The 71397-nt window shown below is 43.4% G+C and overlaps 4 protein-coding genes and 1 long non-coding RNA gene across 5 annotated transcripts; 3 read left to right on the top strand and 2 right to left on the bottom strand.

The window, feature by feature from the left end:
• Positions 687 to 1599, top strand: LOC110435838. Its single transcript, XR_002453696.1, has 3 exons — positions 687 to 988; positions 1086 to 1188; positions 1535 to 1599. It is a non-coding gene; the product is annotated as an uncharacterized LOC110435838 (long non-coding RNA).
• LOC8079158 lies at positions 12680 to 21186 on the top strand. The gene is made up of 4 exons (XM_002451136.2): positions 12680 to 12818; positions 12917 to 13240; positions 15863 to 16630; positions 16988 to 21186. Exons 1-4 carry the CDS (start codon positions 12680 to 12682, stop codon positions 21184 to 21186), a joined length of 5430 nt encoding a protein of 1809 aa, XP_002451181.2.
• LOC8068340 (putative disease resistance protein RGA1) lies at positions 25437 to 33563 on the bottom strand. Its single transcript, XM_021462162.1, has 3 exons — positions 33206 to 33563; positions 30326 to 31447; positions 25437 to 28259 (listed from the first exon to the last, which is right to left on the bottom strand). The coding sequence occupies exons 1-3, from the start codon at positions 33497 to 33499 to the stop codon at positions 25437 to 25439; spliced, it is 4239 nt and encodes a 1412-aa protein (XP_021317837.1). The 5' UTR covers positions 33500 to 33563.
• On the bottom strand, positions 51467 to 59530 carry LOC8079157 (GTPase Der). The gene is made up of 13 exons (XM_021461556.1): positions 59067 to 59530; positions 58698 to 58756; positions 58523 to 58606; positions 58131 to 58424; positions 57801 to 57940; positions 57243 to 57330; positions 56466 to 56648; positions 56137 to 56298; positions 55845 to 56038; positions 53434 to 53584; positions 52498 to 52660; positions 52067 to 52149; positions 51467 to 51933 (listed from the first exon to the last, which is right to left on the bottom strand). The coding sequence occupies exons 1-12, from the start codon at positions 59461 to 59463 to the stop codon at positions 52085 to 52087; spliced, it is 1980 nt and encodes a 659-aa protein (XP_021317231.1). The 5' UTR covers positions 59464 to 59530; the 3' UTR covers positions 51467 to 51933; positions 52067 to 52084.
• Positions 65088 to 71029, top strand: LOC8068336 (1-acyl-sn-glycerol-3-phosphate acyltransferase PLS1). Its single transcript, XM_002451134.2, has 11 exons — positions 65088 to 65442; positions 65912 to 66034; positions 67003 to 67042; positions 67144 to 67217; positions 67341 to 67400; positions 68177 to 68254; positions 68330 to 68488; positions 69154 to 69279; positions 69478 to 69570; positions 69730 to 69813; positions 70519 to 71029. Exons 1-11 carry the CDS (start codon positions 65362 to 65364, stop codon positions 70723 to 70725), a joined length of 1125 nt encoding a protein of 374 aa, XP_002451179.1. The 5' UTR covers positions 65088 to 65361; the 3' UTR covers positions 70726 to 71029.

Here is a 71397-nt window from a genome sequence, read left to right as displayed (position 1 = left end):
AAGATCTACAAAATTTGTCTTGGTGATTACTTTATCCAACAAAGTTTTAGTAATATTATTCATAAATTGACACATGTCTCATATAGTTACATAAACTATGTGAGGGATTTATGGATTTTTGAATAATGTATACTACTACTTTGTCAAATGAAAAAATAGCTAAAATAAAAGTTGTAGATCTTAGTGAGTTGTATAACTTTGTTGGTGATAACTTTTTCAGGTAGAATCATTTGCTATTTCAAATTCTCATTTCAAGTTGTTAATTTTTGAAATTCAAAAATTGAATTGTTGAAACAAAGTCCGATGGAAAAATGACCAAAATAAAAGTTATAGATCTTGATGAGTTTTACAAATTTGTTGTTTGTGACTTTTTCATTTGAAGTCATTTGGTATCTAAAAATTATATCATAGTTCTCATATTTTAACATTTACATTTTTCAATGGTTCAAATTAACTCATATAAAAAAAGAACGGCCCAGCGGCGAAAAATGGCCCGAGGCCCAGTCGCCCCCCCACCCCCCCGCGCCCAGGCCGCAACCTGGACCTGGGCTGGGAAACATCCCGCCCGCCTGGGCTTAAAGGAGCCCAACGATGTCCTAGTCGATCTCGGCCGTCCATCTCAATCCGACGGCTATGAACAAATTTTGGGTGGAATAAAATCCTCAGGCAGCCGGCACCCAAACCCTAACTTCATTTCTCTTCTTCCCCTTTCTCCACTCAGCAGCGGCACAGCAGCAGTGTTGCTCATGGCGACGGCGGTGGGCGAGCCGCAGGCCAGGCTCTCGCCCCTCTCCTTTCTCTATCGCTTCCCTGCTGTGCTAGTGGCCCGAGGCCGGAGAATGGATGACGGTGCGGCCATGAGGCCTCTCGCTGGTGCGCGTGCTCGCCCCCGGCTCAGCACGCCACCGTCGAGCGGCCGTGGGGCCGTGCCCTAAGCCCCAGCCAGTCCGTCGATGGTGGCTCCGAATAAAAGGTCGTTGGGTTGCAGGTGGGTCTCTTTTCCCCTTTAGGGTTAGGGTTGCGATACTATCCGGATCGAAATATGTTATTCTTCTTTTCTTTTGACTTTCTTTTCCAAGCCCCAGATCTACATTCTTTAGCATGATGCATGGTTATATCAAGTGTGCTAGCTGGAGGTGGTGGGAGCCCTTCTGCTTTGGTGCCTGTTCGTCGACGAACACCAACGAGGTATGCGCCCCTTTCTCTCCCTTTGCCGTTGTGTGTAGGAGGAGCTCCTTGTATGCAGGATAATCCATGTGTTTCCTTGCTCTATAGTTTTCCTCCAAAATATAAATATATGAAACTGATAAGAGAACTATAGTACTCCAGTGCATCAACTGTCTGTACAAATGCCTAGCTGGGAGAAAAAGGATGTCTTTTAATATTAGTAGTTGATACCCTGTAATTGTATATTTGTTAATAGATCATATATTGCATTGAATTTGTCATGTACTGAGTGGAATCTGATTACCAAATAGCCTTACTATTTCCATTGAATTTGTCACCATAATTTCATTTGATTATTCTTACACAGGTAGAGATGGAGTGCAAGGTGAATCAGTTTTACTATTGGTTGAACAAGAGAAAAAATTTCGAGTGTATTGGTTGAACAAGAAAAAATAGTTTGGTTTCTTTTTCCATATTCATATTTGTGAATTCATTGTAGTATTCATGTTGAGCATATAGATGACTAGATATCATATCTGTATATATGATATATGTGCTGATAGATCATACCGTGATTCAATTTTTGACGTAAGTGTTAACTCTATTCATGATGGACTACTGATTATTATGTATTATTTGGATGAAGCCTTGTTGGTCATGCACATAAATTACTATATGGACAATATATATTTCAATATGTTTTTGCTACTGTTTCAAAATTTTTTTTGGTGTGTTTAACTCTTTTTTCTGTGAGTATGGCTACACAGAAATATTGTCTGAGCGAACAAATTTTTTCTGTGCGTGCAAGACCGACAGAAAAATTATTTCTGACGGTGAACCCACAGAAAAATTAAATTTTTCTGTCATTATATTTCTGTGTGTATTTTTCTGACGGTTATACACCGTCAGAAAAATATTTTTCTGACGGTATTTGTATTTTTCTGTGGGTTTTTGCACACACAGAAGTATTTAGGTTTCTAGTAGTGTCAGAAGTATATGTAATTCAACCCAGAATGCCAGAACTGTATACACATGTTTCCAGCATGACTTTGACTCTTAACCAAGTATGCATCAAGAATTTGGTGGCCATGGTTAGCTCTAGGACGAGCTCTGGCAGACTAACTGTTGCGAGCTTCGGCAACAGTCGATCCATAGTCATTCTCAGCCACCAGCAGGTGAACAGCTAGCATAGTTGCATAGATGCATGGCCAACAATGGCATTGTGCTATCACACCACATAGGCGGTCAATCTGACCCCACGTGAGTAGAGTTGGAGAATCTTGTTTCCACTCAAGGGTGAAATGGCTCTGCCACGAGTGGCTGGTAACGACTGCTGCCTACATGGCTGCATTTTCTTTTTCATCACATCGTCGTTGACCACCTAGTAGATTCAATCCAGCTCAACGGAAATGGGATGTTGATCCATCTCAGGTTTCCTCCATTGGAGGCGCATCTTCAGCAGTGGCTGGATTTTTCCTGTTGCCTCTCATCTCTAATTCTCCATAGGACATTGTTCACATAACCACACCAATGCTGGGGCAAGTCTAATTTCCTTCATATAGAGAGGAATACTTACTAGAAGACTCCTTATATATATTCAGTGGAAGATAATAACCGCACATAGATGTGATGCATCACATGTAGGAACAGCAGTGCTGCGACGATGTGTGTGTATATGTGCAAGTTCTTGGTCCTTGATTTCCTTATTCCACCCATCCAACAGACTGCGCACCTTAGTAAGACAGCACATGAGCTCTATTAATTTATGCTACTTTTGTTTCACATGTAAATAAATGAATTACTCGACCATCATAAGTGCACGACATTGGAGCCTGCTATTTAAAATGTGAGTGTTAGTATATCAGATGTCAGAAAATCTTTCGGTATTATTGAACAATGATTTAGTTACATTACATGCAGCAGAGCCTTGATTCTTTTTCTGTCAGCTATGAATGTTCTAGATTCCAAATGGATACACTTGAATCAAAAGTGATTTCAATGAAATCAAGAGTAACAATTCCTTTGGAATGCTCCAGCAAATGATAAAAAAACACCTGAGCCCCACTCGCTTCCTCTCCCTGCTCATCAAGTGCCATCCTGACAGTAGAACATGTGATAGTGGGAAAGTATGCCATGTGCCATATTTTCCCACAATCGCACTGTGATTGAACCAAATAGCCAATGAATTGGTGAGTGTTGACCATGAATGCTACTCCCTCCATCCCAAATTATAAGTCATTCCAAGAATCTTGGATATTGAAACCATCTCAAGTTTGACCAAATTTATATGGTAAGATAATAATATCTATAATGTCAACTTAGTATCATTACATTGTTCATTAAGCGAGGTTTGATAGGAGAGGGATGTGGTGGGTGTGGAGAACATTTATCGGTGTTGCAGGCTTGTAGCTGGTGCCCAGTACTATGGCTCTTGGCTTGGCGCCAACAAGGTCTAGCACTTGGGGCCTGGAGGCTTAGAAGGAATGAAGTGATTGCATGCCGAGGACAAAAGAGAGGATGCTGAGTTGCCAACTTGGGCATAGTAGACCTGAATCATGGGCGGCCCGATCTGACTAACAGTAGCTGATCTGACCAGACCAAGTGCATCACGTGGGCTCAAGCCATAACATTTTACCCATAAAAACAATCGTGTTGGTTGTGGGTCACAATATTTCTATACTTTTTCTATCTATTCCACCTAATAATAAAAAGGCAAAAAAAAAAAAGATGGCTCCTGAGGGACAGGGGGATCTCTCCGCGGGGCGACTGTGGTCAACCTGAGCGAACGTGACATTCCTGATGACCATGCCAATGAGCAAGCTAGCGTGCTCCCGCTAGGGGGAGGCGGAAGCTCTTCTAGTTCCATTGTGCCGACATCAACGACCCTGCTTAGTGCCCTGTCCTCGGTACCCTATCCTCGGCTTCGGCTTGCGGATGGGTGAAGGCGGCGATAGGTTTCGCTCCGGGGAACTCCGTCTCAGCGGAGGAGTTCAGGGCTCGTGGGGGAAGTCGATTATCGTTCATGATGGGGGGTCGAGTACGTCTGAAATTCCTAGGGATAACTTGTCATCTGGTGGTTGGCCTACGATCAGAGAAGGGATCCAATCGGGCATGGATGCTCAGAGACGTTTGACGTTGATTCCTCGAAAATTCAGTGATTGGTGCAAGGATGCCTCTGGATATCATCCAATGACGCGTTTGGCTCAGAAATTGTTGTTGCGGTTGCAGATTGAAGATGACATCAAACGCCATATGTTCTCTGATATTTGGCAGCTGCTTCTGATCGCTTGGAGGAATCAGTGAGGAGGATGCTGGCAATTGGATCCACCATATTGTTGAGCACGTTGATCAGTTGGTAAAGCAGAGTCCAAGCGATGGAGACGACAACCCAATTTGGAACGGACTGGACTCCCAGTTTGACCACTCGTGGACCCCGAGTGGACCTGGGCCAGGCAGGTATTGGATACTCAAATGGAGACTCTCTGTTTGGATATTTCCTACCCAGCTTGTGCAAAGGATGTGCCAAGATTTGGACGTACAACATGAAAGATTAGAGCCAGACCTCCTCCACACTACTGAAGTAAGTTCAACAAATATTTTTTTGATCACAAAATACCATAGGACACAGCATAGTACAGGTATAAAACACACACCAAAAAAAATTGCGTAAGTGTCAAAACATGTGAAAATAACAGGAGACAAAATTTCTGAAAAATCTCAAACTAAGGTACCTGATGCAGAGGAGGTATGCTTTATAACTTTGGGGTAATTTATGGATAGATAAATGTTATTAGCTGCATCTGTAAGATTCTTTTTTGTTTTTTTAAGTTCAATGCCTATGGATAGGCCAAGGCACGAACTCAACCGCTTTCACGTTTGCCAAAGACTAAGATTCATTTGTAAGACTCATACCTTAAAAGAGAAATCAAGCTTTATTTTTTCTTGAAATTTTGCAAGGCCATAGAGCAAAACACCTCCTCTAGCATTCGGTTTGAGAAATTTCATTCAAAAACTTTGTCGCCTGGTTTTTGGCTGTTTTGAACACTTGTTACAGGCTCAGTTTAGTGTTTTGACCGCTTCCCCTTCTGCCGCTCTTGGTGTCCACCGCCACCTTCCTCCTCCTCCTCCTCCTGGTGTCCATCGCCACCTTGAAACTTTTGATGTGCCACAGCCTCTTCCTCCTCCTCCTCCTCCTCCTCCTCCTCGTCATCCGTGGCTTCATACATAACATAACCTTTGGTCTCAAGCTCGTGCCGAACCTTCTCCTGGCATGATCTCATGAAGTCATGATGATGCCTGGCAAATGTATCAGAAACCGTGAACAAGGTTCTCAGATCCTTGTACTTGTCCTTGTCCTTCTTCTCTAGAACCTCAAGGGCTTTGTGCTCATTTAAAGGTCTGACTTGTAGTTGAGGATCATCTGCACTTTATGTGGTGGCATTGGGCAGAGCTTCTTCTTCTTCTTCGCCTCCCTCTCCTCCATTCTCTTGAGAGACTCTTCTGCTTGGGTGCGGTAAAACTTGCATTCACCGGGATCCGGGCGTAAAGGTCGTCTAGGTCAACCATAGCTTTCTCCATCTCCTCAGCCGTAACCTTGCTCGAAGAGGCCGCCATTGAAATTGCTCTCTCTTGCCTACAGCCAAACTTTTGATCCCTGGAACTCTCTCGACGACACCCTGCAAATCAATCAATCAAATCGATTCAAGGTTCAGCGAAAAGTCAGGACCCATCGGGGGATATATATAGCTCGCAGCCTGCACCGAGCTGGAAGATTGATTTTGACGCGAACTACGCATCCGAGTCAAATTCTTGACGCGATAGGGGAGAAAACGACCTTAATCCACGACTGTGCAAAAAGATATTGGAAATTACTTACGTACTTACTGGTGGTACAAAACAAGGAGTCCCGAGAAGCATGTTAGGCCGCCGGCTGCGGTGCCCATCAGATGGACGGGATCCTTTGCCTAGCTCAGGCCCGTCATAAGAAAAGGCCCACTTGGTGGCCTGGCTCAGTTTTCAAGCGCTGTTAAAATTTGAAACATATCCGACGGTAGAGACCTATGTTATAGATAGATTTGTAGGTGACACGTATTTTGTAATCGGTTCGGTTCGCTCCTTTATAGTATAGATATAAACAGATGGATCGATATTTTTTCAATCAGCTTCGAGTATCTTTTTTTCGTTGCTATTTTCTGTAGTACGTCCCAATTTTTGTTGTGACCGTTTTCTACTTCTCTCAGCTGTTTTATGGTTGTCTCTACCTGTTTTTTTAGGTTCTATAATCTATACCTTATACTAAACAGGCAAAAATTCAACCAAAATTTTCATCTGACCTCTCTGGAACTGTTGCGAGAGGGAGGGGTGCCGCCACATGGGGATGGAGATCGCAACCTGCAGCAGCGGCACCACGACCATGCCAGTGAAGGGGAGATGGGGTGTCGCTGCTGCTGGTTGGGGCGCGGCCACCATTGGTGAAGGGGAGGGCATCGCCTCCAGAGCTGCCGTCGGGAGCGACGAGTGAATCGGATATGTTGCCGGCAGTGTGGTTGGGGAAGCCACTGCGGGCCTGCGACAGTGTGGCTCCACATCGGGAAAACACCGTTTCTGGACGGCACTTCTGAAATCGTGCGGGGGCGGTGCGGATAATGACTGTATAAAGAATTTGAATTAATGGCTCTGTATATATCCAAATGGGTAACCATATGCTATTGAACCCGTAGGTCGTACATAAGGGTACATGTACAGTGGAATTTCTAAAAACATCATTACACAATTAATACTACGCTAGAAAGACTAAATTATTAGATTCAATGAAATTCAGGCTCCATGAATATGCATTGCTTATATATTAATGCATATATCAATAAAGACGACAATGAGATCAATAGTGTCCCAGAGCTTAATTAAAATAAAATTATGTGTCTATATATATGAGCAAAAGTACCCTAACCAATATAATAAAGATTTGATAATAATAGAAAAGAAAATACCTAACTTGACCAAGTCGTACTTTATTATAACAAAATATGCAGCAATAATTTTTGAGTCTTGGCCAAGGCTCCAATGCTTTAGCTTAATAAAACATTTCAGTATGAAAATTTTGATTTAGAGTTTGTTTTTTCTAAACTGATGTATTATTTGAATAGGCATATTATAATCATGCTTCAATTTAAGTTAGTGCTCAATGGCGGAACTATAAACATATGCAGGGAGAGGAATATCTTTCTTATTTGTATATTTAGCCTCTCATTGTAAGCTTTAATGACTATAGATTTGTAGCTAGGATGAGAGCCTCTATACGTTCAGTGGTGCGGACACTGGTTTCAAGTCTTGGTTGACGCAAATGCTAGATCTGCCATAGATAGTTATTGTCTCTTACTAAAAGTCTATCTTACGGACCCATGACAAGTTCATTTAAGATTATAGCCTTTAATTGTTAATAAAAACTTTTTTGATAATTTATGATTTTATTATTGTTGATAGAATTATTTTTTCTTTTTCTCCTGTTGCAACGTACGGTCGCTTTTGCTAGTAAATATAATTCGTTTAGGTTCTAACAAATATAATATAGTAAGTGTAATAAAAACAAAGAATAAATAGGGGACCATAACCGTTTTAATCTTTAACTTGGTAAGAAAAAAATATTACTAAGTTAATTTGATTACACGTTCCATATGTAATTCTGACTCATGACCCGTGCTAATATGAGTTGAACAACTCTCACACGTCCAACAATGATACAATGTCTTATTCTAATACAATGTCTTATGTCAATACGTATTGGATCCCGTTGCAATGTATAGGTATGTACGGAGCAGATCAACGATGTGGCCGCAAGCAGAACAGTGGCCACGAAGGTGCCAGGGCCGAGGGCGGAGGACTAGATACTACTATAAAATTTATTAACCGTGACCTTTTAGAATGGCCCTCAGAGGCGGGCAGGATTCCCAACCGCCTCAGTTAATGATAGGCATTAACCAAGGTGGTTATTTTTATTAACTGGGATTGTTACAAATAACAGCCTTGGTTAATCGATTTACGGAGGTGGGCATCCTAAAATGACTGTCTAGGTTAATGTAGAGTAGCCGAGGCGGTCATCATAAGGCAACCATCTTGGTAAATCCTGAATAGAGGTGGGTAATATATCTCCAACTGCCTCCGTAAATATGTAGCCCAAATAACCACATCTCGGACCATATCACGCTCATCATATACATACAAGGTTAGGGTTTTGGTTCACTTATCCCTCTCACTCTTCTTAGAAGCTCACGTCGGTCTCTCCCTCTTCCCTTTCTCCCCACGCGCTATAGCAGCCCCCTCCCTCCCACTCTCTCCATCTCCCTCTCTCGGTGATAGCGACGGTGCCGCTCTCCTCTCCTCGCAAGGCGGGGCACCCCACTCCTCTCTCTCTGGTGGCCAAGCGTGGGGGGCAACCGGATCTGCGGCGGCATGGTCCCCTCCTCCCTTTCCAGCGGCCAAGCACGCAGGACAGCCAGATCCATGGCGGCGCACCCCCTTCTTCCTCTCTGGTGTCCAAGTGCATAGGGGCGGCCAGATCCATGACGGCACACCACCCCTCCTCCCTCTCCGGTGCCCAGGTGCGTGGGGGGTGGATCTGCGGTCCCCACTCCTTCTCCCTCTCTGGTGGCCAGGCGCGCAGGGGGTGGCCAGATCTGCGGCGGCGTGCCCCCCTCGTCCCTCTCCGGCGGCCAGACTCGCGGGGGTGGCTGGATCTGTGGTGGCGCCGCCCCCTCCTCCCTCTCCGGTGGCTAGCCACACTGGGGGCAGCCGGATCCACGGCGGAGCAGCCCCGTCCTCCCTCTTTGGCGGCCAGGCACGCAAGGTTGGCCAGATCTGACGGCGGTCAGGTCCGCTCCCTCTCCTCCGGTCTGGCCGAATCTGTGGCGACGACGCACGGTCACTGGGTCCAGTATTGGGATCACCGGTGGGCTTGGAAATGGGCTCGCCAGTGGGCTTTCGATTTTTTTGTTTTTTGTAACAACTAAGCGAGGCGGGCAACCTAACGTGTCCGCCTCGGTTAATTGATTTACCATGGCAGGCACAGGCGACCCTGTATAGTTAAGAGGGTTATGTAGACTTTTTTCGCGGACACGAAATGCTGAACTGGGTGAGGCCGTGGACAACCAATGTGCAGATGTGCTGACTGGCATGTAGGAGTCATAATCGCCACGTGCAACGTAGGCATATGCCAAATACGCGCGGATGGCCTGACCGTGTGCTTCAATTTATTCACGGTCGAAGCTCTACTATACTAATAATTATATATTATTCCCTTATTAAAAAATAGAATATTCCAAATGACCTCCATTGCAATCATAAACACCCGCTCGGATTCACTTGCTGGTATTCCAAATGAGCTCCCTTGCAATCATAAACACCCCCTTCGGATTCACTTGCTGGTCCGGGGCCAAATTTCCATGGGAGACACCAGCTAAAAATGTGCTGTGACGATATGTCCATTGCAACGTCACAGATTCACCCGTCCGTCGATTCGTCACATAGTACTATATACATATTTTCAGCTACCACATTCACCGAGCTATAAGGAAGGCGCGAAGCATGCTCTTTGCGACACCAAACCATCCAAGCAATAAATAAAGCATATAGCTCGAACTAAATTCTTCTACAAAAAATCTGTCTGTTTGCACAGTTGAAGCGGAAGCACTCGCAATGGCGAACCACCGAGCTGCCGCTGCCCTACTCCTGGTCGCGTCCATCTTCGTGATGGTCGCCATCTCAAGGGCCGATGCGAGGCTCACCATGGGTCCCAATAAGATGGCGGCACTCAGCCATGACTCACATGGACGAGGTATGCAGCTACAAACTCCGACCCATCGTCCAAACAATCATACGACATGAAATGCATTTATGCCCATGTGTCGTTGTCTGCGATGAGCATGTCTGCTGAATGAATCAAATGTCGCAGGTTTCATGGCGGATGTTGTGGCGTCACGTCAGCCGAAGCCGACCTGCGACAACTGTGAGCAACCGGAGCCAGAGCCAGAGCCGAAGCCCAAGCCGGAACCGGAGCCGAAGCCCAAACCAGAGCCAGAGCCGGAGCCAAAGCCAGAGCTGACCTGCAACAAGGTGCACGGTGTGCAGGCAGAGGCGAGACATGCTATTCCGTTGGGGAGAGCGCCGGGCTAACCCAGGACCAATTCCTCGACTTCAACCCCAACCTCTGCTGCGAGAAGCTGTTCGTCGGCCAGTGGGTCTGCCTTGAAGCCACATCCGGGTGTCATGACTGACTTCAATTTGCGCTGCCCCCTGACCCTGGGTCTGTGATGATGCCGAGTCGTGTTTGCCTTTGAATTAATAAGGAAGCACGTCCTCCAATGGTTTCCTTCTCTGTTATATATGTTCCCCTCCATGTATGAGGGAGCGAAGTATTTTTTTTTCTCAAATAATATATGAGTGAAGTTTCTAAGCTGCTAGGGTCGGTAGGTTGTCTTTCGCACTGTTTTATTCTGTAGTCATGTGTGTCACTCCGGTCGCCGCAACACATTTCCCAGGAAAAAATTGATTTCGTCGGTTTGGTCTCATGTAGTCATGCATGTGTATATGTGTTCAATCGATATGTTTCGGCGTTTTTCATTTCATCCCTCGTGTTGCTGATCTGAGGAGTTGGTATGCTTTGGACTCTACTAATTCAACCGCCAAATGTCTCCTCGCTCACGGTCACTACACATTTTGATGGTTGTACAAATTTGGATCCCTAATTAATAACCACCAGAAAATATGCCTTATGATGCTACAGATAAATGATACTCTCTCCATTCGAAATTATCATAATTAATGAAGAATCTATTGATAGTTATTTATTATAATATTATTATTTTAATATATAAATTTTGTTAAACTTAAGATGTTTTGACTCTCTAAGAATCTTCTTTATATATATATATATATATATATATATATACTCCCCCTCCCCCGATCAGACCCTCATCACAGTGAAACGAAACAGAGTCTGCATCAAAGACAAGCTCGATAGTGAAATGGAAAAGTCCGCGTTGGCCTACATGTCACCTGCTCCTGGATTGGAACCAAAGCAAGCGTCAAAGCCAATCAGGCCATAAGTGTCGTGTGGCCAGTCATGGACCCGCTGCTCCTGGTGAATGAGGACCACCCTGACGGAGGTGTGGGTGGTGGCCATCATTGCCAAGACGTGCCTGAGCGCCAAACCGAGACATCGCCTCTTGGCGCGCCCTGGAGAGCTTGTTTCGCGTGGTGCACTAGGGCTCCTTCCGGTCCAACTCGATGCGGTGGCAACTATGGAGCGTGTCATCGTGGAGCTCTTGGCAATCACCTGGCGGAGCCTGGACGTACGCCGTGGCAATGGACCGGCGACACTTTCAGAGGTGTAAGTAAGTGCAACGGAGGCGACGCATTGTTCATGTTCTCATTCAAGAGAGCTGTGGTGATGGACGAAGTGCCGCAGCTGGCTGTGACACTTGACGAGGACGACATTCTTTTATATATGAGAAGAAGGGTGGTGTTCTTGATTCTTGCTCCCCGTGTAATATGATGTCGTCCCATGTGTGTAAAATTTGTTGCGTCCATCCGTACGTGTTTCAACGTGACAAAAAAAATTATCACTAAGTTAATTTGATTACACATTCCATATGTAACGTGGACTCATATGATCCATGTTAATATGAGTTGAACAACTCACATATGTCCAACAATGATATAATATCTTATTCCAATAGAGTTCCGTTACAACGTATGCATGGGCACATACAGAGCAGATTAATGATGCGGCAGCGAGCGGAGCCATGGAAGCAACAGAGGGGCCAGACTGAGGACGGAGGACTGGAGGTGGCATGGAAAAAGCTGGTGGGAGAGGGATCTGGTTTTCACGGTTTTGTGAGCACTTGCTAGCGCGGCAGGGTCGTCGTTTGCGACTGGGAACTGGGGCTGCTTCTGCTGAACTGGCTGAGGCCGTAGATATAACCAATGTGTTGACCGGCACGGAGCAGTCATATATAATCGCCACGTCCAACGTAGGCATAGGCCAGTTACAGGCGGATGGCCTGGCCGTGCTTCAATTTATTCACGGTCGAAGCTGTACTATACTAATCTCATTCCCTTATTAAAAAATAGAGTATTCCAAATGAGCTCCATTGCAATCATAAACACCCCGTTCAGATTCACTTTGCTGGTATTCCAAATGAGCTGCATTGCAACCATAAACACCAACTTCGGATTCACTTGCTGGTCCAGGGCCAAATTGTCATGGGAGACGCCGGCTAAAAATGCGCTGCGACGACATGTCCATAGCAGCGTCACCAATTCACCCGTCCGTCGATTCGTCACGTAGTACTATATACATCTTATCAGCTACTGCATTCACCGAGCTATAAGAAGGCGGAAAGCATGCTCTTTGTGACACCAAATTAAACCAACCAAGCAATTAAGCACATAGCTTGAGCTCAGTTCTTCTACACAAAATCTATCTGCTTGCACAGTTGAAGCGGAAGAACTCGCAATGGCGAACCACCGCGCCACCGCCGCCCTCCTCCTGCTTGCGTCCCTCTTCGTGGCGGTCGCCATCTCAAGGGCCGACGCGAGGCTCACCATGCGTCCCAACAAGATGGCGACGCTTGGTCACAACGCACATGGACGAGGTTTGCGGCTACATACCCGTCGTCGACATGAAATGCATCTGTGCGTCGTTGTCTGACCATATGATGAGCGTGTGTGCTCAATGAATGAAATGTTGCAGGTTACATAGCGGATGCTGTGGCGTCACGTCAGCCGGAGCCGACCTGCGATGATTGTGAGCAGCCAAAGCCAGAGCCAGAGCCAAAGCCGGAGCCAAAGCCAGACCCAGAGCCAGAACCGGAGCCAAAGCCGAAGCCGGAGCCGGAGCCAGAGCCAAAGTCGGAGCTGACCTGTAACAAGGTGCATGGGGTGCAGGCGGGCGAGACGTGCTGTTCCATCGGCGAAGGCGCGGGGCTGACCCAGGACCAGTTCCTCGGCTTCAACCCCAACCTCTGCTGCGATAAGGTGTTCGTCGGCCAGTGGGTTTGTCTTGAAGCCACATCCGGTTGTCATGACTAACTTTAATTTGTGCTGCCCCATGGACCCTGGGTCTGTGACAATGCCAAGTAGTGCTTTGTCTTTGAATAAGGAAGCACGTCTTATGATGGTTTCGTTCTCCATTATATTCCCCTCCATGTATGAGGGAGCGAAGTATTTTTTTCTCTAATAATGTATGAGAGAAGTTGCTAAGCAGCTAGGGTCGGTTGACTATTGCACTTATTCTTTAGTCATGCTTGTCATTCTGTCCCCGCAACACATTTTCCATGAAAAAATTGTTTTCGTCAGTTTGGTCTCATGTAGTGTATATGTGTTCGATCGATATGTACCGTGCGTTCTTCGTTTTGTCCATTATGTTGCTGATGCGAGGTGTTGGTATGCTTTGGACTCTGCTAATTCAACCGCCACCAGCCTAAAACATCTTCTCGTAGTCACCACACATTTTGATGGTTCTACCAATTTGGATCCCTAATTAATATCCATGAGAAAATATATCATATTTTCCATCATGACGTCTCTCTGGAGGTCGTTCTTCGTACTCTCGGATGTTGCCAAAGTACTTTAAGTACAGTTTACTGCGGTACTTGTGACCTTCCTTTAAGAAACAACGATTCCCGATGTAAACACTCTTCTTGGATCCATCTAGGAACACCCACCTAGTATTATCCAGACAGACTAAGCATCCCATCTTGCCTTTGAACTGTCCAGACAAGGCAAACAACGCAGGGTGATCGTTGATAGTCACAATTATTATTGCCCTTAATGTGAAGGTCTCGTGTCGTAACGCATCATACATCAGCTCCCCAGTCCTCCACAGTTTCTCGAATTCTTGCATCACAAATCCCATAGTAAGGGCGGCTGGGTCAACAACAGCCCTTACAAATGCAACCATTTGTAAGGGCGGCTCGTGTTACCAGCCGCCCTTACTGTGGTATTTGTAAGGGCGGCTCGTGATCAAGAAGCCAGGTGCTAATGGAAAATCCACTGTAAGGGCGGTTACATCACCAGCCGCCCTTACAGTGGAAGTACCCTGGCTCTTACAAACCAATTCTGTAGTAGTGTAAAGATGTTGGATTCACTCACCTGCGCTGGCCACGCCAAATCTTTCGGTTAATGGAGAGAGCCAGGCAAATAAAAAGGTGCCCGACCACAGTGTATCGATAGCAGGGAGCCTCGATAAACGCCGGCCCACATCTACTCCTCATGCCACCAAGAGTGTTAGGGTTATGTGCTCACGGTATATATATTATAAACTCGTTATCAGACCTAGATGGGCTGTCTGGGCCTTATATTTACGGAGGCGGGCCATATATGTGACCGTCTCGGTTAATAGGCATTAGCCATGGCGGTTATCTTATAGTGTCTGAGGCGGTTGCTTGGCCTGCAGTCTGGCCATGATTAACCGAGGCAGGCCGCCAGCCCAATCGCCTCAGAGGGCTTTTTCAAAACGTCTCAGTTAAGGTTTTTTTTGTAGTAGTGTCCGCTCGCTGAAATGCTATGGCTTCAGGGCATGCAGGTGGAGGAGAGGTGAGCAGAGGTGCAAGGTGAGGAGGAGGGGGAGAGTTTTCTGGCAACACTATTGCCACACTTTGAAAGGCATGGCAAGAAGAAGAGGAGACGTGCAGAGTCCAAGCAACGGGGACAGGGGCCAAAAAAGAGAGAAGGGAATTAGTGGTGGGTCATGGCTGAGCCGAATGAATGGGCTCCCAAGCCAAGAAATTGTAATGAGTGGCACAGATTTCGCAGTGGCCCAAGCCTGATCGGAGGAAAGAGATTTGGAAAGCCCACCAAAGGAATTAAACTCTGGGATTTGGCACGACATCCTCAACGACTAGCTATTTGGCTAGCTATTCTGACATGAATATAAAAAAAGTAGAAGAAATAGTAGTCACTGGCAATGAGCAAATAGCTTATCTATTTCACATATTCCTATAATCTGAGAGAGTGATATGATCCAATTGTACATATAAAAATAAAATTATATAAAATATTCTTTATTTTTGTCTCTCACTTTGACATAAGCTAGCTACGTAGCTAGCACTATTACATAGCTAGAACTATTTTAGTTCTTTATTCCCTCAATGAAGATGCTGTCTTTGGTGACTCAGGCACAAACAGAAAGAACAGATAACAACGAGTCGATTTGCAGCTAATAAGAACAAAAGAAAGCCGGTCGAAGAATCCTAAGATAGTTCTTCAGAGAAAACAAAGGTAACAGCCATTCGTTACAAATTTGACCACGTTACCCTGAGCTTCCCACTAAACTCTAGAAATAGACAAAAGGCTAAACAATTAATAACATAAAGAAATTACAGTCGCACATCAAAGCAGTCACTATATATCGTCATCTTCATTGTCAGGAATCTGTAGCTTGGGATCTGGGTTCAGAGCACGAAGTGGTTGACTGTCAGCACCCCTCATCCAGGAGACCCTGCAGCAGCCCCCAAGCCCAGGAAGTCGACAAGGCCCAAGTCCAAGAGCGTCCGCCTCGCTGGCCCCGAATGGGCTTGTAACGCATGCTGTGCGCGGCCCAGCAAGTGAGATACAAATAGCGTAGCTTCCCCTGAAGTGGGCATGTTTTTGTAACCCTAAGTATTTCCCTTTACATTCGTTACTTTTACTCTGTAAGGAACCGGCGCCGCCGGCAGCTACTCTTGGTTAAGCTTCCGATTCAATACCATCGGCGCCGCCGACAGTGGTATCAAAGCCTACGATCTCCGGCCGCTTCCAGCGCTGGAGCCCCATCCCGCGTCCCACCCCCACTACACTCGCCTCCAGCGAAACAGGGGTGCCATGGATCCGGTGGTTCGACAGATGTTCGACGAGTTGCTCGAGCGCTTCGATGCTGTGCGCACCGAGCTCGACGGCTTCGGGTCTCGCCTCGATCAGCGCTTCGCCGATTCGGAGGCAGTCCGCACTCAGCGTGCTGCTGTTGTCGACGGCCGCCTCGAATCCCTGGAGCGCTTCGCCTCCGACCAGTACACCGCCGCCATCGTCGCCGACAACTGGGGCGGCCACTTCTCCGAGCGCGTCGCCGACCTGGAGGAGCGCGTTCGCAACCTCGAGCTGGTCCGCTACGTCGAGATCCAGGATGAGCGCGACGAGCGCGTTGCGGTGCTCGAGACGGCGAACGAAGCGATTGAAGCCTGGCGTCCACGGATCGAGAGCTCCCTCTTCACCGTCCGCTCCGAGGTGGATCGCCTCGCCAGGCTCTGGGACGGATCTGCCGCTGCGCCAACCAACGGCCATCCTCGGCCGGCGGCGCAGCATGAGTTGGTCGCCGGGCGCGCCTCTGCCGGATCTCCGACCGACTGGCCCAGGGGGCACGGCGCGAGTTCGACTACACGGGAGTCGGGGCATGGACCGATCGTGGCCATGGCCCCGTTCCCGGCCAATGGTACGTCACCTGTTACCTATCCTCCAGATCCCCATCTGATGCATACCCATCACCATCCCCCTCCCCCGTACCCTCCACCACCGCCGCCAGCAAATCCTCCTCCACCCTATTTCCAGCCACCACCGCAACCCCAGCCACTCTACCTACCTCCCCCAAGCTCTGCTCCTTCGTTTTATCCACCAATCCTACAATCCCAACCCCTCTTCAATTTCCATCCACCCCCACAGCCATATCCTCCCAACCATTCCCTCGGTCAACTTCCCAAGATGTTGTTCCCTCAATTCGATGGGGATAACCCGAAGCTTTGGCTCTCACGTGCTCGTTCACATTTTGAGATGTACTCTGTTCACCCCTCAGTCTGGGTTCGGGTTGCCACACACCACTTTACCCACGCTGCTGCTCGTTGGCTCCAATCTGTGGAGGCTGAGGTTCGGAACATCTCTTGGGAGTCCTTTTCGTCGCTCATCCTCGAGCGATTCAGCCGCGATCAGCACGAGTTGCTGTTACGCCAGCTCTTTCATATCAAACACTCCACCTCGGTTTCAGACTACATTGAGAAATTCACAGACCTTTACGAGCAGCTCAAAGCCTATAACCCCAACCCTGACAAGCTTTACTTCACCACTCGATTTATTGATGGGTTGCGTCCGGACATTCGTTCTGTTGTTTTGGTTGCTCGTCCACAAGACCTCGATTCTGCCTGCTCCATTGCGTTGTTGCAGGAAGAAGCCCTGGACCCTGGTCCACGACGGGAGTACAAGCGTTCTGAGGGCTCCGTGTTTGCTCGTCACGCAACGATCAAGGGGGCGCTTCCTCTACCACCCCCTCCTCGACAAAATCCTGACCCGCCACCCGCTGGTCGCCCGGGCGAGAACAAGGTGCTGCATCCCCGAGCTTCGCCGGTCGAAGACAGGCTCTCGTCCCTTCGCGCGTACCGCAAGGCGTGCGGCTTATGTGTCCGTTGCGGTGAGAAGTGGACACCGGGACACCGATGTGCTGCCGTTCCCCAGCTTCACGCTCTCCAGGAGGTTTGGGACCTCTGTCAGAGTGAATTCGTCGAAGAAGGTGAGACCTCTGAACCAGTTGAGCATGAATCAGGGCAGTTGAACTTGTTGTTGTCCTCTGCGGCAGTTTCAGCTGGGGACTCCTTGCGCACTATGCAGTTCTTGGGGTATATTGGTGGTCGCCCAGTTTCATTGCTAGTTGACTCTGGCAGCAGCCACTCCTTTCTTCATTCTGAGATCGCCAGCAGTCTATCTGGGTCTAGGAAGCTGAGTTCTCCTTTGTCAGTTCGTGTTGCTGATGGGTCTGTCATTCAGTGTTCTTCAGAGCTGCCGGATGTTGAGTGGTCAGTGCAGGGCTATCGTTTTCACTCTACCCTGAGGGTCTTACCCCTTGGCTGTTACGACATGATCATAGGGATGGACTGGCTTGAAGCATTTTCTCCAATGAAAGTTCATTGGCTTGAGAAATGGATGTCAATTCCATATGGCAATACTAATGTTTTGCTACACGGCCAGCAGTCTGTGGGTGGTCCACCTGTGTTGTGTCAGCTCTTTCAGTTGGCAGAACTTGCTGTTGGTCAGTCAGCTCCAGTTCTGCCAGCCCCGGTCCAGGATCTGTCCGAGCCGTCCGAGTTGCCTCCGCGTCGCGCTTGCGACCATACTATTCCACTGGTCCCGGGCGCCTCTCCTGTGGCTATCAGACAGTACCGCTATGCCCCTAAGCTCAAAGATGAAATTGAACAGCAAGTCTCGGACATGTTGCAGTCCGGCATGATTCGGCCCAGTACAAGTCCCTTTTCCTCCCCAGTGCTCCTCGTACGCAAAAAGGACGGCTCCTGGAGGTTCTGTGTTGACTACAGGATGCTGAACGCCCTCACTATCAAGGCCAAGTTCCCAATCCCAGTGGTGGATGAGTTATTGGATGAGCTCGCTAATGCTCGCTGGTTTTCTTGTTTGGACCTACGGGCCGGATTCAACCAGATACGGCTTGCTGAAGGTGAAGAGTACAAAACAGCCTTCCAAACACATTGGGGGCAGTTTGAATTCAATGTCATGTCCTTCGGATTGACTGGAGCTCCAAATTCTTTTCAAGGCGCCATGAACAGTACTCTTAAACCGGTGCTCCGGAGGTGTGCCCTGGTATTCTTTGATGACATATTAGTATATAGCCCTACTCTGGTGGCTCATATTGACCATCTCCGTCAAGTCCTGCAACTTCTGTCCAATGACCAGTGGCGCCTCAAGCGCAGTAAATGCCGCTTCGCTCAGACTTCCATCAGCTACCTCGGACATGTCATCAGTTCCGCAGGGGTCGCGACTGATCCCAGCAAGATTTCAGATGTTCAAAATTGGCCAGTTCCCCAGGATCTCAAACAGCTCCGCAGTTTCTTAGGGCTTGCTGGTTACTATAGGAAGTTTGTGCAGAATTTTGCAGTCATCGCGAGGCCGTTGACTGATCTTCTCAAGAAAGGCACCCTGTTCGTTTGGTCTTCTTCTCACTCTAGTGCCTTTGACGCACTGAAAGCTGCACTGGTTTCTGCTCCGGTCCTCGCCCTTCCGGACTTCTCCAAACCATTCCAGATTCAGACCGACGCTTGTGACACAGGAGTTGGCGCGGTTCTAATGCAAGATAATCACCCGTTGGCGTTTGTCAGCAAGGCTTTGGGTCCTCGGTCTCGTGGGCTATCCACTTATGAAAAGGAATACCTGGCAATATTGGTGGCTGTTGATCAGTGGCGCTCCTACCTTCAGCACGCCGAGTTCACCATTTTCACGGACCAACGAAGCCTGATGCATATATCCGACCAGCGACTTCATACACCGTGGCAGATGAAGATGTACACTAAGCTGATTGGCCTTCAGTACCGCGTTGTTTATAAACCTGGCACGTCAAATGCTGCAGCCGATGCTCTCTCTCGCCACCCATCACCGTCTGGTCACTTGCTTGCAATCTCCTCTGCAGTTCCGGACTGGCTCGCCGAGGTCGCGGCGGGATACTCTTCTGACCCGGCAGCAACAAGGCTAATTCAGGAGCTCTCACTGAACCCCAGTGCTCATCCACCATTCTCGTTACATTCTGGTGTTCTCCGTCACAAGGGTCGCATCTGGTTGGGTCAGAACGCTCCAGTTCAGCTGAAAGTCATTGAAGCGCTGCATAACAGCGCCGTGGGTGGCCATTCAGGTTTTCCAGTCACGTTCGGTCGCATCAAACAGCTGTTCTACTGGCCGGGAATGAAGTCTGCCGTCCGGTCCTTTGTCGCTTCTTGTTCGGTGTGTCAGCAGGCAAAGTCCGACCACTCCAAGTATCCCGGCTTATTGCTGCCTCTTCCAGTACCAACAGAATCTTGGCAGGTAATCTCCATGGATTTCATTGAAGGTTTACCTACCTCTGGCCATGCTAACTGCATTTTAGTGGTGGTTGATAAGTTCAGCAAATTCGCCCATTTTGTTCCTCTTCATCATCTGTTCACTGCTGCTAAGGTTGCTCAGTCCTTTCTGGATTCTGTTTACCGCCTCCACGGCATGCCATCTCACATTATTTCAGACCGCGATCCGATTTTCACAAGCTTGTTTTGGAAGGAGCTATTTAAGTTGGCACAAGTTGAGCTTTGCATGTCTTCGGCCTATCATCCTCAATCGGATGGCCAGACGGAAAGGGTGAATCAGTGCCTCGAGACTTATCTGCGATGTTTTGTGCACTCTTGCCCGCGCTCATGGCTGAAGTGGCTGACTCTTGCTGAATATTGGTACAATACTTGTCATCATTCGGCGCTGGGCAAGTCCCCCTTCGAGGTATTGTACGGTCGCCTTCCCCGTCACTTTGGAATTACTGACATTTCTGTGTCCCCTGTGCCGGATGTGGCTTCTAAATTGGCTGAGCGCAACACCATGCTCGCTGCTGTGCGTCAACACCTCCTTCGTGCTCAGCAACGAATGAAGGCTCATGCTGACAAGCGACGGTCCGAACGTTCCTTCAGTGTGGGCGACTTCGTCTACCTCCGCCTGCAGCCCTATGTTCAGTCGTCGTTGGCACCACGCGCCCACCACAAGCTGTGCTTCAAGTTCTTCGGGCCTTACGAGATCATTGAGAAGATCAATCCCGTTGCTTACAAGCTAAAGCTGCCGGAAGAGTCTTCTATCCACCCGGTATTCCATGTCTCCATGCTCAAGCCAGCTTCAGCGCGGCCTTCGTCGGTGTCTGCCACTCTACCGGATACCGATGACTCCATCCAAGTGCCCGAGAAGATTTTGCAACGCCGCCTGCATCACCAAGGTGCTCGTGTCGTTCCACAGTTACTGGTCAAGTGGTCCGGCATGGAAGATAGTCTGGCCACCTGGGAAGACGAAGTCGCTCTGCTCCAACGCTTTCCAGGTGCGCCGGCATGGGGACATGCCGCCTCCCAAGGAGGGGGGGATGTCAGCACCCCTCATCCAGGAGACCCTGCAGCAGCCCCCAAGCCCAGGAAGTCGACAAGGCCCAAGTCCAAGAGCGTCCGCCTCGCTGGCCCCGAATGGGCTTGTAACGCATGCTGTGCGCGGCCCAGCAAGTGAGATACAAATAGCGTAGCTTCCCCTGAAGTGGGCATGTTTTTGTAACCCTAAGTATTTCCCTTTACATTCGTTACTTTTACTCTGTAAGGAACCGGCGCCGCCGGCAGCTACTCTTGGTTAAGCTTCCGATTCAATACCATCGGCGCCGCCGACATTGACAAAGTCCGCAACTCGTCAACATGTTGCGAGGTCAATATCCTTGCTTTAGTTTGCAAATTGTGAAGTTTCTAAACAATCTTTTCCACAGTGGGCTTCTTGGCTCCTTGTGTGAGCACCTTTCAGGAACTTTACTCGAAGAATCCATGCATGAAGCTCTGCGTGAAGTTAAAGGTCCATACATTGCCTACACCCAAAAGTGGTTTGGAGCCAAATCCTGGAAATAGCGAAGGGAGAAAGCACAGTAAAGGCCATGATATAAGTTATATTTTTAGAAACTTTATATTTTTAGACATTTGTCAGACATTTGTGTTTTTTATTATGGATTTTTAAAATTTTTATATAGGTTATATTTTTAGATTAACCATGAGAAATACTTCCATATATAATATATAGTTTCTATGTTGTCAAACTTTAGCAATTTTTTAAAGTCGATAGTCGAAGATTGTAACATTTGACTTAGAACAAAGCTAACATAACATGTAAAATCAAACGAGGGCACCCAACCATTCATGCCATTACTGATTGCTAATGTTACAGGTACAACACTTTTACCCAATGTGGGTAGAAAGTTTGAAGCGGGGCAATTGCCAATTCTGTGTGTACTCTTTTTCTGTTTTCTGAGAGGAAATTCTGTGTGAACCTAGTCAGATATTGTGGGAGCTTAAATCATTTGGGCACAGAGATTGGACCTTCGTGTCCCAATTAGAAAATTCGTTGACTTACAAGCTGGGCCCTTCATGGGCTGTGGCCGCCGCGCTGGCAGGCTGAGCCGACTTCGCATGGGAAGCACATTTGCGGGCTGAGGTAGCTCCATGTGCGGATAGCAGGTCCTTCGTGAGCCGCCACTAAGGATGAAAACGGTACGGATATTTTTCGATCGTATTTGAGACCGAATTCGTTTTGAGGGATTTAGACATGTCCGTATTCGAGTCCGAATATTCAACATCCGATACTGTATCCGTATCCGAATACTTAATTCACATATTTATAATGTCGACATCTAATCCAATCTTATCCGACATGGTTAACATTATCCGTATTCGTATTCGAATATGAATCCGATGAGAAATATGAAAACAAATATGATATCGGTGATATCCGTCCGTATCCAATCCGTTTTCATCCCTAGCCGCCACTATCAATCTCCGTGCAAAGGAACCTTATGTCCCAAGTGTGCACTACTGTACTAATTACGAATAAAGAATTTGGATTAGTACACAGAACTTTTTAATACTCATGTAACATATAAGATTTTGAATCATGAAAGAGTACACGGCTAGTTAAAACTTTTTTTTAATCATGACACGTACGACTAGTTAAGATCCAAACACTAGACAGGATCCTGAGATGGCCTTATCATCAGGCAGCACTAATGTTTCCTGATCGAACCTGGAGTTATCTGAGGTCCGCAGCAATATTCTTTAGCGCGATAGGGTGCAGAGTTCAATATACGTCAGACGGCGTGCTGGTGGTACGGTGATATATGCATGTGTTATTCGGAGGCAAACAATGTCCAAGAAAAAGAAAGTATAACCATGATATATATACTCAGGATCCAACCAATTAGCTTCCTTTGGCAGAACATAATTCTTAATTACAGCTCAGTCGTCGTCCTCGTCCTCATCCGCGTGCTCGTAAATCTGCAGAGCGGAAATCCAGTATTCCGTTTGAAGGGAGGTAGTAATTGGACAAAAAATTGGTAAAATGTATACATAGAACCGAATAAATGTTTCCATGCATGTTTGATGTTTCTGCACCTTTCATACACGTATGCTATAATATGTTTTTCATTACTTCAACAACATAACGGCTCGGTGACCCAGGCAGCCACCAACCCAACGAAACCCTAGCGGGGCGCCTTTGGCGGCCACCCGCCACCCACTTTTGCTGCTGCCGGCCTCCCTCCCAGCACCAACAACCCCCTCCACCACCCTCCCTCCCGTCCCCACTCCCCTCACCACCCTGCAAGCTCCGCCATCACCAGGGTGTCGCCACCACCGCTATAATTGTGGCCACGTAGAGTTGTGGCTGCCAGCAATGGTGCCCGCCTCCGGAAATGATGAAGACAGGAGGACCTAGTGTGCTGGCAGCCCCTGTGTAGGTGGACCCACGCTCGCCTTTGATGTCATGCCACCAAGGACGCCGGCACCGCCCATGGAGGCAAGGATGAAAACAGTCGGAAACGGTCGAAAACGGAATTACAATGTAGAAAACGAATGCGGTCGGTACGGAATATTTCTATATTTTAGCAATTAAAGAGTATAAAAAATAAACAAAAATGGTTGTGAAACCAACTGAAACTGACAAAGTTTTATGTTTAACAAAATTTGAAAACGGTTTTATAATATAGAAAACGATATCATAATGTAGAAAACGAAAGCGGTCGGTACGGAATATTTCCGTTCCGTTTTCATCCTTACATGGAGGCGACTATAGACCCCACACTGATAGGCCCCAAATGGGAGGATCCACGGTTGCTGATGCCTCGGCCACGGCTACGGCTACCTAGAGCTTCATATGCCGTGCCCCAAATGTTGTAGTCAAATCCACTTCTGGCATCGGGGTCATATGCCGCGGCCACGGCTACCTAGAGCTTCAGTCTGGTTCACCTCACGACAGATGTTGGCCTTCCCACTACAACGCCAGGGAATACCCAAACCGTGGACCACAATGCCTCCTTCAAGCAGTACTGGCTCGATAACTTCACCAAGAAAGTGGTGCGTAAGAGGGCACCCCTGCTAATTCGTGAGCCACCAAAGCCGTCGCCTGCAAAGGCTATGCTGTCGCTGCGGAGCTAGCGTCTAGCAGCTCAAAGCCTCTCCCGGGTGCTTGCTTCTAAGCGAGGTGAGATTCTAATCATGCAGTGTTTGGGTTTGGTTACGGTTCTGTCATCGCCGAGTGAATCATCGATGACGACCTACAAGGCTGAGTCAAGCACTTACATTGTGAAAGCGCTACAAGTGCTCTTCCAGTACAGTAGGAAGGAGTCGCGTCGACCGCAACAAAAGCACAAGACTCTTCCTAGGCTGTGCTGCTGGTCTTATCTTGGTTGTCTACCATTTCTATAATATTGAAATTTTTTTCTATTTACTAGTTTGGTCCAGCCCACTGCTGTAATCCTGTAGAGACCTCATAGAGTGCTCACTATAGAAGCGTGTTGCTTGTTTCAAACTTTTCTATCTTAATACAAAGGTGAGCAAATTTGTTGCCTATTCGAGAAAATATTACACTTCAACTTAATTTAGTATTCTCGTTTTCCTTGCACAAATTAAATAAATAAATAATTAACACATATGTCTTCTTTGGAATATTTAATTTGTCTTGTACTACTAGTCTGTTTTAACAGAAAGAAACTGATTGCAAGATGCTATTTAAGCTTGTAGCTAAATAATGTGGCGAGAGAGGCGAACAGAAATTTCATAACTTGTTTCCCTCCTGCTGCAAATTTGTTCTAGTATTTCTATATAACAAGTAAATGGAATATTGTTGCATAAATGTATACTATAATACCCAAAGATAATTAACGTGCCACACACAAACAGCAAGTGGATATGTAGCTACACAACGAAGGACTTGAACGCTGAAATCTTATGTTACTATTGTTAACTAGACCCTAACTTTATCAAAAATAAGCCCCCTAACTTTACAACTAAATTATACACCTCTTCTATTATCAAAGATAGTTTTAAATACCCTCTACTATTGTAAAAGATAACGCAAAAGTCATAAAGCTGACGAGGTAACCCGAGGCGGATGTGGTTCTAGCTAGGTGTCTGAAAGGCAATAGATCCGACCCCAGGTTGCTCCCTTGCGCCGAATGGACCAGGAAGGACTGCCAGTCGATGGGGCGACAAGATCTCTAAAATGATAGGGACAAATCGAGGCAGCCGGGGGAGCAGGATGGGCACCCGCCACAGGATGGCGGCCCGTTGACGCATACTCCACTAGTACAGAGAGATACTATACAGGCGGTGGGTGCAGGCAGGCGGCGGTGTGGACAACGTCAGATACTCAGATTCATTGGGCGACAAGGTCACTGATTATGCTGTGTAAAATGACTGCTTGTACCATTGAAGACTTGACAATAAACACTAATATGAATATTTACTTCTTAGATTCAGGGCGTGCAAGACACGGATTGATGGACTAGTTAGATAAAAGTGCAGTTCAGCATTGAAATCACTTACGTTTATGTGGGCGAGCTTTGTCTTGTTCTCTTCTGATTCACACCACTCCTTCAGTTGCTGGTTGTTCCTAATATGTAGCTTTTGAAGCTTGGTGAGGTGCTGTATACATGGAGGCAACGATTTGATGCTCTTACATCCTGAGATGACAAGGCTTTTTAGAGAGGAGAGCTCATCCAGCCATTCAGGCAGAGCTGATATGCCGTCGCACCATTCCAGCTCCAGCATCTCAAGGGAAGCAAGGCGCCGCATGCTTTCCGGCACGCTCGTCAGTTCATATCCAGAGATTCGCAGCTCTCGGAGTAGAGGGAAGTGGTGAAATAACCTTATGCTCTCGGAGCCTATTTCCAAATCCAATTTGACAGCTCGACTAGGGGCACAGTGATGACATACCCTTATGCTCTTGCAGGAGTGGCCCGATTCAATCAAATCCAATTTGATAGCACGACTAGACGAAGAGCAGTGATGACTGGTTTTGTCTACCTCCTCGATTGAAGATATAACTTGGTCGCTGCTATATATAATGCACTCATGAAATGTTGGTGGGCATGGCTTCAACCTCAACCTTGGACAATATTGTATCGTTAGACTGTCTAGGACTGGGAACATGAACTCTTCGACACCATCCTCAACAGAGTATGTTGTGTTCCACTCCTCCAAGCCTTCCATTTTTTCAATGAAGAAGTTTGACAGTCGACGGAATGCTCCTTTGCCACCACAGAATTCCCTGTCTATTTTTTTAATGCTTGATAATTTAGAGAGACTCAGAATTTCTAGGTTTGGCAACTGTCCAAGTGGTGGCAGGTTGGAACACATAGGCAGCTTCTCCAGGAACATACAGGTAAGATTTGTGAGATGATGAGAAATGCCCATGAACCAGACTGGTAAGCTTGTACTGCTGTAACCTTCGAGATGCATGTCATTAAGTCCTCTTGGTGGCATTAGTTGTTCCAACAAATCCTTGTCCTCTAGAAGCCGAACTGCATCCACTGTCCAAGTTAATGTTAACTTCGAGAGAATTTGTTTGTCCAACAACTTAACTTTATTTGCTTCTTCTAGATACCTTACGTTCTCAAGAGAACGTATTCTTAAATCACTGGCATCGACACGCTCGAGCAGATGAAGATTACTGCAACCACTGACATCATCAGCACGAACCCTGAAGAATGGAAGTGTTTGTGAAAAGTGCACTAGGGAACTGGCATGATCGATTAGTTCAGGCGAGCACATGTTCAGCCATAAATACTTCAGCCCAAGAGCACCTATACTCTCTGGTAGGGACTTAAGCCCAAAACAATAAGAAAGATCCAGTGTATGCAATCGTTTGAGGTTGCCAATACTTTGTGGTAAACATGGTAAACAATTACCCGAGAGGTCCAGGTGCTCCAGATTCGTAAGGTTACCAATACTTTCTGGTAAAGAGTCGATTAAGCTTAATCTCAAGTACTTGAGTTTGGTGAGGTTTTCCAAAACATCTGATAAATCTTCAAGATCAATACTTCGTAACTGTGACATATCCAGGTGTTGTAGTGTGGTGAGGCCACACAGAGCTCCCAGTGACCCTTTCCGAAAGCCTCTACAGCGTGACAAATCTAGATGCAACAGATTTTGGAGCTTCATCAGTGACTCTGGCAGTTCTCGGATTTTGTCACAGGATGACATGTTTAAATACTTTAAAGCGATGAGGTTACCAATAGCTTCTGGTATCCGATCAAGGAAAAAACAAGATGATAAGTTCAAATATTGGAGTTTTGTGAGGGTACACAACGATTCAGGTATTGCTTTCAGATTGGAGCATCCAGATAACTGAAGATACTGCAAATTCATGAGATTACCAAGAGAGTCTGGCAGTTCCATTATCCCAGCACAATTTGGCATGTCAAGATGAACCATACATTTTAAGTCACCAAATGATTCAGGCAGTTTTGACATACCAGAACAACTGGACAAGCTTAGATATTTCAGACATCCAAGCATGCCAATAGTTTTGGGTAGCTGATCAAGATTACGACAAAATGATAAATTCAAATATTGAAGTTGAGTGAGGCCATACAACGATTCAGGTATTGCTTTCAGATTGGAGCATCCAGATAACTGAAGAAGCTGCAAATTCGTGAGATTACCAAGAGAGTCTGGCAGTTCCGTTATCCCAGTACAACCTGACATGTCAAGGATCACCATACATTTTAAGTCACCAAATGATTCAGGCAGTTTTGATATATTAGAACAACCGGACATGTGTAGATATTTCAGACATCCAAGCTTGCCAATTGATTCTGGCAGTGCAGAAATTTTAGAAGATCCATTTATATTTAGGTACTGCAGTTTTGAGAGCTCGGTGATACACTCAGGGAGACTCTCATTTTGCATTCTTGGAGCAATAAGACACCTCAGCTGCTTCAGTTTGCCAATAGAGGCAGGCAACAATATACCAGAGCATTCACTAAAATTCAAAGTACGCAGGTACTTTGCAAATGAAAATGCACCATTTGGGATATCAAGTGGTTCGCCACTATGTGAGAAACGAAGTGCCCTTATCTTTGAAGGCATATTTGCTAACTTCATTGTCCGGTCACATTTTCTGAGCCATGAATAGCGACAATTTTTGTGGGCACTTGTGTTTCTTGGAGGGGCAACATCAAAAAATATTAGCTCATCAGACATTGTCAATCTTGCCAGATCATGCACCAGGTCATGCATGGTGTAGCACACCACATACTCCTTAGAATTCTGAAATGGCAACATTCATTAGAGATGTCAACTATTCCCTCCGTCCATAAAAAAAATGCAAATATACGTTGTGTATAGGTCAAACTAGTTTAACTTTTATCTAGTTTATAGTGAATAGTAGAATCATCTATGTCCCTAACCAGATTTACTACAAAAATATATTTCATAATCAATTTAATGATACTTATTTTGAATAATAAATTAGTGTATTTTTATATAATTTTTGTCCAACTTTAAATTATTTAACTTCTCAAAAAACAAGAATTGCATTCTTGTGGACAGAGGGAGTAATAACCACTTTTTTGTATAAAAAATTATTGTTCAAATGCATATAAACCATCATGAAAATTTATTAACATTTAAAGTTTCATCACGTAGACATTGATATCCCTCCCCCCGCTGCATAGTCTTTACATTGATCCTCACATAACACTCTATGGAAAAAATATAAATCGAGTTTGTCACAAAAAAATTGTATATGTCTAGCCTTTAACTCGGTAGACTCCAGTTATCATCAACAATAATAAATTGTGATTGGATCTATTTTAATCTTTAAAAACAAATTACCCGCGTATGGTATTATGAAAAATACATAAAGTAACATTATGGAAGTCAATTTAAAATAGCCCCTATGTTTACCTGTGCCATTAGGTGGAAGATAATGCAAAGTGACTTCAAAATTTTGTTTTCTGTTCTCACATATGTTTTCTATAAACAATAAACTAAAACATCCCTTAAATCTACATCTAAGTACTAATAAGCTATTATTATACTCCTTCACATCCAGTTTACAAGGCGTCACTACCAAAATGGTGGACTTCTCCTAGTGTTAGTAGTAAAACACTACTATTAGTCATAGTATATGGGAATCTCCTAGACATTTACTAGGAAAAATTTATACTAAATTTTGAATGCTAAAACACTATGAGAAGCCCACTCTACTAGGAGAAGTGAAAAATTATGGTTGTGCGTGCACTATTGATCAATTCATTGACCAATAATTTTGCCAACAACTTTTAACTATTAATACAAACTTAACATGGTTAGATTTTGGTTTAAATATAGGGATAAAAACCAAATATTTTTTATATTTAGTTGATTTGCAATTTTCATCCATTTGCCAACTCTTTTTCGATCATTAATGGCAAAATAATCATCGAACAGGTCAAAGAAATAAATTTGTCACACAAAAGCTGTTACTAAAATTTATAAATCATGCACATATAATTCAATCGTACAGTCAAAATTAACTTTGAAGTTTTTGTGTGAGTTCAAATTTGAAAATTTCTTTAGTTACTTCATGAAAATGCACTAAAATGAATGCAGAACAATGGTTCCATATATTTCATACTTTGTATGCTGACACAATTAATTGTACAACATTTTATAATCAACTATGGCCAATGCTGATGCCAAAATTGAAGGATATAAAACCTTTGTCAATAGGAATGACAAACAGAACTGAGAAAAGAACTAATGAATTTTTCTCTTTCTTCCAATCATATATGGTTATTCCATTTGAACTTATTACTCGAAATTGCACAGAAAACAGAATTGAAATACTGAAAAAGAAACTAAAATGAGCTAGTTTCTGTCCAAACTGTAGATAATTTCTTAATACGTTCCCTATGAGCTTTTCTGCAAATCAGAGCACCAGCGCTCCTACAATGTGCCCATACGCTCCTAGGTCATGGGTACGCGTTAGTGACACGCAAATTTGTTTCCAGATTAAAGAGGATTAATACAATTTAAAAAATATAAATATGTACTATCAAAGATGCCATACCTTCTTAGGGTGTATGTATGCTACTTTATTTTCTAATACTTATAGTTATCTTCAATCCATCATGCTTTCTTGAACTATTATTTAACGTACTTCTGGGCAAGTATACCACTATATGTATCATTTTTGTTACTACAACTAGAAAGGCGTTAGGGAAAATCTATATAGTGTATATGTTTTGCATGCAACTTGCCTACATCAATACCTGACTATGATGTGCAATAGAAAAAAAAAGAACAAGTACTGTTAAAATTAGTGTTAAGGAAGTTGTATTGTAGCTTACCAAGTGCAACTTTGAAACCTGAAGGAAGGACATTCCTATAAGTTTTTCAATATATTCCTTTCCCTTTGATCGCTCAGTAATAAAATCTAGAGCAATCCACTGTTCGACCAAATCAACCTTAATAATATTATGACCTTTTGGGAATATGGCACAATAGGAAAAGCATATCCTTAGCTGTGGCGACATCCTTTCATAACTTAATGTCAAGGACGGAAGCACATCGTTGTCTTCATAAGATCCATTCCAGATATCACTGTTGTTTATTTTTGTCCATCCAGACAGATCATCTATGGATCGTAGCATGAATCCAATTGCTTGAGTTGCTAATGCCACACCTCCACATTTCTTTGCAATATCCAACCCTATTTTCTCTAGTTGTTCTTGGTTAGATTTAAGTCCAAACCTACTGGATCTCTTAATTATTTCCCAGCATATATCATCTTCCAAAGGCCGTAGCTTGTATGGTTCACTGGTGGAAACTTTCCTTGCAATCTCTTCCTTGCGTGTGGTTATTATGATATCTACCTTACTGCCTTTGATGTGAAGCATCCTTCTCAGTTTATCCAACTCAGTCTTCTTTTCCTCCCATAAGTCATCCAAAACGACCAGAACCTTCTTGCCATGAAGTAGGCGTTCAAGGCATTGGTTTATTACCTGCTGTATACACATATTTTGCTGACCTCCTTCTGGTTGCAGTTGAGAAATTATAGAGCTTCCTATTTTGTTCAGATTAAAATCTTGGGACACATAAACCCATATACGATGGTCATACTTCATGAATTGGGCATCATTGTAAACTAGTTGTGCCAATGTACTCTTTCCCATACCTCCAAGGCCATAGATAGGAACAATGGCTATCTCATCGTTGTTGGTATTAGCAGACAACAGCTTTATGATTTCCTGCTTTTCTCTGTCCCTTCCTATTACTGGTTCTTGAGGCAAATATGACGTAGTTTCTCGTTCGTCATAAGGCTCGTCCTTAGTAGTGCTCTTTCCCCTTATAAAGTTAAAGCTATCAATTTCATTTCTAATTTCCCTCAGTCTTTCCCTCAAAGTCTTCATCGTATTAGCCATGGCAATCTTGTTGTATGCCGCCGGGAGATATGAGAGAATTACTGGCATCTGCAACAATTTTATTTATTTCTCAGTTGGAATGTGGACTAAGCGAAGAGGCATAGAGAAATTAAGTGGACTATAACCTGTTCAAATTACCACAACCTAAAAGAGGAACATGATAGATATGCTTAAAATCCTGCAGTAAAGAAGAATCAAACTATACAGTCCCTAATTCCTTCATATAAAAAATAATATACTAACATACAAAACAAGAAATAGTGCTTTTGGTTGCCTTTTGCTTTAAAATATGCAAGACACATTTGGTTAGCATCACACTACTACAATAAAACTTAACCGAGGTGTTTGGCAAAGAGGCTCGGAGGCGGACGGGCATTTGAACCGCCTCGATTAATGTCTAGGATTAACAGAGGCGATCTTTTTTATTAACCAAAGTGATCATAATCAACCGCCTCACAAAATTGATTTACAAAAGCAGTCAAAATATAAACCGCCTCTTAAAATCTATTAACCGAAGGGGGCATCTGAAGACACCTCCAAAAATGGTCTATTTTTGGAGGTGGTCATTTTAAATTGTCCGCCTCCGCAAATTGATTTACGGAGACGGTTATTTTCCTCACCGTCTTGAAAAATTAGTCCAAGGCCCAAATAAGCCCTGAATGTCCATTACCTTAGTCATATATAAAACAAGCACTTAGCGTTTCGTCCGTCACTTCTGTCCACCTCGCGTAGTCCCTCACTTCTCCCTCGCACTGTTGCGTCTCCTAAGGTGCGCAACTGCGACTTCCTCGCTCCCCTCTCTCCTCTCCCTTGCCTCTGTCACCCTCTTCTCTCCCTCACGGGCACAACTTTGCAGGCTAGGCGCAGCGTGGCGGTGCGGTGCGGGTGCTGGACGCGGTGGGCACTTGCGCGGATAGCCTCAACCAGCTCGCCGCCGACTTTGACAATCAACGCGCTCGGGCCACTCCTTCGCTGAACCAGGGGCATCGGTGTACAATGACATCGCCGGCGCTTGTTGTAGGAGCAGCCAGTGCTCGCAGTCACTCTTCCTCGCTGGTGCTCAGATCCATGGCTGCAGCAGGTAGATCCGGTGGCCGTGGCCCGGATCTAGCCTCCTCCTCCTAGATCTGGCATTCTCCACGTGCAGCGGCGGCTTCGCGCAGATCTGGTGCAGCCCCTATAGCAGAAACGCCTCTTGGCGGGACCACAATCCGGCGATGACGACGACGCAGCCACAATCTGGCGAGTGCTTCTTAGCTGATGACAATGACGACGCTGCCACAATCCGGCGAGCAACAGTGCAGCGGCCCATGGTTGGGCTTGGCGGGACAATGGATGGGCTCACTGGACTTTGTCCATGGGTTTTCTTTTTTTTTTGTTTTTTATTTGATTTACCAAGGCGAACATTTCAACCACATCAGTAATGATTGATTTACTGTGACTTTTGGCCCAAGACAGTTGAGATGCCCACCTTGGTAAATAAAAACTGCCCACGTCAGTTAAGTTTTGTGTCGTAGTGTGAACAGCATAGAACATCACCAGATTGCAATCTTCCTACTCTAAACACTCCCAGAGAATTAATCTTTGCTCGAAATATATACATCTACATGCATGATTTGAAAGGGGTAACGCTTTAACAATTTATATAAAATACATTTCAAATAATCATGCTTAACTATTATTGTAAATAAAGGGGTTTTCGAGAACTAGATATACTACTTCATGTATTTATTTCTTTTAAAATAAAAACCAAGAAAAATAGACCTTGACGATGCACATGTTAATAGAGTGTGTATAACAACGCACCTTGGCAGCAGTTGGTTGGTCCCTAATGTCTTGGTAGTCTTCGAGCATGTCAGAGATGTCCAGGGCGACGTCCTTGAGCCTCTTCAGCCATAGCCGCACCAGTTTCTCCTTGACTGACCGGCTCTCGGCATCCTCCAGCACAGCTGAGATGGTCTCAAGAACATCGTTCATGTCCTCCATGTCGTTGCCAGAGTTCCACAGCAAACTTGCCGGTCCCGCGAGGATGGAGCGCAGCTTATCTTTGGCGACGTCGACGAAAGCAGACGCGAGCGATCCAGCAACTGCTTCCGCCATGGTTAGCTGCAGTGCTCTGTCTGAATGGCTCTCAGGCTCACGGTTTTGTGCAGAGTGGTGTGTGCAGGTGACCTGCCAAGTGAGAACAAGAGTTGAAGTGCCCCAGCACAGCTTTATTCGATCGACGAAGTGGTTTTGTGCCGTCTCCACATGTTGCGCATATTATGGCTTTTCTCCGAGACTTGCTGTTACCAGTCCACTCCCTTTCTCCTCTCCCTCATTTCGTGCCCATTTCATCTCGTTAAGCCAATCGGTACATAAAATTAAAATATTTTTATATCCTAAACCTTTGCTAAACACGAGACGGCTAATACAACAAGATATAAAGTGACTATATGCAATAAATGTAAACAAATAAATAAACACATTTTTATTTATCAGATGCTGCTTCCCTATACTACGTAAAATTACCAAACACACAAAGGTACTGCATATGCTTATACTGTCTTAGAGCAACTCCAACAGCTTTGCTATTCTTATTATGGAGGCCTTTTAGAACTTTTATAGTAGAAAAATAGGCTCCAACAGATGTGCTATTTGGTTTTGTAAAATAGAAAGTTTGCTATCCTTTTTGTTGGCCATATATAGCCAACCACTGGCACTAGCTATCTGATAGCAAGACTGTTGTAAACCTTTTCTTTTTTAAAAAGTTATCTATTTTACAAAATGGCTAAACATTAGAATTTAGCTACTAATTTTAGCCAAGCTCTTGGAGATGCTCTTAGAGGGGTGAAGCCAGAAAAAAATTAGGAGAGACTGAATAAAAGTGCTACATCGACTTAGCTCTACTATAACCTCTCAAAAAAAATATAATAGCTTGAAGTAGTTTTATATTAAAAACAACAATCAAGGATGAAATTCACAAAATATATTATAAAAAGTAAAGGCCTCAGCTCACCCTATCTTATACATGTGTGTTAAAATTTAGAAGAAAAACCTAGAAACTCCACTGGCCCAGCAGCTGTAGGAGCCCCCTAGCCCCACCACTCACTCCGTGCATTAGATTCTACTTTATAAGATTTGTTAATACAGGCAACCAACCAAACCCATTAGTACTGCCATCCGTTTTCCTGTACCCGTAGTGGAAATCAAAGTTGAAAATGAAACCTCTCCGATCCCATCCCATTCAAGATTTCTTAACTTCTCCACTAGCTAAAGCCTATGGCTTGTGCCTGTACGCATTGGCTCGACACGGTTCTACACCTACCACGCATGGAAATGGAGAGAACCTGGGATCGAATGCGCGTGCGCGGCTATTCAGGCCGACCTCACTAATTAACGGACGACCGCTGTGGTCAATCGCCCAACTCCCGTGTTATCAACAAAAAAAATGCCCACCTAGCTCCCGTGACTTTCTTTTGTTTGGAAAAAAAGTATAATTTCTATAACTTTAAATTTTTTGTAAGCAACTTTGCTTTTTTTGAGAGTTGCACAACTATTCTATGGCACTGCTTTCGAACATCTAAGTTCATAGGGGAGTAAAAGCATCTAGACAGCAAACACGTCCGTTCAGACAATGAATGGTGTACCTCGTTGAAGGCTTAAACGACTACTATATCAGGACGGAGGGAATATATAGATTGTGATGTTTATGTGTTATACATGTAATATTATATAATATAGTATATGATGTTAGCATAGTACACATGTGATGTTATATGATATAGTTTGTGATGTTCATGTAAAAAGTAATCGATCAACCTCACCTTTGACAACACCTTTCCTCATAATCACTCCACAAGATGATAGTCCAACATTACTATAGGAATTTTTATGGAGGCAGGCAAAACCAATTTTCCGAGGAGGGCAACCCGTCCATCTCGCATCTAAGGTCATGGTAAATCATCTATTTACCAAGGCAAATCAGTTACCCACCTTCGTAAATAAAATAAAAAAACAACAAGCCCAATCGCAAGCCATCTAGGACTTGGCGTCGAGCCCATCTGCTATTTGCCCTCATTGTGCTCGCACCACCACCTAGATCCGCTGCTAGCAAGGCCTCCCCATCGTGGATCCACAACCGTGGGCCTAGATCCGTTGTTGGGGAGGCCACCACGTTGGATTCATGAGGAGGCTCGTTGTCGGGAGGCGATACCACCGGATCTGGCGCAAGGAGAAGGTGGCGCCACCTGCACCATTGCTAGCCACTGGATCCGTGGTGGAGGCAATGTTGGGCGAGTGCGCAGATCCCTCTGCTCGGCTCGGTCGACCCGATGCTGGACGAGCTTGACACCCTGCTCGCCGCGACCCAAATAGAAGCCGCACGTGCTCCTAACCTCCTATCTCTGAAGGGTCAAGCATTGTTGTGGGATCCTACATCAACGACCTCTCTGGGCATAGCAGAGTCACCCCCGTCGTCACCTGTACAAGGCACACCTATGACGATGGGCACTGTGGCACTGACAGTGGATGACTCGCCTTCTCCTAGGGAGGCCGTGGCACAGTGGCCACGTTCACCGCGGAGGTCATGGTAGTGAGGCAGCCACTCCTCATTAGCTCCCCTTCCCAAGCAAAAGCTACCGCCCAAGCGAACCTTGCCCCTTAAGAGCAGGTGGATTGTTGCTCAGCAAATGGACCACATCCCGGCGTCCAAGCACGGTGAAGTGCTACTCATGAAGAAGATGGGGTTCCTAGAACCTTCAGTGTCGCCTTCCTCTGTGGCCAAGCGTTCGTACGACTCCTACTTCAAGGGCGACCTATCAGCTACAGACATTGAGGCCCTCGACGAGCTGTTACTAGCTTGCAGGGGGGATGTCCGATGACCGAGCTTGCCGGCCTTTGGCCATGGGGCCATAGGCCGCGCGCGTAGGTTAGGTTAATCCCAGGGTTGTCATATTCAAAATGTACCCCCTTCGTGGTTTTGGTCGGGCCGGTAATGGCCACTCTTGTATTTTATTAAAACTTCTACCTTCTTAATACAATGATACACGCAACGCTCTTGCATATTTGAGAAAAAGGGTCAACAAAGGTACACTGAGATATAGGTACAAACATGAGAGTATCACGGAATGTATACTGATGATATGGCCTTAGCAGGCACTGGATCCATGAATTCGTTTAATTTCCTTGACGTGAAGTAAGCTGACGGTGGCCGCAATGTTTCATGTGAATGAGCCATGCCGAGGCGCCGCCGAGGTAGTAAAGATGCACAAAACAAAATGACTTGTGCAGATTCCATTAGCCTTTTCCACACCTGCTGATTTTCAAACTTACATGCTTCTCTTATGCATGATGCCCTTCTTCCTTGTCATGCTACGAATAGGTCACTCTGCAAACACCATTAAACTGCACAGGGCAAATATAGTATGTTGATTAGCTATGGACGGTAATTCAACAAAAAAAACTTATTATGTTTCGCCTAGAAATTTCATTACTTGGGAGTTGGGACATATTATCATCGATATTCTGTTTTCTGTTGACGCACGACTGTCTTCTCTGAAATACTGGTCTTACTCTTCAGCAGCGAAATAAACTTGTATTGTGATTGTTAAATTTAGGCTAACTAACAAATCCATGCAAAGAGACTTGAGCTTATGAACTACGTACACTCTGTGTTTTGTTTCCTCCAGCTGTAATTAATTTTGTCCTACCTTTTCTAGCGTACACAAAAGCTAACAGTACGTGTATATATAGTTGTATAACAAAAAAACATGAAGACTGAAATTAGATATGCTGCAGTTTGTGAGTGAACTTACTTTAACGTTTATTATGTGAGCGAGCTTGGCCTTGTTCTCTTCTGATTCACACCACTCCTTGAGTTCCATGTTGCAACTAAGCTCTAGCTTCTGAAGCTTGCGGAGGTGCTGTATACAAGAAGGCAACGACACGATCCTATAGCATTCTTGGATGTCGAGGCTTTTTAGAGAGGAGAGATCGCCCAGCCATTCAGGTAGCGCTGATATGCGTGAGCACGAAATCAATGTGAGCGACTCAAGTGAAGTGAGTTGCTGCATGCTTTCCGGCAAGCTCGTCATTTTCAGTTCACGTCCTTTGATACGCAGATCTCGGAGGGCAGGGAAGTGGTGAAGTAGCCTCATGCTCGGACAGGGGTCGTGATCTATTTCCAAATCCAATTTGATAGCTCGATCTCGACTAGGAAAGCAGGGACGACTGCTCGGGTCAATGGACTCCATTGAAGATAAAACTTGGTCACTGTAACCTATTTGACACTCACGAAATGTTGGCGGGCATGGCTTGAACCTCAACCTCCGACAGTTAAATATCTTGAGAGTGTCCAGCACAGGGAACATGAACTCCTCCACACCACCCTCAACAGAGTATTCTTAACTTTATTTGCTTCTTCTAGAGAACTTACATTTTCTAGACAACTTAACTTTATTTGCTTCTTCTAGAGAACTTACATTTTCTAGACAACGTATTCTTAACTCACTGACATTGATTCCTTCGAGCAGATGAAAATTGCTGCAACCGTTCACATCATCTGCACGAACTTTGAAGTCCGGCAGTGATTTTGAAAAGTGCACCAGAGAACTGGCCTGATCCACCAGTTCATTGGAGCAGCTGTCCAGCACTAAAGACTTCAGCCCAAGTGCACGTATACTCTCTGGTAGGGACTTAAGGCCCCTACACGCTGTAAGATCCAGTGTCTGCAACCTTTGGAGGTTACCAATACTTGCCGGTAAACATTCTAAACCAACATTCCAAGATAGGTCCAGGTGCTCCAGATTTGTCATGCCACCGATCCAGTGAGAGACAATTCTTCCTATCTTGCGACTGATGATTACCCTACTTAAGCCCAAGTACTTGAGATTGGTGAGGTTTGCCAAAATACCTGACAAATCTTGAAGACCAATTTTCCATGACCGTGACAAATCCAAGTGCTGTAGTGCGGTGAGGTCACGCACACCTCCCAGGTGTTGCAAGCTACTGCAGCGTGACAGATCTAGATGCAATAAATTTTCGAGCTTCATCAGTGTCTCTGGCAGTTCTCTGATTTGTTCACAGCGTGACATGTTAAAACATTGGAGTTGTCTGAGGCCACACAGTGGTTCAGGTATTGCCTTTACACTAGAGCATCCAGATAACTCAAGATGCTGCAAATTCGTGAGCTTTCCAAGTGTGTCTGGCAGTTCTGGTAGACTGGAACATCCAGATAACTGAAGATGCCGCAAATGTGTGAGATTGCCAATAGAGTCTGGCAGTTCTGTTAGCCCAGAACAACCTGACATGTCAAGATGAACCATAGAATTTAAGTCACCAAATGATTCTGGCAGTTCTCTTATCCCAGAACAACCAGACATGTCAAGATGAACCATAGATTTTAAGTCACCAAATGATTCTGGCAGTTCTCTTATCCCAGAACAACCTGACATGTCAAGATGAACCATAGATTTTAAGTCACCAAATGATTCTGGCAGTTCTCTTATCCCAGAACAACCTGACATGTCAAGACGAACCATAGATTTTAAGTCACCAAATGATTTTGGCAGTTCAGATATACCAGAACAGCCTGAGAAACATATATATCTCAGACGCTCAAGCTTGCCAATTGATTCTGGTAGTGCAGAAATTTGAGTAGATCCATTTAAGCTTAGGTACTGCAGTTTAGATAGCTCAGTGATACACTCTGGCAGACTATCATTCTGCATTCTTGGAGCAATAAGACACCTCAGCTGCTTCATTCTGCCAATTGAAGCTGGCAACATTATACCAGAGCATTCACTGAAATCCAGTGTACGCAAGCACTTCGCAAATGAAAACGCACCACTTGGGATATCCAGTAGTCCTCCACTATCTGAGAAACGAAGTGCCCTCAGCTTTGAAGGCATATTTGCCAACTTCATTGTCTGGTCAAATTTTCTGAGCAATGAATAATGACAATATTTGTAGGCATGTTTATTTCTTTGTGGTGCAACATCAAAAACTATCAACTTGTCTGCCATAGTCAATCTTGCCAAGTCATGTACCAGATCATGCATGGTGTATCGCAGCACATGCGCTTGAGAAGTCTGAAACGATAAGACCAAGGCAACATTCATTAGAGACAACAACGAATGTCCACATTTTGTAAACTGAAGAAAAGTTAAATCCTTCAGTGACATGCAAATAAAGTGTCAGTAAACCTTGTTTACTCATGAAAAAGATTAACTACATTTTAATTCTTCATGACATCGACATATTGATACATAAATTATATGAGAATGGAAAGAACGAATTAAGAAAATTGATTATACAAATATAAAGAACAAAAATAGCTCCACTAATACCCTGAACCGCTGCCACTACATCCCAAAATTTTATATGGTTGTTGGATTTACTAATAAATATGCTCATATGTTCTATTGGAAGAAACAGTTTTCTCACCATCCTAGCCTGATAAACATGCGCCCATTAAGACTCGGTGGGCATTGCCGTATGGCTAAAAATACCAAAGAAAGAGGTTTATGTTCACCTGTTAGGGTCTACAAAATAAGAGGCGGGTTGGTACCCAAACCGCACATACCCAATATTAGAGGGCTGCACTGCCATTGTTGGTAACTACTACCGGTAAAGTTGTTTGTGCCCTTGCACGTAAGTCTCATATTAGTGACGTGTTTTAGTTCTGAGTCACTAATTAAGGTGTCTCATTTGTATTCATTTTGCATAGTGATGGCTTCATTCCCATATTCCTTACGCCCTACTAGCCACTATCGCTGCCATATCACTCTACTCTCTATCTTCCATGCTATCACCGCCACCAAAAACGTCAAAATACTTTGCATGCATTCACACACGCTATACACGTCATTGGTATGTTGTTGTCCATAGCAAATAATAAACAAAATGGGTCACTGATCAAATATTAGAGGCTCTTCCCAACTGGAAGCGTCACTGAAAACATGGGCTTGCTGCAAGTGACGTGTTTCAATAACTCCCGTCAACCGAACCCAAAAAAATTAAGAAGTTTGGTCAAATGAGGACTCAAGTCCGTAATCCTCTCTTGTCTCCCCCTGTCTCATCCCCTATCTCTCTTGACCCTCGTCCCCCATACTACGCCGTCCATCACCACCTCCCCACTTCCTCCACCACCGCCACCTCTACGCCGGCGTTGCGACCTCCCATCTTCCTCCTCCACCGCCATTGCCTAATGTGAAAATTGGACATAGTCCATATTATATTATGGTATTGTTGATTATGATGAAATCCAAATCACTAGTTTCCATAGAATGGAGAATTCATATAAATTTATGGCCAAGGGGTTCACGGCGCAATGGCAAAGGCCATTGGTTGGGGGACTCCCACCCAGGGTTCAAATCCTGGGTGCGGCACTTTATTCTGGATTTATTCCAGGATTTTTCGGCGCTATGCATTAAGTGGTAGGCGACGTGCCCGTCGACAACGAGGCGCCTGTGGTGACTTCATGAACTTCAAGATTTGTCGGCTCAGTCCTTCGAAGGTGCTCATATGGGTAGGGTTTGCGTATGTGTGTTCATAGGGGTGTGTGTGTGTTGAGTGTCTACGTTGTACTGTGTAATCTCAAAAAAATATATATAAATTTATGAAAGGTAAATATATATCTAATATGTCACTATTCCCTCTTAGGGAAGCCAGAATTTTATTCTCGCTATTTCCTTATAGTTGTCTTTCATTATAACATGCCATTTGGAACGAGATTAAACATGTACTTCTAGGAAAGTATATTGCCTAGTGTTCTATTTTTTACTACATATAGGAATGTGTAACGGGAAAATCTTTCAAGTTTTTACCATCTATATAGTGTATATGTTATGCATGAAGCATGACAGTATGAATGCATGACATACAATAGGAATCAACATAGAGATAATCATCAAGAAAAAGTAGTGTTAAAGAAGTATTATTTCGTTGCATACCGAGGGCAACTTTGAAACTTGAAGGAAGGACATCCCCAAAAGTTTGTTGATGCATTCCTTTCCTTTCGATTGCTCTATGAAATCTAGAGCATTCCATTGTTGAATCAAATCATCTTCTATGATATTATGGCCTTTCGGGAATATGGCACAATAGGAAAAGCATATTCTTAGCTGTGGTGGCATCCTTTCATAACTTAATTTCAAGGATGGAAGTACATCACTGGCTTCAGACGATCCATTCCAGATATCACTGTTATTTATATCTGTCCATCCAGACAGATCATCTATGGCTCGTAGCATGAATCCAACTGCTTGAGCTGCTAATGCCACACCTCCACATTTTTTTGCAATATTCAATCCTACTTGCTCCATTTTTTCTTGGTTAGATTTAAGTTCAAACTTACTAGATCTCTTAATTATTTCCCAACATTTATCATCTTCCAGACTTTGCAGGTTGTACGGTTTACCGGTGGAAACTTCCATTGCAATCTCTTTCTTGCGTGTGGTTACTATGACATCTACCATACTGCCCTTGACATGAAGCATCATTCTGAGTTTACCCAACTCAGTCATATTTTCCTCCCATAAGTCATCTAGAACAACCAGAACTGTCTTGTCATGAAGTAGTATATCTAGGTTTTGTTTCATCACCTGTTGTGTACCCATATTTTGTTGACCTTTTGTTGGTAGTTGAGAAATTATAGAGCTTCCTATTTTGTTCAAATTGAAATCCTGGGACACATAAACCCATATACGATAATCATACTTCTTGAATTGGGCATCATTGTAAACCAGCTGTGCTAAAGTACTCTTCCCCATACCTCCAAGGCCATAGATAGCAACAATCACTAACTCATCACTGATGGTGTTTGCAGATAACAGGTTTATGATTTCCTGCTTTTCTTCATCCCTCCCTACTGGTTCTTCAGGCAAATATGACGTTGTTTCACGTACATCATAAGGCTGCTCATTATTATTACTACTGCCCTTTTTGAAGTCAAAGATAGCAATTTCTTTTTCAATTTTCCTCAGTTTTTCTCTCAAACTCTTCATCCTATTAGACACAGTAATCTTCTTGTATGCCACTGGGAGACATGAAAGAACTCCTGGCACCTGCAATGCAAGAGTTTGATTTAGTTCTTAGTAGGAGGTACACTAACAAGATGCATCAAACTGGATAAACTTACGATGAATATAACATATTCAATGAACACAAGCTGAAATAAGAACATGCTAGATACTTGAAATCTCTTAATAAAGAGAGGTCAAACTTTAATATTCCTGTCACACAAATTAAGAAATTTTGTTTTTCATAGCATGATTCTGTGAAGGATGAAAAAAAATGTTTTCATCAATAGCCAAGAACATCACTAGGGGACCATTCATACTACATACACTCTTTGTTGGAAAATATAAAATATATGTAAAATAAAGATAATTAAATGTTGTCAAAATTGTTTTTTCATCCTTAAAATGTAAAACAAAGAAAATTGAGCTACTCAAACATTGAGGTAGAACACCACTACGTTGTGCTAAAATAACAAATAGTAAAAACTTTTGTGCTAAAATAACAAAATAAGAACTTCCTTGTTTCTGATAAAAAAAATAAAAATACCAAAAAGATATCATAATATGTAAAATGATATAAGTCTTTATAAATTGTTTTCCATGCCTCTATAGAGCACATGTCATTGCCTGAGTCATGCCTGCCACCATGACTATTTTATCCACTCGATCGCCAGCTAAGCAAGACCCATTTATGTCTCAACCACTTCAAGAACCCTGTAAATAGAGCACTGTCCCTTTACAATGCTTCAATAGCAATGCATAGTAACCATGCCAACTCAATAAGCCAACCACTTTCACAGCGCTCTACCACTAATTTTGATCTAAGCTTCTGGTGGCCCTCCATTAAAAATGATGATATGATGTCGTAAGCATCACCTGGCCCACTGCCCTCTTGCTCCCTCCTAGCATCCTCACTCTCTCATGCCTGCACCATGGTCACTCTACTAGTGGATCAAACTAGCTAGCCATGGTGCTCCACTAACCAAGACAAAACAAGGGGTATGGCTAGCGTCATTTTACGCACCTGCTCTAATTTTTCACCACATGCTCAGCTTCTTCCTGTCCACAACAAACTGGCCTCATATCCCTTAGTCTCTTTCTCTATCTAAACCGTTGCGTCCCCTTATCCTTGAGTTTGACCGCCATGCATGTGTGCAACTGCCAAATCAGACTTAAGGGTCATTGGTAAGGTCCATGGAGGACTTACTTCTATAATCAACCAATGGTCCATGGAACCACCGAGCCAGTCCATGAATCCATGGACCAAAATCATACTATATCTAGCGCATGGTGCCGTGCAACCAGTAGAGATATAAGCAACCAACAGCTTACAACATCGTCCTACTAATCAGTCTCTCATGCTGGAGAAAATGGATTCTACACAAAAAAAAAACTCATGAGTAAGAAAAGGTACACGTAAATCAATTTACAGTCCATCCCTCCCTCAAAATTTCTTAAAAGCATTAATCAAAAGTGCTATTAAATTCTGAAGACCAATTCATGTGTTTCTAGCCACACTCAATATCAAAAGCATTAATCTCTCTCTCTCTCTCTCTCTCTCTCTCTCTCTCTCTCTATATATATATATATATAAGAGGCACAATTTTCGGCAATTTTTTTGGTCCATCTTCCTCTAACTAGCTCCATGAATATGAAAACTATCTTTGTTCGTCTCTCTACAACTTTGTTTTATATATAGCATATGTAGGGTGTTTTGAGATAAGTTAGATAACTAGGAATCCTTTTTTTTTCTCAACAGCGCAGGAGGATAACTAGGAATCCTAATCTAATTCCTCCTATCCTGACTAATATGAATAGGGGTCCGAATCCAAATAGAAAAAAAAAACTTCTATCTACTATTTACGTTTACACATATACATAAATAATACTACACGCCAAATAAAAAGTATGAAGAGTTATCATCATTCACTAATCGCCCGCCCTGCCTGCTGAGTTCGACACCATGTTTGCGGAGTTTGTGTCGCACGCAGCAACCTTCCTCTAAGGAAACCGCCGCAACAAGGCAAAATTTCAGGCTATTTTTTCGTCCAACTCATTCAATTTGGCCCAATTGTCGCGATCCTCGCCGGCGTCAAGGTTGACGCCATGGGCGCTCTTAGTGGATTCACAGAGTGATGCTGTTCGTGGCCAGGCCGGTGCGGAGGTTCAACAAGGGTGTTGTGAGTGTGCTCTAGGATGCGATCGTGGTGTCCCGCAAGGATTATCGCTCTGCAATAGGACACCTTCAGATGTGCACGTGGTTGGGGGATCACCCACGGACCCTCATCGACGATAAGGCGGCCGCTGGCAGGGATCGGCCCAACATCGAGCGCCTTTGTTTGGTGATTTTGGGGAAAAAGATGAGAAAAAGAAATAGAAGAGAAGGAATGGTTCCTGGTGGAAAAGTGCAAGAGAAGAAAAAAAGGTGGGAGGATCTAAATTAAATTCGAGAAACACATGGATTCCAGGTGTAAAACTGCAGCCAATGTTGGACCTGTTTGCATGTTAATGTCCGAAAAATGCCCTCAGCATATGTTTCTTTTCCTAATTACATAGTTCATGGTTCTGAAAATTCACATTAACATAGTTCGGTGACGATTGAGAAGCTCGAGACCGTAAAAAAAACTATTTTCAGCTTTAATAATTTAAATGACATTCTAACTATTTTAGGTTTGACCATATTTATAGAAAAAGTATAAATATTATGACATCAAATTAACATTATTGTGACATGTAGTTGCAGATGGGAGAGAAACACGAACTCTGGATTTGAGCTTTAGTAATCAACTATGAAAGTTGAGGCGCGGAGGAAGGTGATGTGATCATTTGAGTTTCTATTGGCCTAGAGATACTATTGTTTTTTTCGGTTGCAAAGCACGGACATCTTTGCTTGTGTTTAACTTAATTATTAGGAAAAAACTAATAGTATACATTAAAAACAGAGAGAGTAGTATGATAATTAAATTTATACATGCACCTAACTAATACACCTGCAGGCACGTTATAATCTTTGAGACCATATCTGATCAAATGGAACAGTTCCATTTATATGCATGTACGATGGTAGAAATAGATTCCTAATTCAAAGGTGCCCTGCAAACATTTTAATGTGTGCAATATAACTACGCACCTTTGCGTTTTCTTGGTCGCTAGTGTCTTGGTAGTCTTCTAGCATGTCAGAAATATCTATGGCAGCATGTTTGAGCCGCTTCAGCCATAGCCGCACCAGTTTCTCTTTGATTGACCGCCTCTCGGCATCCACCATCGCTGCTGAGATGATCTCGAGATCATACTTCATCTCCTCCAGGTCGTTGCTGAAGTTCCACAGCAAGCTGGCCTGCCCTGCGATGGCAGAGCCCAGCTTGTCTTTGGCGATGCCAACCAAAGCGGACACAAGCAGTCCAGCAACTGCTTCCGCCATGGCTGCAGAGCTCTGAATCGCTCCCACTGCTCATGCCCCTCAGTGTAGAATGGCGTGCGCAGAGGACCGAGGAACAAAGGTGCCCCTTGGTGTACAATGGCAAACAGGAGGGAATGCAATCTCGCCATATATGTGCTGCCAACTGTCACGCAAATGCGTGGTATAAAAAAATAAATGGCGCCCACCCTCACCAAACACACGGAAGCAATGCAAGCCAATCTTTGCTATGTGCTGCTCATTATTTTTCATACACTATGTGTACAGCTTTTTTATTTTGGCGTCAGGTTACGCATGCTTAGACCAAGTCATTACAATGTAAAAACAAGTACAACATGGTTGATTTTCCATCTATTTGGGTTAAAACTAACCACAGCTACCTTGCTAAACGAGGGAGAACCCTAGCTTGCCGTCGTCTCACCTGGTAGGCGACAAGTACCAACCACCGTTGAACGAGAGAGCAGCGTCGGCGTAAGATCGAGTGCAGGCACAAGAAAGATGCATGGCAACAAATAATCGTTCTCCCCCACTCACGAAAGCTTCCACGCAGACGCATGTGAAGCTACCTTGCCTTGTCCAGCACTGCACACCAGCATCGCGCCACCTATGAAGCGTCCATGCATTTGTGCCGCCTACATGATGAAAGTTCATGTGACTATGATCTGTCATGGCTGATGCCCTCTCGGGCTGGACGGTGATGGGATTTGTTTTTAAATGTGATGGCGGTGCATCTGATAATTAACATGAGAAGGGAGCTTGTTTCAAAACTGGGTTGGCTGATGAAAGGGATGTATGGTCTTATATCTGGGGCAGTCCCAATTTCACCTCCAAAAAGGCTTACAAACATCTCATTGGCACCTGCAGAGCACATCCAATTTTTAAGTGGATTTGGAAATCATCCTGTCAGCACAAGCACAAGGTTTTTTTTCTGGCTGCTTTCCAAGGACAGGCTTATTAGTACGTGTGAAATATCATGAAAAGGAAAACTTTCACTTGCCCACTTATAATTATATATGCTCTCTGTGCTGACAGTACTGAGACTTTGGAGCATCTCTTCCTTGAGTGCGACCTAGCCATGCAGAGCCTGCTGGAGTTTAATTGGTGTGGCAATTGGTAACTAAATGACCCTTCTCAAATTTTTGAAGATTTCAGAAGGAACACAGAAATGATAAATGAGTGGATTAGCATGGCAGAACATATGAGCTCTTTGTTTATGCGTTTTTGTGATGATGCGACATACTGCCACACTAGAGATGCGACACACAAGCGTTCTCTCTATTATATTGATGATTTTAATCAATGAAATATTGCAACAAGTGTATCTATGATTAATCTTATTTATATCAAAGGGACCATAAAATGATATATATTTGATCATAGTTACATGTACACATTAAACACTTAAATAGATGGCTCACTATACAAGCTTTCTATTTAACTATTTGTTGACAATCAGACTGGATCAATACCAATTTTAATTGTCCCATGCCAATTTTGCTCCAATCCAAGAAAAATGATGAACGGACATAACAATAGTATCACATTGATTTTTGTATGGCATAAGGCCACTGGCAGATAGAACATTAGCACTGGCGGTTCTAAACTTATTTTGTACTACGTTTTTGGTTTTTCCACCAAACGTGAAAGGTTAGTGAACCTCGTGAACTTCACGGGCATCTTCTAGAGAACCATCACTATAAATTCAAGCGGTGTGCAATCTTCTGCCTTGCAAACAAAGCCTGGTCATGTCATCACGGCATCCCTGTTGGAAGACGCTTCGAGACAGGAGGTACAGCAGCTCATCTTGGTGTGGTTTTGCAGCAGATCGAGTGTTGCATCCCTTATCTTTGCATCTCCATTTTTATTCTCCACTTGAGTCATATATTTTAATTTACCAAGCAAATTGCGCTAGCATAATAAGGTTAGCAGCTATCTAGTTAACTTCATGTGACTCATGCCACGATGACTTCATGGAAAAGCTCAAAAGCTGGTAACGAAGACATGGCCCTATTTGGTAGAGATTCACCACAACAAAAAGTGAATCTGGATATGGGATTCACCATGGATTAGCTCCACCGTGGATCCCATCCATGGTGAATCTGTCATAAACTGTTTGACAACTTGTCAAAAAAAAACTGTTTGGCAAAAGAACAGCTCTAGATCCGTGCAAGGTAATTTTAGGGTGCTCAGATTTTCCCTTGGGATAGGCCCTACCTATCAATGTTTGAATCCTAGACCCCACGTGTCAAGAGCCCAAATGAAAACAACACATGTGGTTCTTCTCCGGTTGGATAGTGTTCTTCTTCCTTCGGACGGCACATGAGAGGGCGCGGCCTCGGCCAAGCAGGGTTAGGTCGCGCGCGACTTGGGGCAGTGGCGCCATGTGTCAGCAAGGCCGGTCATGGCTGGAGTTAGCTCGGACAGGCGCGAGAAAGGCCGAGCTCGGCCGGGGGCAGTGTGGACCAGTATAGGCAATGACAAGCTCGGTCAGGGGTGGCGAGGCCAAGCGCGGGAGAGGAGGAGCACGAACGGGGCTGGCGAGGATGAGCATGGCTCATGGTGCTCCTGCTCGCGACAATGGAGGGCTAGCATGGCCGATCGCGAGTCACAATGGACGAAGAGAAAGAAAATGCGATGGGGAAGTGGCCAAATAGAAACAAACCGACACGTTGTGCAACCAGTGGCAGTGGTGGGTACATTTTCCATCTCCACCATGTACCCCTTGAGGAGCTTCACCAAAATGGTGAATCTGGCCTCTAGATGCACCATTTTGCTGAATCTGGATTTGGTGGATCTAGACCGTTTGTCAAATTTTTTTGGTGGAGCGGAGCTCTTTTTGGTGAATCTGGAGCTTGTGAATCTCTACCGATCAAAGCCCATACAAAAATATTTCTTCTGATCTGTAATATAGTGCATTCCAAACATTTTAAGATACTTTAAGGGAACCCTCAAATGACGCATGTACCTATAGATTAGTAGCAATTAAGGTGTTTCTCCTTACATTATGGTTTTCTTTTTAATAAACTTTGCCAAATCTAGACATTGACACATGCTGAATGCATTATATTTGAGAACAAATTTTAGAAGTCATAATGCACTATATTCCAGGACAGAGGGAGTATTGATTGTTGGCTTAATTTACTTTGCCATCGATAGCATTTTTGGCATTGTGTGGACTACTGGCCTCAGTGACAATATATTCTCCGTCATCATGAAAATTAACAACAACCTAGACTCCCAGACGGACAATCCATAGCCTCTGAAATGATGTTTGAACAACCGTGTGCTGGGTTCCGTTGAATAATTCTTCGCAAGTGGTGGTCATGCGTATGTACGTTACACACATAATAGCAACGCTTACGATTTTCTAATGACCACGACTCAGGATTAGATTTTATTGTATACAGCACAGTGGATGTATGTTCTTTGATTGCTGCGCCCATTCTTTACTGCGGATCATTATTCTCCACTTAAATCTAATTTACCAAGCAAATTGCGCTAGAATAATAAGATAGCAGGTATCCCGTTAATGTCACGATGACTAGCTTCTTGGGAAAGCTCAAAAGCAGGTAACAAAGACAAGGAGGTACGTGCAGAAAACTAAAACTGCAGCAGCTAGCACGAGGAAGCAGAAGCATTAGTAGCAGGACCGTTGCGCTGTGGTGAAGCAGCAGCAGGCCCAAATCCACACCCAAATGGTAAGGCAATCGATATTACCCTATATATCCACAATCAAATCTTTTTGTCTCCTAAGTGAGGCTTGTAACACTTTGTACTTTTTGTTTTTTTTTCAATAAATTCCAGTAGGGGGTGAAACCCCTCCTGTTTCCTAAAAAAAAAATATCCACAATCAAATCTAATAGGTATTTTATTTCTACCCACACCTCACCTAACCATCATGGGTGTGTATTTGAGTATGAGGATCGTATATCGAGCAGCAGGCTCTCGATAACAATTTTGGCATTGTCTGCACTGGCCTCAAGCATATTCTCTGTCCTCACGAATGTAATAACCCCGGACTCGGAGATTTTCTATACCTTAATTTTCTGCCATTCAGTTGCAAGGTATATGTAAGATTGAATGACTATGTCGTTAACCAATTACCATAATCTCAATTATTTCCTACAACTACAAAGACCATCTTTGCTGAAATCTCCCCTTCTTTAGTACTGATAACAATAAAACCAAACAAACATAAAAGAAGCCAAATTCAACAATCATCTCCCCTCCCAATAATGTTCGCTTCAATGCTTACCATTATCCAAGCTTCACTTCCTCCAATGTTGGACCCTTCTTCCTACCTCTTTTTATTCAGAGATGAAGTACTCAATCCATCCCAAATTATAAGACGTTTGACTTTTTTAACACAAAGTTTGACCATTCGTTTTATTCAAAAATTTGTGCAAAATATAACTTTTTTTGCCGTGGCTTGGTTTATTAATAAAATTTCTACAAGAATGACTTAAATTTAACTACGTTTGCACAAAATTTTTTTAAAAAGACGAGTGGTCAAACTTAAAGTTAAAAAAGTCAAACGACTTATAATTTGAAATGGAGGGAGTACTTTACTAAAATGCCAAGAGCATACATCAAGTTGATACATAGTCTGTAAAAAATAAAACTTCCATCCTCCCACTACAACATACAGAACAGACAATCCTTGTTATAGAATTCTAATAATTTCTGAAAATAAAAAAAATACCTTTCATCATATATCTGCTCTTCTTCTTTGGTGCCATCCTTGCACTTGCAGGCGGTCCGGCGGAGCCGCAGCCGCCGTCACCGCGTGGGCCGTGGCCGCGTCGAAGTAGTCGCGCCGCCGTACGTCCGCCGGCCACCACGTTGAGTCGTCGCGCCGCCGGCCACCGCGTCCGCGTCGAGTTTAGGTACGATATTTTTCCTCTTCTTCGTAGAGCTAAATCTAATTTTGTAAGCTTCTAGATATATTTTTTTCACGAGCTCTGAATATTGTACTTGAATTATTCTTATTCTAATGCATCTGTATAACATTTCAGAATTTTTAGAATTAGAAGGTTAGAGACATTCCATGGTTTAAAAACCTTGTCAATTATCTACTGAATTATTTCTTAACTAAAGAAAAAGATTAGACCATCTTCAAATGGCAAGCATTATCTCAATTTTTTCTGTATTTCCACTATACGAGTAACATTCCCAGTCGTCCGATGGGCTGTTCGCGTGATGCGTAATGAACCAGTTTAGCAGAATATCAACGCTAGTTCACAAGCTGTTACAAACACTCCTCCGAACAGCACAGACCAAATGGCAAGCACTATTTCATTTTTTTTAAAAAAAATGTTTCTGTATTTCCACTATACCACTGCCTCAAATTAGCGTCAGACATGTGTCAGCCTCCTTTGAGAATGTCTTTTTGTTTCGTTTCAAGTGTTCTCTTTTCACGATGATATCGAGGTAGATCAGCATTTTTTTTTAAAAAAAAATAGCGCTGTAGGCCTTGTTCAATGTATTTGGCAGTTTTCATAATTTAAGGGATGCATCCCTTTTTATCACTGAAAATAAAATAAGTGAAATGCTGTTTCCCCAATGATTAATGTGAACATGAGATTGTAGCTGATAGTAGTTACCACGTGCAAGAGAGACGAGCTTTGTGGGGTCAAACAATGGCGTTACTTATCCAGACAAAATTCAGTCTACATTCCATTGTTTACTCATACACTCCAGAAGTCAGTCTACGATTAGATTTACACAGTCATCCTAATATCATTCTTTTGTTACAATCTGCATGTTCCCGAGCTGTACTCTTGTACCATATCCATGCCTTGGAGATTTTGCTTCGTTGCGTCTATACTATGGATCAGAGGCAGAAAGCAACAGTTTAATCAAAGAATTTTCTCACACTTTATCAACAGAGCTCCAGACATCCACGAACCACATATCTCGTGTTAGTTGCTACGTACATGCACGCTTTTTCTATAGCTCAAAACGAATGGATGCATATACTGGATTGCCGAAGATGAGCTAGTTCATGAACTTCTCAGCCGATTCAAGTTATTGATTGAAGCAGCAATTGCCACCGTCTCAATAGAATCCCAGTGGTAGAGCTGACTTGCCACAAGCATTTAGGGAGGCTCCATGCCCTGCCGTGGAGAACAAACAGATGACATTTTATGATTTCCACATTTGCTAGCTAGTATATTGATTCTAAGTGTGCATTGTCTTAATAAATACCATGATTCTATTTTCTGAAAAGCAAAAACACAAGAGAGGTACCTGGAGGCTGTGATTTAGTTAGGCAGCTAGAACCATTTTGCTAGGGGTTCCTGGGCTCTGCGTTCTACTATCAGCAGATTTACCTACCAAGAACATATGGGGAAAAGTAAAGAGTTTTAGTAAACACACAATTCAAGGAAACAACGAATTCATAACAGGGGTAAAAGATGGGAAACATCAATTGAAGAAACTTCAGGGGTACTAGAACTAGACTTCCAATCAATATTTATCCTACAAAAGTTGATAACAAAATGATACTACATGTGCTGCTAATCACAGCTATACTAACATTTCGCTTGACCAAAGCTAGGAGTATATTAATTCATTTTTCCCATTTTCACTGATCTCAGAAATTCCTTGGCGTGTTTGTTTTAATATTAAAATATCTATTCCACTAAATGCTGAGGCTATGTGCATCAGTATTCTCTCACCTCGTTTGTCTGGACGCCTTCTGCTACGCCACAATAAACGAATAGGAGTGCCTGGAAACCCAGCATCTGACCGGAGTTTCTTTTCCATGTAACGGCGGTATGTATCAGGGAAGAGCTTCGCATCATTTACAAATAAAACGAATGTTGGTGGACCAATGGCAGCCTACAAATCAGCAATAACTTTTCTTCAGATGCAAAGGAATGCACAGGTGAGTTTAATGATATTAGTTTTCAAATATATCTGAAAGCAGTAAAAAGATTGTGAATCACTTGCTTGAAAAGTTGAAACCTTTTCTGCCAAGCTTCTAGTTATTTCTAGATACTGTTGTTCCTTTATTGTTGAATTAACAAGATATATAGAATGATGAGCTGAATCAATTGTTGTATTGGAATTATTTAAGAGAAATTCCTATATTTTTCATCTGAAGATAACAAATCTTAGAAATGCCATTAGAAATAATATTTGATTCTTCCTGTACCACTCCTTTTAAAAAATCAAATGGTTGCCTTTGTTTGCACAATCCAACTCAAAATCTTACAAGCTGCCACAACATGGACACCTCGGTGGGCCTGTGCCCTGTGGTCACACATTGCATTCTTCCAAGATGCCCTTGCGACCTACAAACCATGGTCAGTAATAGTACCAAGCACCAACTTGCACCCGTGCGATCTACCACCATGGCTTGTCTGACATGCATTGATGTTGCCTACAGCCTCTGCATCCTCTAATAAGTTTCCCTAAAGAAGCGACCTCATCTACCTGATTTCAGGATTTTTGTTTGATTGTTTTGTCAGCAGGCTGGGAACTGTAAACTTGATGGTAGAAAAAAAGATGAAGTGTCGGCAATTTCATCTTGTATTATGAATATGGTATCATATACACATTAGCTTATAAAAAACAAGTTTGTTCTCTTGAGAACGAAGTTAGGAAGTTACCTGTGTTGTATAATAGACACGACCTCTTTTGCCACCTCTTGTTCTTGGTGGTGGTTTGAATGCTATAGCTTCTCTAATAACTTGATTAAGAATGGAGGTGCCGAGTCTTCTAGACCTTTCCTTCTCAACCAAAGCAGCAGCAGAAATTATCCTGAAGACAATTTAGTACAGCATATTATAGAATATGAACACAGGAAAAGGTTGGAAGGCTGATTTGATGAGCAGAGCTGGTCGGGCGACATATGTGCAATCAGTAATTACTTCTACTTTGATCTATTACTCTACTGCCTTGGAGCTTCCCCCTTGGTGTTTGAAGGCCCTAGATAAGATTCGACGTAAGTTCCCTTGGAGAGGCCGGAAGGAGTTAAATGGTGGTCACTGTTTGATCACTTGGCCTAAGGTGTGTCGCCCAACAGAGCTTGGAGGTTTGGGCATTTTGGACTTGCAGTATTTTGGATGGGCCCTCAGGGTCCGTTGGTTGTGGTTGGGGAAAACTGAACCCAACAAGCCTTGGGCTGCCTTCCCTATCTCAATAAATAAAAACGCCCAAGCCCTCTTTTCCATGGCTTTGACCACCACTGTTGGCAGCGGGTCTCAGACCAAGTTCTGGACGGACAGGTGGCTCAATGGGAAGTCTATCGAGCTGCTGGCCCCCCATCTCTTTGCTTGTGTTCCCAAAAGGCGTGCAAAAAATCGTATGGTCGATGATGCGCTTCGGGACAACACTTGGGTTCATGATATCCAAGGGCACCACACTGTTGCAATTCTGGCTGAATATTTGAAAATTTGGGAGATGGTTCAGGAAGTGGTTCTGCAACCTGAAGTGACTGATCAGCACAAGTGGAAATTTGAAGCTTCTGGAGATTTTTCTACTAAATCAGCGTATAGGGCCTTCTTCAATGGTGCTATCTTGTTCGAACCCTGCAGGCTGATTTGGGGCAGCTGGGGCCCCAGGAAGTGTAAATTCTTCCTTTGGCTAGTGGTTCATAACAGGTGCTGGACGGCAGATAGGCTGGCCAGACGGGGTCTCCCACATCCTGAGCATTGCCCTCTTTGTGATCAGGAGGACGAATCTATCCAGCATCTCTTATGTTCCTGCGTTTTTTCGCGACAGTTTTGGCACCTGCTGCTCTGTCGTTTTGGACTTCCTGACATAGGTCCTCAACCAGACTCGACAAATTTCTTTGATTGGTGGCTTCAGGCCGGCAACTCTTTCAACAAGGAAGTTAAACAGGGCTTCAACTCGCTGGTTTCTTTGGGTGCTTGGATTCTTTGGAAAGGAAGGAACGACAGGGTTTTCAATGGCATCTCGCCCAATCTGAGTCGTGCCCTTCTCCTTGCAAGTGAGGAGGTTGATCTCTGGATTTTGGCCGGTGCCAAAGGCCTCAGAAGATAAAGATGTACATTTGGCCCGTTAAATTTGGCCCGGTCCGTGGCCCGGTCCGTGGCATGGCCCGGTCCGGTGCTTGCGGGCCACGGGCGGCACGGCCCGTTGCCGGACCGGGCCATGGGCCGTCGCATCAGCCCGCGGCACGGGACTGGTCCGACCCGGTGGAGAAGGCGGCTCGATGGCGGCCCGGCCCAACGGCTCATTTTGTTCTATATGTTGTGATTCTGTGCTCTTTCTCTTTGATATAACTTGTGAATTGAGATATGTTTTGCTTGAAACAATGAAATTGTATGTTGCTTCTTTCATATGCTGTGATTTGTGAAAAAAATTGACCTTTGTTAAAAAAAAATTGGTAAATTGAGACATGATATGCTTGTCGGGCTGTGGGCCGGCCCGAGGTACCGGGCTGAACGGGCGGCACGGCCCGGGAAAATGGCCCACGGACCGGACCATGGGCCACACCCTCGGCCCGCAGCACGGTGGTGGCCCGGCCCGGTCGGCCCGTGGCCCGACGTGGCCCACCCCAGGCCGTGCTGGCCCGGCCCGTTGTACATCTATATCAAAAGACTTAGAAGTCTGGTTGCTGTTCGCAATAGTGGTTAGAGGCATTTCGCATTTTGTAGTGTTTTTTGGTCGTCTTTCTTTGTCTAGGGCTTTTTTTGGAGTGGTTTTTTTGTAGGGTGGTTTTTGTGTTTAGTGTTCCTTTGCGTGTGTTGGTGTGAGTACGGGGTGGTGTTGAACCTGTTTTGTACTTCGGCATTTATGCCTCCTTTTTTCTCTCCTATCTTAATGCAATGATATGCAGCTCTCCTGCGTATTCTAGAAAAAAAACAATATCTTGGGAAGCTAACCATCATAAAGGGGTTATACAAAGCAAGTGTTTATAGATCCCAGGTAACAGTAATGCACAACTAAGAATGTTGAGGGGAAACAAAAAGTTATCGGATTCAACAAAAGTTTCACAAGTCTGAAAGAAACAGAGATACAGGTAGATTAGGGTATATGAAAGTGAAGAATTTACTTTTCGACACTGGTGCCATTAGTCGCAGAACAGTAGACAATAGGTGCCCAATCAAGTATGCGAAGCTTTTCTCTTACATCTTGTTCATAATGTGTTGTACTCTCATGGTTCTTGTTTGGGATTGTATCCCATTTGTTCACAACAATGACACAAGCTTTTCCTTCTTTCTCAATCCTCTCTGCAATTTTATAATCCTTGATACCACAAGAGTTCATGTGTTAAAATGAGCATATAAGACAATCATATGTCTCTTCGTGGGTCTAAACATACATGTGTCGCATAGTTAACATACCTGCTCGGTAACACAGGCCATTGCCTCGATAACAAGGGCAACCACATCAGAGCGCCGAATTGCTCGAAATGCACGCTTTACTGAAAGCGATTCCGTTGTGCTGCCAGCAGAAATAACTGCTGCCCTGCGCCGGATCCCAGCAGTATCAATGAGTTTGTACTTCTGCAGGATATTTGAGCAAATTATTGTTATATTCCTGTGAAAGAATCATGCTTTGAAGTCACAATTTTATTCTGTTATGTAGAAGTAAATATAAGTGACCATAATTAGTGTGTTCAATGGAACAATGTAACAGCAATATAACATTAACAGAAGTGTTGGGAACAGACCTCCCCATCTGCTGTAGTAAACTCAGTATCAATGGCATCACGTGTTGTCCCACTAACTGGGCTCACAATAGTTCTATCTTCTCCAACCAAAGCATTTAGAATGCTACTTTTGCCCACATTTGGTCTTCCCACAATGGCAATAGCAGGAACCTTATTTTTCTCTTCTTCAACTGTATCCAATCCCTGCAGTACCCATGAGTTACTTTATGCTATGAAATTGACAGAGTATTAAAGTATCTTCACATAGAAAATAAAAAGGAAAGAAACATCAGATATTCAAGAGTTTGAAAGACATAAATTTCTGAAGCTAGGTTAAGGATTCCATAGTCCAATAGGACAATTCCTCACAATCCACTAGGTAAAACCTAAATCCCTAATATGCCACTCTCAGTTAGTGTGGGGATCCCACCTGTCGTAGACACATGAATAGCATATACCTCTATGAGAGATTATGAGTTTTTCAGTTGGCATATAAGGAAATTCCCTTGATGTACTTGATAAATCCATATGGGATTTCCACTCTGGTACATTTTCTACTTTCTAGAAGTTTTACCTTGTTTCTAATATTGTGGGATAAAGCTACTGAACAGTACCAAGCCTTCAATTATTCTAAAATATTCTATATCAATTAGCCTAGCCTTTTTGTAAGTAACTATACTTGTTTTTCTTCCACTGTCAAGTGCCATGTAGCTATGTCATGTTGTCCAATCTTTATTTCATAAATATTTCATTAACATTCAGTCATTAACAGAAAAAAACATCAACCAATTTCCGTACCTCAAATTTTCTCAGCTCTGAACACACCAGGTCAAGGAGATCTCCAGTTCCTGTGCCAGTAATAGCAGAAATTGGCAGAGGAGAAAACCTAGCAGTAACCAACAGAAAGATGAGCTCAGCAGCTTGGCTGACTGATGGGCAGTAAAAGAAAAGGCAAACCATCAACAAAACACAGATATCCTTGTTAATGTGTTCTTTTGCTTTAAAATCACAGTACAAGTGGAGAATTGCATACAGCAGATTCTAGAAACATTTTGACCTTAGAGAGAGTGGTGTTCAAATGAGCTTAGGATGTTAAATTCTCAAAACAGTTTATTGCTTATTCATAATTTACATCAAACAACAGCCACTAGTGAGTGTTTTTACTTTATCCACGCATGTTGTTTGGCTTTTGTATTTGAGCAGTGGTGCAATACACCATATCTAGTATTCTAGTGTCATGTTTTAACTACAATTGTTGTCCAAAGTATCACATAAAAGAACCACATTATTGTACATATTTTGAAATGCAAAGAAAACAATGAGTGATTTTGTAGAGCCAGAAAGTTATATGCTCACCCTAGTGACCAAAAGTCTAATGCTTGCATTTGCCCTTTCCGTGGAGATTCACACTTATTGACAGCAAGTATAACACACTTGTCAGAGTAGTTGCGTCGCAACCAATCAGAAATCTCTATATCAGCTGCCACAAGACCAGCCTGAAATATGTTTGGCACCATTATGCTAGTAAAAACGGAACTTACATATGAAATTATTAGAACAACAATTTCTGGTCAAGAAATGTTTAAGTAAAGTATTAGAAGTACATTTATTTAAGGTCGACGTAAATTCAAATATTAAGCAAGCACGTTCCATAACCCAAAAGAAAAGGTAATTGCCTAAACCTGCCTGACCATCCACGACGAATAGTATGACGGATGCCTCATCAACAGCTGCAACTGCTTGTTTTTCAATCATTGATGGCATCCTTGCAATAGCAGCTTCTCTAGTGGCGAGAGGAATCCCATCCATACCAACAGTAGTGGTGACGGCAAGTTCTTCCATCACCCCTGCTTGAGACTTTGACAAAGTAATTACCCCACCAGTATCAATAACCATAAACTCCTGATCACCCCAGTAGGATCGTCCATATAACCGATCCCTTGTCACACCAGGTTCATCAACAACTATAGCCCTATTTCCCTGAAAGAGATCATAGTTCAGTTTACTTCCGCATTCTGGTCTGAAGATTGTATGGTGATCAACATTGCAGGCACTACTCTGAGTGATGATTGACATACTCCGACAAGACGGTTGAACAGCGCAGATTTACCGACATTTGGCCTCCCAATAATTGCCACCTTCGGAAGAAGATTATCTGGAATCTGAATCATGTAGAGGCCAGTTACATCAAAAGAATCTTTTTTCAGCATTTGTGCATTTCATTCAGTAGAACATCAATGTATGTATACTGACATGTTTAGACACAGATGTCTTATCCCTGATGTTTCTTCGTTTCTCCCTCACATCATCATCTGAAATGTAATATTGTATGGATTACTGAAAAATGAACTAGTGCACATAACAGTGGCTCTGATGAAAAACGGACACAACGTTTCACTCTAAAGGTTTCGTAACAGTAGGAGGCCAAACAAGCATTGTGATTTCAATGCTAATGATTAGTTCTTCGGTGCCTTTAAATATCTAAATAGTGGTATCTGCAGAACCAAAACCGAATATGATACAGACAAGACAAGTGGCAGAGATAGATTGCGCAATTACACACTTTCAGAGCAAATCTTGCACAATCCAGCTGACACAACAAGAATTTCGCTAACAACTCACCGATGTGGAGCTCCCGTGCGAGGCGTTTGGCGAGGTCGGCGGCGGCGCCGCGGGCCTCCTCCTCCAACGCCTCCACGTCCATCGCCTCCTCATCTTCATCCTCCTCCCACTCCTCCTCCTCCTCCTCGCCGTCGTATTCGTACTCCTCCTCGTCATCGTCTTCTTCATCGAACTGGTAATCGACAGAGATTTTCTGCGCGGCTGAAGCGCGGAGTCCAGCGCCGGAGCGGCGTGCGGGCGCGGGGAAGGAGAGGAGCAGCGGGCGCGAGCGCGGGGCGGAGGCTGCGGGCGGTGACCTGTGGTGGAGCGGGCGGGAGTGACGAGACGTCAGAGTTTTGGAGGGTAGGCGAGGTGGGTGCGAGGAGGAGGCGGAGGAGAAGGGCGCCGTGGCGGCCATGGCGCGACGGCGGCGGAGACGAGCAGAGCAGAGCGAGCAGTGTGGGAGCGGGCGGATAAGGGAGTGAAAGCGAAGAGGGCGTGCCGTTATTAACGGACGGCGGGTAGGGTCGGAGTATGGCAGGTGGGGCCGGAATGTTATGGAGTGGCTTTACACTTTAGGCTTTTGTTTGGATGTAGTCGTATTCGCATCAATTCACATGTATTGAGGTGGATTAAAGTGGAACTTGAACTAAATTTCACCCTAACCCATACCAATATACATGGATTAAAGTGAATCCGACAACATCCAAACAAAGCCTTAGGTGTTTTCCATACAGGTTTTTGTAGAGATTAACTTATGGAACGCATAGAAAATTTATTTTAGCTTTAGAAAGTTGGGTTTCTTGTGGCGGAATCTGACCATCTGGGTTTAAATTTTCAACTTGATATGGGTGCTCGTATCTGTCAGCTTAGTTCTTTAGAGGTGCTCATACAGGTAAGATTTGTGTACGTATATTTATAGGGGTAAGTATGTATGTATTGTGAGTGTCTGCGTTATACTATGTAATTAAAAAAAGATACTTGGTCAATATGATTACTAAAATTTTAGCTTTGATTAACATTGTTTTTTGGGGACCCTTTAGGATGGAGGGATCATATAGGGATTTAATAGAATTTAGTTCAATTTTATAGAAAAGTACAGGAAATATGAAAAGTTCTCGCATTTATTTTTAGAATAAAAAGTTGCAATAGCTAATAGGTATATGAGATAATTCATAAAATACACTCAAGACAAACACATGCGTATAGTTTTTATATTTCCAAACTACTAGGTATTTTGAAAAATACTAATGGTAAAATTTAGGCAATGTTTGGTCAGATTTTGGTCAAAGCATGAAGTCGTGTTGACTTATAGATTATATAAAAAAGGTGGGTTATTGGTTTTTTTTTTGAAATCGATGAAATGCAGCTTCGGATCATGGTGTAATAAAGGGGTTTATTTTAAAATTTTGGCAAGTGTAATTCATAATATTGAAAGGTGTGCTTGATCAAGTGAACTTATCACCAGTTATACAAGAATATTTTTCTATCACAACAAATCAGCATCAAACCAAGGTGTATTCTTCTTTAGGTTAAGAAATACGCTTTCTCAGTGATAATCTAGGACATGTTTTTGTAATGCAGGAATCTGCATAGGAATTTTACATGACTCAGTTCAACTCAGAAAAAAAAAATGTGATTCTGGAAAAAAAAAGCCCCAACTTTTAAACGGGGTCTAAAATGTCAAGGAAAAAAACAGTTGACAAAGCTGGAAGAAACAGTTGAACTGGGATAGATGTGACGACCTTGGTGTTCAGCATCACATCAGATCACAATTCCAAATGCAGTGATTCGCTAACACATTTGCAAACAATAGCATTGCAAACACAAAAACAGATCTCACACACCCAATAAGTAATAATCCTAACATCGGATTGCCCAGTCCAAATATCCAATAGTAGTTTCACTTAGACGTAGTCAATTTAAGATCAAAGCTTACTGGGTTTGCAGTAATAGAAGGATGGCACAACATCGATGATTGATGTACCTAAACAAAAACAGAGTATTACGTACTACTAGTCCCAAGCCTCACATAGATGATGATATAAGTACCTAAACAAAAACAGAGTAGTTGTAGCCGACCAGGAGGTTCAGATTCCTACTAATGGCGGTCGTCGTCATCCACCTTCACGTCGGCGTACACAAGAACCTTCCGGTGGTACTGCCTCAGGATCTCCTCCTCCATCTTGATAAGCGACTTGATCGCGGCCTCGTCGTCTCGGAGGAGCTCCCGGAGTCTGGGGAACGCCTGGAACAAGGATTCCGAGAGGCCGGGAGGCCTTATCGGAGGAAGCCTCTGCTGCTTCTTAACGTACTCGTCCGACGCCCTCACCACCTTCTCCTTCTCCTTCGCCGCCGCCGCCATCGTCTCTAGCTGCGAGCTGCTCAGCTGCAGCTCACCAACAAATAGCAGCCCAAATTGATGTGCAAATGAAGGCAACATTCACTCACCTGTCCGAGTCGGAGTCACCTCCATGTTCCTGACCAATGGACGACCCCTGGATCTGTTTCCTCTCTGGTGGTTAGTTTTTTTATTTCCTTTTTTTAAACGTGCATCCAACCATGACTGTCAGGGCACATTAAATGCATGTTTCATGAGAGTGTCATGCACATTAAATAGAGTGTCACGTAAGCATAATTGCTGACTTGACAGGGTCATTAAATGAAGGAGTTTCATCAGATGAGAGAGGAGTTTCATCCCCATAAAACTCCTGTGGCTCGGTTACCTAGTTATAGTCTTGGTAACTGTGTCATGAAACTATGCATTGAGACTGGCCTCAGTATCCGTGGCAAATAAATACGACTGCTGGTAGTAGATGCATAAACAACTTCCACTCGTACTAGCATTTCACTTTTGTAAACCATGGCTTTGTTTAGTTCCGAAAAGATTTCGAATTTCGGTACTGTAGCATCTTCGTTTTTATTTGACAAATATTATCCAATCATAGACTAACTAGGCTCAAAAAGATTCATCTCGTGATTTACAGACAAACTGTGTAATTAGTTTTTGTTTTCATTTATATTTAGTGCTTCATGCATGTGCCGCAAAATTTGATGTAACAGGAAATCTTGAAAACTTTTTGGATTTCGGTGGTAACTAACCAAGACCCAGGCGAAAAATATATTACAAGGAAGCTCCCTAGAACAGGTCAACGTAGAGCCAAATGAACCATAGCTCCATTTACTTTTGTTTGTGTGTGTGTGTTAGAGCAACTCTAGTGTTTGGTTCGAACGCTTCCTCAAAAAGTGTTTGGTTCGAACCGATCTGACAAAAGTCAGATGAGCCAAATGTCTTGTTTGATTTCATCGGTTAAAGTTTATCGTCCGTCATATCTAATATTTGTATATATACATAGAGTATTAAATATAGACTATTTACAAAGCTAAAAACATAGTTAGAGAGTAATTTGCAAGACAAATCTTTTGAGGCTAATTAGTCCATGATTGAACACTAATTCTCAAATAAAATGAAAATGCTATAGTGCTTGTTAAAGTTTAACAATCCCAACCAAACACCACCCAAAAGTTTGGTTCAAGTGCTTTGTTCGAACATTGCATGAGAAAACGATAAAAAAAATAAGAACCGATCGACTACCGAAGGTCCACGTCGTGTTTGACGTCGGTGACTGGTCCTTTCCAGTAATATTTTAATGCGTATGCTCAGCACGGTTCGAACCGTCTATTCGGTTCGCTTTTAATTAACTTCTGACAACCAACATCTGATCGCTCTAATGGTCTTGGTTCGCTTTTCCATCCCATGGTTCGACTCGTGAGAAACACTAAAGCTGCTCTTACATAGGTACATCAACTTTAGAATTATTGTTTGGGATCCACAAACTTTAGAAATCTGTCTAGCCCAGGCATTGGGCACTCTCGATTTCATACGTCTAGGGCTGGATCGAGCTACTTAGTTGTGGCTCTCAGACCAAAGCGGCAACCCAAAGCCTTATTCGTTTAACTGATAAGCCATAGCAGAAAGTATTGTTGGTTAATTTGTTGTGAGAGAAAAACACTGCTGATTCAACTGATAAGCTCAAATGAATAGGCTGCAACACACCCTTACTCTATGGACTTCTCTGAAACAAATAAAAAAAGAAATTCTAATGGATTGAAATCCTATAGAGAAATTTCCTATGAACCCAATTGGAGCAAAGGATTGGGTTCTTACAAATCCTATGAAATTCCTATAGAATGTCTTGTTTTATAGAAAAATTACCAAGAGGTTAAACTTTGGGTGAGATATCACTTTGTGTCACTCTCCCTTATCGAATTCCTACACTTTTCATGCGCTTCATGCAAACGTTCGATTTCACAAGTTTCTGTGTTTTCCCATAGATTTAAGGTTTAGGAGCATTTTTGTTCCTACGTTTTCTACTAGCATTTTTTATAATTCTGAGACCTAACATCTGTACCAAAAGAATTTCTATTTAGGGATGTACCAAAAGATTACTCACATTGAGTCCAGTTGAGGAATGCAAAGTTCTGTTTCCAGCATTGTAGCAATTATGAGTGAGTACATCTCCCCATCTAAATTCATGCACTCTGACAAACAAGAAGTAGTAGTAATGATTTGTATGTTTACCAAGAGTTGAAACAACTGTATACCAAACTAGTACAGAGGCACAACTTTACTTTACCGATAGATTTTAGTTTATTTTGGGGGTTTTGGGGGGGGGGACTACTGATGGATTATTATTTGATTGATGAGAAAAATGCAATGGATTAGGAGTACACGTTACGGTGTTTGGCGGTGCCTGACGACAACATGGACAGAGTTCTACACGTCTCGTCAAGCTAGACGAACGGATTTGCTTTGGCAAGGCGTTGTTTAACTGAATTTGGCACATCACGTACCAGACCAGACATAAAGAGATGCATGCCCTCTCTCTCTCGCCATAGTTTCTACTATAGTTCAACTCATGAAACATTTGACGCATCTAAAGCAATAAGGTAAATATAGAAATTTATAAAATATAACATTACTCCTTTTGTCCCACAATGGTTGTCGTTTTGGTATAGCATTTAAGCATCTAGGTTCACAGGGAAGTCCATGCATCTGGACACACTAACGTCCAGGCAATGTTTGATGCACTTCGTGGAAAGCTACAACAACTATATTGGAGCAGAGAGAGTACATACGACCGCATTTTTATTCTAGAGAAACTTTTTCTTCAGTGAACCGTCGAAGAATGATTAGATTGGTTGATTTTAAATCTTGATGACCATGTGTATGCTTTTGAAAAAAAAAGATAGGTATCTCTTAAAAAAGATAGGTGGGTTATTAACTTAGAAAAGACTTTTAATACGGCTGGCAGTATTTTTTGGCCACTGCACGCCCACCTCCACTTTCTCCCTCCCTAGCACTGCACGCCGCACATGGTGAGGTCATATGGCATGTTCATCTTCCTCATCGCATGCGCCCGTGCCGCCCCACCTCCTTCCTCCCAAACTCTAGCGGGCTTAGAAGAGAAGGGGTTTAGAGGGAGGGGGAGGAAGATTGGCCAGACGTTGTGGACAACGGCAAGGCAGTTTTAGGCTCTGGCGGTGGTGGAGACGTCGCATCGGTGAAGCTAAAGGAGAAAGAGGCCATGGATGCGTTAAGAGGGGGGAAGAAGGAGGCTGATGCTACTACAAACACGCTAAAAGAGCTCTGGCAAAACCTAACTAGTGTGTCGTGGTGGGGTGGTGGGTGGTGTCGAGGGCGAGGGGCACCGGAAAGGAGAGGCGAGAGAGAGCGCTCATGGCGCGAAGAACAAGACTATGTGCGCCACCTAGCACACAACTGGTTATTTTTTAGCCATGTTCTATTAACTTAAGAAAAAAATCAATGAAATTTATCAGAATCACAATGCACCCACTAGTAATCACCATTCATCCGGAGCGGATGTTCTTTCATCATCCTTCGTTACCAAAGTAAAAACGAAAAAATTCTAAAAAGAAAAAGGTGAAAACGAAAATACGGAGTAAAAGAGAAGAAAACATTTCATCCGAATCCGAAACACAGAAAAAATGCGTTGTCCGACGTGGCACTGGCGCACCATCCTCCCGTGCTGCGCTGCCAATGCCACCCATGGACGCATCCATCCGCTTCACTCCTCCACCTCCCTCCCTTCCTCCCACCGCCCATCCATCCACCGCCTCCCCACAATAATAAAAAAAAAAACCCTCCGAATCCGCCTCGCGTGCCCCGTCCTCCTCGTCGCCGGCGGAGCCGCCCGCCACCGCCCACCTATCGCCGGAGAAGGAGCGCCGCGGGGAGCTTTTCCACCGCCGCCTCCCGTCTGACTGACCCCTCCGAGATCGGCGGCGGCCGGCCATGGCGGTCCCGCTCGTGCTCGTCGTGCTCCCGCTCGGCCTGCTCTTCCTCCTGTCCGGCCTCATCGTCAACACCATCCAGGTACCCGCCCTTCCCGGCCTCCCCACCGGGGCCCGCCCAGCTCGATTTGTTTTCCTTTTTTGGGCCGACGGGGTGATCTGATGCGGCGGCTGAGCAAAAGATTCTATTTTGTTTAATTCGATGGCGTTGCCCCCGGACATTTTAGTTTCTTCGCTTGATTAATGATGATGGTCGCGCGTTGTAGGGTAATTCCAGCTGCTGATGTGCGTTAAAGATTTACAGATTCCCTCTGCGATTTGTTTGTCCCGATGGTTCCAGGCGAATTTTACTCAAGGATGTGTCTTTTAGATGCAAAGCTTCGTGCCGATTTGTTGATTTCTCGTTATAATTGCCGCTTTTGTATCTAAAATAATTTAGAATTTAGAGCTTCCATTTCACTGCGGTTATGAACGGGGTACTACACCCATGGTAACTTCCAATTTTGTTAAGCTTTCTTTGATCCGTTTGTATATGCGCGTGGAAATTTCAGGCCATCCTATTTGTGACAATAAGGCCCTTTTCCAAGAGCTTCTACCGTCGGGTCAACAGATTCTTGGCTGAGCTGCTGTGGCTTCAGCTTGTCTGGGTGGTGGACTGGTGGGCAGGTGTTAAGGTACACGCAGATATGACCAGCAGCTAAGAATTTTATTTTCGCATTTCATTTCTAGTAGATAGATTGATCTGTGACGTGTTCTCCTTCAGTATCAGAACTCAAAATTGCATTTCTGCCTGGGAGTTGCAGCATTCTGTTGGTTTGCTATATTCAAACTTTCTTGTACTGTCATATGATGCGTTATTTTGAAATGAACACAAGCTGAGTTAAACAGCTGTTTTCAGTGCTGCACCCTAACTGAATCTGGTAGATGCATATGTCTAACCAAATAAAGTAAGCAAAGAAGTTTCAAAAGTTTAGCTCCCACACACCATGTTCATAAATACAAAGTTGTAAAGGCAATGTCGGCAATACTAGTAGGGACACTGATAGAGATTGACAACCTATGTTGGCTAGAGTTTAGTGTGATGTTTGTAAAGATTCTATTTGGAAGATTTGCATGGATTGAATTATTGAAATGTTACTTTGGTGACCTTTTTATTGCATATGCACTAGAAATTAGAAAGTTAGTCATTTAATCATATTGCGTATGAATTTCCAGTATTGTTGGGGTGGTCAGTGGTGTGGCTTATCAAACAAGAAGGAAGATAGTTAGTTTTTTATCCTGCAGAATTGTGGCAGTAAATTAGACAAGCTAAGAAAAAAAACAAATTCTGATGAGTGACATTTATGTAAATGGCTTAAATGTGTATCAATTGAATTGCTAATTGAGGATACTTTGTCTACCTTTTTTGTATTTTGTCTACCTTTTTTGTATTTTGTCTTCCTTTTTCATCAGGAGATCTAAATGAACATACTTCTTAAGCACTTAGCATGCAAACTTCACGTTTGAGTGATGTTTTTGAAGCAAGCATTATTTTTTTCCTCCTGGTCCCCTGAGTAACTTCAACGCGTTTGAGTGATGTTTTTGAAGCAAGCATTGTTTTTTTCCTCCTGGTCCCTGAATAACTTCAACTTATGGTCTGCAGGTACAACTTCATGCAGATGAGGAAACTTACCGATCAATGGGTAAGGAGCCCATTATTAATAGTTTCATTGTTTGCATTCACCTTCATGCAAGCTTAATGAAAAAGTTCGGATTACAAGCTTATATCTGAATAATTTCACAGGTAAAGAGCATGCACTTATCATATCAAATCATCGGAGTGATATTGATTGGCTTATTGGATGGATATTGGCCCAGGTTGTTATCTCCTATCTTCTGGATGGTTGTTACAAATTTAGTTTGCTCACAGTTCACACTGTTTAGATTTATTTGGATTAACTGATAAATAATGAGACTCCTGTTTTCTGGTCATGTGTTCAGCGTTCAGGGTGCCTTGGAAGTACGCTTGCTGTCATGAAGAAGTCATCCAAGTTCCTTCCAGTGAGTTAATTCATATGTATATTTCTGTAACATGTACTTTTACAATTTATATGTGCATTGGAGTTATGTTGATTTTAATGTAGGTTTTAAAAAAAACTATTTGTGGCATAATTAAGCAACATAAACAAATATATTTTGGACTAGAGACTTGTTTATCTAGTTTCAGGAAAATTATAATGCTACATTGCTTTGTCATGTTCTCACTGTAATAATTGCGGGCTTTAGTAATAGCGCCACGATCATGGAGGAACACGGTGAGGGGTGTTTTTTTTTGTGTGAGAACAAGGGGTTCGAGCCCTGGTTGGTAGCTTCACACCTGGGAAGTTTTACTACCACCATGCTATGAGCACCTTCTCAGAAAGTTGCCCAATATGGAGTAATAGGTAGATCTGGAAATAGAATGACAGAGCAAAGACTGCAACAAATAGAATTTTCTGTTGGTAATGAAAAGAAATGAATTGCCATGATTAGGTTCAGTTATGTGGATCTTACCTGTTGTTTATGTTATGGTACTTATAAGGCTTTTGTGCGGTAGCAGCTAAAAGCAAACATGCCAGTTTGCAGTGTGTGTTGAGTGTGTTTGGGAGGAGTTTCTTTAGCCTATCCTTTGTACATTTCTCCTACAAATGAAATGACATGCAGCTCTCCTGCATCGTGAGAAGAAAAAGGTCCTTCTTCAATTGATGAAACCTGTGTGAACTATTAACCTTTCTTCTGTAGTAGATGTCCCGGCACATGATTTGGTATTCTATAAACCGTTTTGCTCACTTTTGCAGGTTATTGGCTGGTCAATGTGGTTTGCAGAGTACCTCTTTTTGGAGAGGAGCTGGGCCAAGGATGAAAAGACACTAAAGGTAAGTCCCCACCTTACCTGTACAAGGCATCCGTTTTCCTTTTTCACATAGTGACCTTTTTAATTTTGCATACAGTGGGGTCTCCAAAGGTTGAAAGACTTCCCTAGACCATTTTGGCTAGCTCTTTTCGTTGAGGGTACTCGCTTTACTCCAGCAAAGCTTCTTGCAGCTCAGGAGTATGCGGCTTCCCAGGGCTTACCGGCTCCTAGAAACGTACTTATTCCACGTACCAAGGTACTTCGTTGTTCCCTCACTTGCATGATTCTGACATTGCAAATATTCAGTATCTTTTCCTATGCTATATTTTTGTTTTACTGATTTAGTCTAGATGAGATGTATGATTCTAATTTTTAACTATAACTTGGCATACCCTGGAAAACTATACTGTTCACATGATTTTACTCTACTTTTTATTAGTTTGTTCACAAAATACACCTGTTGAATGTGATGTTTATAACGATTTTTTTTGTATAAAGTGATAACTGTTAGAAATTTTCTGCATCATATATGTGCATGTAGAAGTAATGGCGTTGGTGAAAACGCTTCCATTTTCTTCTTATACGTGCAAACCTGAAAGGAAAAATGCAGATTTTTTGTACCTTCATGACATTAACAATTACAATCATAAAGTTAAATCACTAATCATGAGGTTCTAACACAACACATCAGATTAGGAGTTATTGGGAATAAATGGCTGTATCACATAGAGTAACAAATACTGAGTACTTGTCTTGATTTTGTGGAACGCCTGAGAGATCTGTTAATGATAATTTTGTATAATAGCTACTGAGAAAGTATGGTTATATCATAGGTTTTACTCTTATGTATTTCTGATGCCATTCTCACATGTTCTAGCAATAGAGTTATGTACTAATACCTCCTGTGAAAAAAAATCCCAGGGATTTGTATCTGCCGTAAGTATTATGCGAGATTTTGTTCCAGCCATTTACGATACAACTGTAATTGTTCCTAAAGATTCACCTCAACCAACAATGCTGCGGATTTTGAAAGGGCAATCATCAGTGGTAAGTTTTCTAACTACATGAATAACTCAAGGCAGACCAATACAGAAATAGAGTTGTGTCAACTGAGCACTGAAATGAATTGATTCTACTAAAGTATCTTAAATCAAATTGAATACAAATATGTAATATGGAGTGGAATTTCAGTGCCCAACTACTTACTGTTATGCCAACTAATGTACTACTTTTTTTCCTCTCCAGATACATGTCCGCATGAAACGCCATGCAATGAGTGAGATGCCAAAATCAGATGAGGATGTTTCAAAATGGTGCAAAGACATTTTTGTGGCAAAGGTACTGAACTATGTAACGTTATTTTTTAGATGTCTTCTGATTAGATCTTGTTGAAAAGTAAAATGCTCCATATATGCTTTGATCAATTAGTTTTTAAGTAGAACTCACAAAAAAAGTTATTTTTAAAGTAAATACGATTTGCCCTGTTTTTCATTTCAGGATGCCTTACTGGACAAGCATTTGGCAACAGGCACTTTCGATGAGGAGATTAGACCTATTGGTCGTCCTGTGAAATCATTGCTGGTAAGACCCACTACAGTTGCATGTTATATAGTCTGCAACGGCATGTCACTGCCTCAGTGGCAGTGGCACCCTCACAATCTATCGATGGTTATCGTCTCAGCTGAATAAGAAAAAGCTGGTCTTACTGTCATGGGAATGGTGTTTTTGTGTAAATCTTGTTAGAAAACAGGGTTGCACCAGTGTCCTTTTGCCAGTGAGCCAGGTTACACAAGTCAATCAAGTGTCATGTAGAATCATGATGTTCTCGATTCATGATATTGCAGAACCAAGCAAACAAAGTACCAGTACTAGGAATTTACCTATTCCCCAGATTCACTGGCCATTTGCCGATATTGAAAATACTAAGTACAAAGCAGTACATCTGTTTTGAGTGAGCTGAAGAGAAGGTCACGGATTTGCATCAGAATGATTGCATATTAGTTTGTGTCCCATACTCAATTGGCAGTTGTGGGGGATGGTGGTGGTCATGTTTTTGGGGTTAAGAATGCTGGAGTGATCACTGTGCTGTGCTATGTCTTATTAGGAGTACTACCTTGTGAAACCTCTGGCAGTTGTTGCATTGCAGCAGGGAGCTCTTCTTTGGTACTTAAATAGCTGAATTGTTGCCCATTGCATAGCTCAATGAATTCATCTTGCCGAATGTGCATCTTAAATGTGTTGATATGTTGTCTGGCTGCTGACTTTCTATTCCTGCTGATGGAACAGGTGACCCTGTTTTGGTCATTCCTCCTGTTGTTTGGTGCCATCAAGTTCTTCAAGTGGACACAGCTCCTATCAACATGGAGAGGTGTAGCATTCACTGCCGCAGGGATGGCACTTGTGACAGGGGTCATGCATGTCTTCATCATGTTCTCCCAGGCTGAGCGGTCGAGCTCAGCCAAGGCGGCACGGAACCGGGTCAAGAAGGAATGAAAATGGAGGGTGGAGATGAGATGCTGGGGTTTATTATTGCCGACCTTCAAAAGGGTTGCAGATTGAATTCATATTAATGTATACAGCACCAAAATTCCAGACATTGATATGCTCTCAAATAGGATGCTCTGCTCCTCTTGTATTTGTATGCAGGAAAGAATTGTAGGGAGTTTATTTTTTCCCCCGCTCTTTTGGGCAGAGGAATTGTAGCACATGAACTTGATGTTGGTACTTTGCTCTGTCAGACATATTCTGGAAGCCTTTCAGTAGTTCATTTATCAGTAATGCTTGCATCTTTAATCCATGTAGTTGTGCACCTTGTCTGTCACTCATCACAATGTGGTTATGTGGGGATTGTAAGACGCACTGCTGCGTGTATTGAATGTTGTATCTGTGATGAAAAGCAAAGGATACAGAATGCTGCGTGTTGCGAAAAGCAATAGAAGTGTTTTGTGATGAAAAGAAGAGGGTCCTGAAAGATGAGAAGAATCCTGAAAGACCCAGAAGTTTCTAGTTCCTACTATGTCAATATGTCATGCCTGCCTGCCAGATCAAGGAAAAGAAAAAGGAAAAACAGTTGCTGCAACGCTTTCCATTGCGAATTCAGCGATCGAGTTACACCATTGCAGATAAGTTTTCAGATATAGCGGTCCAACAAATGGAGTCGAGGCT

The sequence above is a fragment of the Sorghum bicolor genome, chromosome 5, assembly GCF_000003195.3.
Source record: "Sorghum bicolor cultivar BTx623 chromosome 5, Sorghum_bicolor_NCBIv3, whole genome shotgun sequence".
Taxonomy (NCBI): domain Eukaryota; kingdom Viridiplantae; phylum Streptophyta; class Magnoliopsida; order Poales; family Poaceae; genus Sorghum; species Sorghum bicolor.
The sequence above is the reverse complement of the archived record's forward strand: the minus strand, read 5'-3'. Positions and strand labels throughout refer to the sequence as shown.

Excerpts from the sequence above, each read along its gene's own strand:
- LOC8079158 (XM_002451136.2), top strand. The coding sequence starts at position 12,680 with ATGGCGAACCACCGCGCCACCGCCGCCCTCCTCCTGCTTGCGTCCCTC. Across the intron at positions 12,819-12,916 it reads TCACAACGCACATGGACGAG|GTTACATAGCGGATGCTGTG; the intron begins GTTTGCGGCTAC and ends GAAATGTTGCAG. Across the intron at positions 13,241-15,862 it reads TTGTCTTGAAGCCACATCCG|GAACCGGCGCCGCCGGCAGC; the intron begins GTTGTCATGACT and ends TTACTCTGTAAG.
- LOC8068340 (XM_021462162.1), bottom strand. The coding sequence starts at position 33,499 with ATGGCGGAAGCAGTTGCTGGATCGCTCGCGTCTGCTTTCGTCGACGTC. Across the intron at positions 31,448-33,205 it reads ACCAACCAACTGCTGCCAAG|ATGCCAGTAATTCTCTCATA; the intron begins GTGCGTTGTTAT and ends AAATTGTTGCAG. Across the intron at positions 28,260-30,325 it reads AGGTTTCAAAGTTGCACTTG|AATTCTAAGGAGTATGTGGT; the intron begins GTAAGCTACAAT and ends TTGCCATTTCAG.
- LOC8079157 (XM_021461556.1), bottom strand. The coding sequence starts at position 59,463 with ATGGCCGCCACGGCGCCCTTCTCCTCCGCCTCCTCCTCGCACCCACCT. Across the intron at positions 58,425-58,522 it reads TGTTCAACCGTCTTGTCGGA|GGAAATAGGGCTATAGTTGT; the intron begins GTATGTCAATCA and ends GATCTCTTTCAG. Across the intron at positions 56,649-57,242 it reads CAGAGCTGAGAAAATTTGAG|GGATTGGATACAGTTGAAGA; the intron begins GTACGGAAATTG and ends TGGGTACTGCAG.
- LOC8068336 (XM_002451134.2), top strand. The coding sequence starts at position 65,362 with ATGGCGGTCCCGCTCGTGCTCGTCGTGCTCCCGCTCGGCCTGCTCTTC. Across the intron at positions 69,571-69,729 it reads AAGACATTTTTGTGGCAAAG|GATGCCTTACTGGACAAGCA; the intron begins GTACTGAACTAT and ends TTTTCATTTCAG. Across the intron at positions 69,814-70,518 it reads GTCCTGTGAAATCATTGCTG|GTGACCCTGTTTTGGTCATT; the intron begins GTAAGACCCACT and ends CTGATGGAACAG.